Raw genomic sequence first — 70,851 nt, forward strand, 5'->3', positions numbered from 1 at the left:
ATAATCACTTGTCACAATCGCTCAAGCTATCAATAGGCGCGATTAATGACGATACACGATTCGAAAGCAATATGGACTAATGTGTATATCACCGTGTAAAATATATCGAAGATCACTCTGAAGATCACGTCAAAGATCACATCGTCCCACATCCTTTCGACGTCTCCTTCCGCTTAAAGAGAGTCGTGCGGTACCTACCTGTTTTTGCATAAGTGTCGATTCGAACTACGCTCTCTACGGCTGCCAACGATGGCCGTGGCTTCGGCCGGGCCCAGAAATCCAGCAAACGTGTTCTCAGGAAAGGTGGAGAACATTTGCTGTCGAGCGTATGCCGAGCGTTTAGTGTCAGGAGATTTATTTCGCGAATTCTCACCGATGCGGTATCGGCCATTGCGCCCGTCTGGGGCTTTAACTTCTCGCGGATCTTCAGGGGTGATTACGTCTGCCTGGTTCGTCCGCTAAATTTAGTGTCGGGCTTATATTCGTTGGATGTCGCCACGAAAAACGCGATAATAAACTTTCATTCTCGTGATCCGTTAATTCTGTGATATACAACAGGAATTTTTAAGATTTCATTATATTCCTTTTATATTTCAGAATATTTATTATAACGATATAATCAAATTTTGTATAATTTCTCATAAGAAAAATTTTAGATGCATTCAGATCCAATTATCATTCTGTGATAAGGACAGGCTATGCGAGTAAAATTTTTTAAAGCTTTTTGAAGCTTTTAAAATTTTTTAGTTGAATCTGCTATTGATATCGAATATTCTCGCGTGAAAAATGTTATACAAAAGCAAGTTTCAACTGCGTAGTTAATCTCGAAATTTTTATTGACCGAAGTACCGTTCCGCGTGCGACTTTTACAGCGCATAAATCTTCCAGACTACGATTTTACTAAAGATTAGCACTTTGGCCAATGCGAGATATGATGTTTCGACTTTTTTCTTTCTTTATCATATCAATGAAAAGTATCGGCGTAAAAGTACGCATAGTATGTATATCTTACGTTACCTACAATAATTAAATTGTCTCATTAATGGAATGAAATTTTATGCGCACAATGAATTTTTTTAGAATGTACGTTGCTAATTATTAAATACAGTCATTTGATAGATTAATGTCAGCAAAAATAAATCTTTTACGTAAAATGATTTTTGTGTAAAATAATTTAGATGTAATCTAAAATATTAAGTGTCACTTTATATTGTCGTGAAAAAATACTGTGCAAAAAATAATCAAATTAAAAAGTAATTAGATATAACTATTCCATCCAATCGCTGATTTATTACGGATAATATAAAATGTGAATCGGATCGTCACCCAATATTCGTTTATCTATTCGTAACACAAAACAATGAATGAACACGCGGCACCGTTCAATGGCAGTGGAAGTTTGCTAATTACGCAACTTGTTTCCGCGTGGCTCACGCTGCACGGACACTGAATAAGTACATGGATGGTACAATCGCGATGATAATTAATCGCGATCGTCATTAATCCCCATCCGAGCGAACGTGCTCTTCCTCTTTGCGAATAGCGGCGCAAAAGTCTGCCGGAAAATCATACGTTCTGAACGGCAGCTGGTTATCATTGTTCATTCGCGTTTCCCGCTCTTTTGTTCGCCTAACTCTTGACTTATGCCGCATTACGTGCATCGTACGAAATTATGTTCGACGTAAAATATAACCGCACAGATCACTGTAATATCTAGTATGCATACACTGAAAAAAAAGATTGACTGCTGCAGCAAATTAGATGGTAAAATATGGCATAGCATTTTTAATTGGTTGCAGCAGTCAATTTTTGGTTGCGTTAGTCTATCGAAATCCTATGTTGACATTGCAAATAGGTTAACGCAACCAAAAATTGGCTGCTGCAGCCAATTAAAAATGCCATATTTTACCATCTAATTTGCTGCAGCAGCCAATCTTTTTTTCAGTAATCATTGTCATCCCGAAATAAATATCAAATAATTTTATAAAAAGAGAAAAATAAGTACTTGAATAATGAGAGTAATTAAAAGTCAATGCTATTATAAACTGCGTAAAAATTCTTCTAAAAACAATAAACAATAATTTTACATTTTGACACAGAAAGAGAGAGAGAGAGAGAGAGAGAGAGAGAGAGATATGTCAGACACAAATGCTATATGTTAACTTTAACAAACGTAGATGTCCGTACTATTCTCTCATCTAAAATTGATTAAAATTGCACAGATTTTGCCGACAGCGGAAAAGCGAGTGAATGAAAATTCCCCCATTATCGCTGAAACGTATTATTAGAATGAATCACTCGACGGTCGCAATTTTGTCTTCCCGGAATCGAACCGATTACTATGCGCACTTGATTTATTTCTATACATTTGTACCTAATTACGCTAGAAACTCATTGTATTCAATAAGCTAATAAGTCGGTAAAACGTAATTATATTTTAACTGACTTCTCAAGGGGACATACGGGTTCATAGAATTCCTAATTGTTTTCCAGGTACGGCGAGAAGCAACGGCGATCGGACAGCCAAGAATTGAGCGGCATCCAATTGCTCTCCGCTACGGCTTACCAGCTGAAGAAACCTTACCAGCAACTGTTGATACCCATCACGATATGGATTGGTATGGAACAGGCTTTCATCGGTGCCGATTTCACGCAGGTGAGCTCTTCAAATAATAAACGAATTTTACATAGCGTCTGTACCATCATTTCTAAATCTGTCGACGTCAGTATGTTGGAAACTTAATCACAGTTTCTAGTGGAAAACAATTTCTACGTGAGATCTGATATTTGTTGGGAAGATAAATATCTTTACATGTATCATATATCTATAAGTATTTGAAATAATCGATATAATATTTGAAATATAATTGGTAAAGGTTTAATGATCTAAAATATACAAGCTTGTAATATACGGGAGTCATAAAAATTCAATTTTTCTTAATAATTTTTCTTATTAGCAAGAAACGTTGAATTTTTTGCCATCAAAAAAAGTTTGAAACGGATTATTTGCGCAATTAACAATAATCTTTGTCGATCTAACTAAAATATACGAACGAATTTATCATGGTAGATTTATTTTCTCGTATGCGTTAAAATGCACGATACTTTCTAATGTCAATTTCAATCACTCACTGATATATAATTCGACGCCAGTCTTTCCCTTTCGCGTACATTGTAAACGGCAGCCGCCGATAAAACAATGGCATTCCATTTTGCAATCTACACGGTTGCACCGTGTATCGACCTTTTATTGCAAGCCCCCCGGGTCCACGTGTTCTCGCGAAGCATTGATAAGGAAACGGCCGTCCTTGGCTTCGTACCAGGATCCGACATTAACGAAGCGCAATGACGTCAACTCGGTCTGACTCTGTAATTACAGTCCGAACTCGAGCCATCATCGGGCAACGAAGAGGCAAAAAAGAGACTAATAAAAAAAGCGGAGTTCCGTATTGTCGTTTATAGCGTTCCTTTCTTATTCCCGGGCACGTACAGCCGTATTTATTGCGTTGCAGACCACGCTCGAAGATTTATCGGCGCTGCTCCGCGATAACATACTTAAAATCGTCGCGAACGTAATTATTTGTCATGACGAACGACAGTCTCCGAAAACGGTAAAATCTCGACCGGGAGGAATATTTCATTATAAAATGTACAACGACAGACGTGTCGATACAAAAGCTGTCAGTAGTGCGAGAAAACGAAAAGAACAAGGTATAAAGTCAGAGCTAGAATGAAATGATTCAAGCGTGTCGCACGTTATTTCTTATCATTGCAGATCTGTTAATTGATCCATACTTATTCTTAGATATCAAAGGAGTAATAGTAATCTAATCCCTTAAGTTAAATAACATTTTATTATTTTCAAATTCCATTTGTATTAAAACCTAAATTAATCTACTATTTTTGGAATTAGTTTCAAAGTAAAAATGTCCATTAACATATTCATTAATAAATAATAAACTAAATTTGATTCAAATTTAATACATTTTCTCAAGTTAAATTGTTTAACTCATCGTTTTAATTAAATTAATGACATATTGAGTAGGAACAATGACGACCTATAGATATGATTAAAAATAACTCACATGGGTATAAATTGACATTATGAATTTAACAGTGTAATAAAAACAATTAAGTCAGTGTCATTTTTTATGTAAAATTATGAAATCATCCTTCCACTTGTATTTGATTGTGCGAGAGGAATTCTTTTCGGGATACATCCTGATCGAATTCCGAGAATCTATAGACAAACTACTTCCGAGGAAACCCGAGGCTATAAGGATATATATAATGGAAGCTTCTGGTCGGTCATCGAGCTCTGTAACCGGTTAGTCTGTCCATAGATTTTCTCTTTTTGCACGTTCTTTAACTGGCGCCAGAGTCTGTCTTTCCCGATCCAATCTTGAACTACCGCGAGTCGCGACGACAATCTTCGTTATCTTCATCGATAGTAGGAGTCCTCACTCGTGGAAGCTGGTAGACACTTTTCTTTTCCTCGGCACGGAAATTACCGGCTAGGATCGTGAAACCGACGACGTACATACGTATCACATCCTTACAGATTTTTTAAATCTGCTTTACTAGTCGCCTTCGAAGCGGAGATTTACTGCTCCGGCTCCACTTTCTATCAAATTAGTGTCAATTTTCGTTCGACAGATTCTAAATTCTAAGATGGTTTTTGTGCCTGTATACTTGACGTCATAAGTAATTTCATGCTTGGCTTATTACATCTTTTTATATATTTTAATGTACATTCTATTCGGAAATCTCGATTCTCATGAATGGTAAAACAATCGAATAAGAAATGTGTCTGTTAGATTTTTAGTTTATACTTTACATCAATTTTTTTGTTAATAAAATCTCTCTAATTTGGTCACTATTGTAGATACAGTGATATTAACAATAAAATATTTTAATCTGTTATCTTTTTGCATTATTTAATAATGTGGAAAATGACATTATCATAACAGAGCCACGTATACGTATATATATTTATACACATTTTTCTTCTCTAAGAGAAGCCTTTCGCTTAACTTCTTTTCGTGCACTATGCCTCGGATAGTAAGTCGTGATCAACAAATCGTAACGAAAAATCGATCTGGATCAGCTGAACACAGATGTCGAACGCCGGTTTCTCGATGCGTGACGGCCACACGAGGACGCGTGATCATCCTCCGGAAATATTGTCGATTAGAGATACCTATGAGAGATTTGTAAGCACTAGGCTTGTGTGTGCGTTTAACTCTTTTAACGATGACATTATTGAAAAGTGACTTATACGCAAAGGGCATGATTAAAAATTCAGATTAATAGAACACACAAAGTCTGTTATTAATGGGACATATGTTTTATAATGATTTAAAGCTATACCATTAGAAAATGTGTATATGTGTCGTGTGTTCATGTAATAAAGTAAATTGAAAAGTTTATTATAATATAAAAGAATTTTTTGTATTTAAAAAATTATATTGCGGGATATATATCTTTCATTAGAATAGGAAAAGGTTAAAATGTACCGGGATAAAACATTGCACACCTCGCTGTGCGAGCATTAAAATCCCCAAGCTTGAGTCATGTGCGGTTGATCTTAATCGAGATCTTAATAAAACGAAACTTTTTTAAAAGAAAGGAATCTAGATTGCGATAAAATTATTCTTTTATATTTTTTAAGAAGAAATAGATGTGATGAAACAAAATACGTCAATTTGTAATTTGACTAAAAATAATAACAAAGATGAATTAGAACGTTGTAAAAGAAAAAAATGATTAAATGTGTCATGTGATAATTATACGAGATTGATTTAGAAAGTAAATATATCTCAATTAAAATATATATTTGCCATAAAAGCGACAAGAAGAGAAGAAAAAAAAAATTTTTAACCGAAGAAAAAATAGATGCGTAAGAAAGAAACATTTACAGCAGACGTTTTTAATGTGATGTACGTATGTCTGACATGCGAGCAAAAGCATCATTAAACCAAAAGGTATTTAAATATACAGGATGTAGCGCGATACTTGTTTACATATAGTATAGGGAATGTAATTAAAAATCTCTCTAAGAAGTTCTCGGATATACGGTGAAAGAGAGAAAGAATACGGCGGTAATCACTGGCCGCGTTCAAATTAATCACTCCCGATTGGAAAGATGGATTTGCGTAATTTATATACTGTCTACCCAGTAATCGACCCGCCCAACGATATCCCGTATCTTTACCTTCTCTCGAACGTTACAAATACGGCATCCCATGACTGTCAGCAAAAACACACCTCGAAGCGGCATCGAGCAGCCGCCAACGAGTTAGTTGATTTTTTGCGATACGATTATGATTAAGCTACTACAGTTTTAACGGATCAGTCTTTTCTTATCTTCGGAGAGAGAGAGAGAGAGAGAGAGAGATTCCCAAGTTCCAGCTATTTCTTTAGAATTGCTCTTTTTTGTAATGATCAATCAAAAACATATAATGGTATATTGAAAAAGAAATTTATTGAGTCTTAATACATATTTTTTAAAATAGTAATAATTAAACGTAAACTTACAGTAAATAAATATTTACTCAATAAAAAAGTAATAGTTAAATAAAATTAATGGTTTTTGTATTAAATAAATATATGTTTACATTTAGTAAATATTTGCTTAGAAAAATAAATATTTATTAACATTCAGTATTTATTTTCCAGTATATTTTCTACATAAAGATCATTTCTGAAATGTTATAAAACTTGAAAAATAATATTTAAGACAATGTAAAACCACTTCAGGCTACTGGATAGTTTGCTTTTTCCAAAATAAAACGCACAAGAATATGTCGTATTTTCTTTACATTACTTCTTATGAATTATTTCCATGTAAAAGTAGGTTTTGTTGAGGAGTTAGGTATATTTTGCAAAACTGTCAGATATTGCTCATTATTAATCTACATGAAAATTACAAAAAGAGCTTGAGTCTCACGTAAGGAACTGGAATTAATCGAGGAAGGTCGCATCGGATGAACCCCCTCATTATTGAGCGACCCTGCATTATGGCAAAAACAACCTCTGGTTCGCGAGTTGCGATTCGTTCGAAATTGGTTCGCCGATAGGTCGTACGACGTCTTTGACTCGTGAAGCCGGATAATTGGGCAATTAAATCCGCGCCGAGAAAATGAAACGGAAAGAAAAAGAAAAAGGAAAAAAAATGAGCAAAACGTGGTAGTTGTAGGCTCTGCTGAGTCAGCTGTGGCGCTGGACCTGTTATAAATAGCCCTGCAAGCTTATTCTCGCGCCGATCCGGCGATACCGCTTCCATATCTGGAATCTTGTGTATCAGTATTTCTTAACATGCCATACATGCACGTGTATGCATGCACGTGTCGTAGTCACCGTTCTCTCCGGTCTGATCTCGTGAACGCCTCGGGACATATAATCCCATTCAAACGTTCACGGATATCGTTCAGTGGAGAATTGCGCAAAAATATTAAAAGAATGCGATGATTTCGAGTTCAATGAAACTCTACACTCGACTTGTAGGAGCTGTTAATCACAATTTGACGCGAAGAGTTAATTAAATGTACGCTATTAAAAATAAAATATTAATTTCAACTTAAAGATGTACAGTGAACTTTCTGAAACATGCAAAAATGTTAAAATTAACATTTTATTTTTAATTTTTAACAGTGTATAAGCTCCCCTGACTCTTTCATTCCAATTTTTTTAAAACATTGTTAAAAAGTTTTAGAATTTTATGTGGTCCACGTAAGCAACAAAAAACATTATATATATTTAGATTTTTAGAAGAAATAATTTGCCTATTTATAGGTTGTTACTGGTCAGAACAGTGAAATTTGTTTGTTAATCGCACTTTTTTTACTAAATTTTTTTTAATGTTTCAGAAATTTACTTATCAAACTGTTTTAATGAGGTAGTTGCTCACCTTGAGAGCCACGGATGATATAATATTATATGACATTACGTATGGAAAAGGAAATGCTCGAATGCAAATTTTATTGATTTGAAAAAAAGATCACTTCAAGCTATCAACGTAATACATTCCGTGTGGAGTTCTTACACCTACATCGAAAATGTTGTTACAAATGTAATAAAAATTGAACTTTCATACACGGTGTAAAAGATTACAGCGGATATATATTACGCGCGATATTACAAATAAATCACTTCGTTCTTTAAAATATGTACCTGAGATTATACAATTTATATATTAATTATAATACAGGAAGAATTGAAGATATGTTATTTTATGCAATAATGTAGCCGTGACGTCTAAAATGACGGCGTGTCTGATTAAACGTTGAATCGCTACTTATCGTAAGACGTAAGACGACATTAAATGTCCTTCGGCGTGGCTGCGACCCTGCTGTAAAAATTCTGGTTCCGATATTACGAAGGGCGTCTTGCGTTTAAATGGGCATTTATGCGTTAACGATCAGCATGAAATGATCACGCGATAAATACGCTTTATATATAATGCACCTTCTGTCAAGATAATGCTACAAATATATAAGTAATTGAAGAAGTGTCTCGTTCAAGATTAGTACTATAGTATAATAGTAAACCTTATTTGGAAGCTTAAAGCGACGAGAAGGTACGATGTTCGTATATTGCGAAAGATAATTGCGCCTAGACATTTTTATGGCTACTTTGAATATAACTTTTACGAAAACATATAATCTCTATTGTCTATCAACTTTAAAATCTCGTGTTACATTTTATGACGCTTGATATATCGATAGTTAATCAATATGGATTAACGTATGTAACGTGTTCATAAAACATTTTATAAAATGTTTGACGTCGTGCATTTAAAGTTGGCAATTGAATATCTATGTAGCTCAAAATTAAATTTTATCCGTTTTATGATTAATGACATATCAATGTCTAATAATAATTCTTTTTAAAGTTACTATTTCTCTTTTGCTTTAGTCGTTTTCTATGCAGTTCCAAATGTTATCTCGCTCGACACAACGTCAAATTTTTTCCTTAATTCTAAAATATATTTTGTTTTCAATATAATATTTTGATTATTATTCTTGTTTTAAATGAAAAACTGGCTGCGGTTTTAAATAGTCCTAAAAATATAATAGTAAAAAGAATAAAAAAAGAATTAAAAAATAATATAATAACATAAAAAGAACAGAAAAAAATGAAAAGAATTCTTGTAATGAAGGATTCAAGGACATGCGTGTCGGCATTTCGATAATATATCCTCAAGATCTTATGTCATTATAATGAATTTAGATGGTAATAAAGATACTAAAAAAGTCCACAAGTTAAAAAAGTTCGAGCTAAATCTCAGTTTGTCGTTTCATTATGTCAACAATGATTGATGGGATTATAATTGCTGTTATAAATACATACAAAGACAGATATCAACTTCCTTCAGAACAAACTCATTGATTCAGCTTAGAAAAAAAAAGATTTAATATTCTTTTGCTTGTAAAAGCTGTTAATAGTTATTCAAACCAATTAAGAATCGTTGTGCTTTGAAAATCAAATTAACATGTACATATATAAATCCTGTCAGTATATGAAAGCGAGTGTAAGCAACAGAAATGAAAGAGCCCGATTACATCTCACAGATATTGCAACTATGTTGTATACAAATTTAAAATGTATATGGCATCACGTATTTATATTAGAGATTTTTATATCAGAGAGAAAGAAAAAGAAGTTTCAAAATCATAATTTATTGCAAATCATTAATTCTTTTCTTTCTATAAGAAATGTTGATCAATTTCTTTTATTTTCGTTTTCTTATTGTCTTTATAGTAAGTTTTGATAGGATATTGTAAAGTAACAAAAAATTAATTCCATTATCATTAGTATTTGATGAGAAACGTTAATCATTTTCATACAATTTCTTAAATTTCTAATAATATACGTATGTTTCAATTATCTATCTGATATATCAAAAATTTTTGCAACGTTCGAATTCAGAAGACTACCTTTGATTAAAAAAAAAAAATAAAGACATTAATTCGTCAATGTTCTGTCAAAAAGGAAGGTTACATTATTACTTTTAAGATCTACGAAATTTCTGTTAATATTGCAATCACAGATTTGGAAACTATGATTTCTCTGTTCACTATTCTACAAATTTTATAACTTGACACACCATGAGGACGCTAATAAATCAAAGAAAACACATCACAAAGACCACATATACTGACAATATAATGGATAGAAGATCTCTTAGCGTAAGATTTTACTGTTGACATGCGATTTTAATTAATTTATTCATTGAAAAGGACCACATTTATGGTGAAAACGTCTAAACTAATTTCACGATTATATCATATTAATAAATTATTAGCAAACATCAACCAGCTGAGCTATAATAGCTCTGATTTTGTATTCTATTGAATTTGATTCAACATAGCCAATAACATTGTAATTTTAATTTTAAAGACATTAAATTGAATTCTTTTGTGTTTTTCCAGGCATACATCTCCTGCGCCCTGGGCGTCCACAGAGTCGGCTACGTCATGATCTGCTTTGGGGTGGTTAACGCCGGCTGTTCCTTGCTATTTGGCTCATTAATGAAATTTGTCGGCAGACAGCCACTGATGGCGTTGGGTGCCATCGTTCATGCCTCTCTCGTAGTTGTTCTCCTCATGTGGAAGCCTCATCCCGACAATCCTTATGTCTTTTTCTCGGTCTCAGGACTGTGGGGTGTGGGCGATGCCGTGTGGCAGACGCAGGTTAACGGTGAGTGTAAAACTACATGTTAATGTCAGCTAATATGTTGCGAGAAAAAACTTAAAAAATCTTTTACGTGAGAAAAGATACTGTGCTGGTTGGAACGATTTTAAAAAACTGTCGATCCTTTTGATGTGCTAATTTTATAATAGTCATTTTAATTAAAACAATGAAATATTTCTAAAAATATTAATAAACATTAGTTAAAAATATTATATGTCGGACGTTATTAGCCATATGGCTGGCAAAATCGAACGCCCTGAATCAGATGACACATTACAAGAACAAAAAAGATTATATAGTATTCAATGTCGGAATCCATAATTTGTGTGACGCTCTATTGTTCATACAATCGAATAAAGTAAATTGTATATCGTATTGCAAGACTAAAGAAAATATTTAATATTAGCGGATTGAAGTTCGTAGTGCGGCGAGAGATAGGGAATTGTTTTAGAGATGTATAGATTTGTTTACTCAGTGGGTCTTCTCGAAAACCGGATTCATGAATTTTGATCATAAGCCAGCGACTCCGTCATCAAGATTTACCGGCTATATTTCGCATTTGTTTATTCGCAGTCAATATAGTACGAATATTGATAGATCAAACGGACACTTGATGAGCGACTTTAACGCATTCGCGATAAGGAGTATTTGGAGATATATTGCTTCTCATCAATATTAACGTCCTGCTGAGGCCTGAAAGTTAAGGTCACTGATCGATCCAGTCCAAAAAAAGAGATAATGTGCCAATTTCTTCGCTATTGAGTTGACACAACTGAGAAAAATTTTTGTTTAAAAATGGATGAACCAGAAGGTTCTGATCATATTAATTAGAATTCCAGTCATCATAATTGGACATTTGATTATCTTGACTAGAAGTCTGATTGATATAGAATCCTCTAATTCGTCTATTTTCAACCAGGAATTTTCCTCACAATCAGTGTAGAATTTATGAAACTTGGCTTTGATATTTTGCATTATGTAAATTTTGATTTTCCAAGCGGATGTCATTCGTAAAAAGTGTTTCCCTTTTAATGATTACTTATTATTGATAAAATGGTAGGTAGAAAGTTTAATGACGTAATCTATAAAAAAATTAAGCGTGTGCCAAGAGGAAGTAATAAATTGCGAATTAATGAGCGGTTAAATTGCTTCTATGATTATCGTCTGTCTGATCGATTATAACGTAATTTTCTTTATGATTTGTACATGTGACAGTCGTATAATTGGTCAAATTAATAAATACGTATAATTATGACAGTGCTTTTCAAGATGAACGTCCTGAGGAGCCATTTAAAGAAAATATTCATGATTTTGAATCTCAATTTTGTGACGAGGTAAAATATTTCAGTGTGCATAAAATATTCTAGACAATGAATATTCTAGACTACACATGCTAAATTTTTTCTAAATAAGAAATATTTTCAGCGTTTTTGTACTTGCTGTAAAAATATAAATGTTCTCTTTGCTTCTCGCAAAAAATTTACTCATATTAAATTGAGTAAATATCCGCGCTTGTTATAGCATCAAAGGAAGACGATTATTCCTCTTATTCGTTGATCATTAAAAAAATATAAAGAAATATATAAAAAATTCAGAGATAATGTATTAAAAAATTCAATACTTATCTCTCATACTTAGTTCCAGGGTTTGATTCACATTCAAGGACATTTCGATTCATATTCCATATTCATTGTATGTCTCGACATCATCACGTTTGTAGTTATAAAAAAAAAGATATCCTTATCAAAAAATATAAATTAAAAATTTTTTTATTAGATAAATTGTGTCCTCTTTTTTTCTGAGTCGGAAAAAATTTGAGCGATGCTTTAATAATTTTGATACAATTTTCGCTTGCATTTACAGCCGCGGTTCGCGTGTATAGTAAATAATCGAATAGCACACAGTAATTTCGCGTTGCTTGCGTACATCAGGATTTGTCTTTGTATATAATTAGAGCTTCTGCACGGACCTACACGTCTGAAAAGCGAGTCTCATATTTTTGCCTTGACAGTTTTTTTGCAGGATTATTCACTCTCCGCCGTTTCAATCTGTTCTGAGTCACGTTATTTTGCAGAAACCGATATGCAAATCTATTTAACTACGTGTATACAAAAGCATACAACGTAGACAACTGTATTTGCTTTACATCCGGTTAATTGTGCGTACCGTGAGAACTTCTAATTTAGCGTGTTAAACAATAATAAGCAACGTTAATTATTAGCTAAGAATACTTCTAAAAAGTGTCACAGAAAAATCTCCGAAATTATAGCAACCAATATACAGCAGAAATTTTCTTCGAGGAATTTCGAAGCTTTTCATGTTAAAATAAGTTGTTATTGTACAGTTTTGAAAATCAGATGAAAAATTCTATTTTAAGTTTCAGTACATTCTTTTTAATTGAAATATAAACCTTTTTAGCGATTAAGACTATCGTCATAATAATAGACTCAAATATGTACACTCTCATATATTCTTTCCCACGGATTTCCCGCTTCCATTTGAGTAATTTATTTCCTTAATGCGGCATCTCGTGCATCATCGGCAGCACTATTATTATCGCTGTTACGTGCTTTCTGAAAGCGCATCTAGAGAGTGCCGAGTCAAGGATTCGATCCATCTGTGAGCTCGTTATCTCGCCGTCAAATAGGATGAACGCAAAACGATCGACCTCGGTGCATAATGTAGTACCTGGATGCACCTATTTGTAGTCGCGGATCCGATAAAAGCACCTGCCAAGTTAATCCGCAACAAATGAGATCATTTAAATCGTTTATGTTTTAGTTAAGTGCACGAATTCCTAATGTCCAATATGTAATGTAACGTAAATCCAGGGATTTCCTAATGAATAAAAAAAGAGAGGAAGAGAGATTTTCCGAATATATTTTTATTTTTCTATTTTGCTTGAAAGATCATTAATGTAACCGAATAAAAAAATTGTCACCTCTAATATCAATACTTTTAATCGTGGAAATTTTGTGTAGATAAATTTTTTAGATGCTAAATTATTTTGAAATTTTCCTTACTATCCAAATTACCGCGACGATTATTTATTATATTGACTGTTACAGGACTCTATGGTACGCTATTTAGGCGTAACAAGGAGGCAGCCTTTTCGAACTACAGGCTGTGGGAGAGTGCCGGCTTTGTGATCGCCTACGCGTATAGCACACATCTCTGCGCCCGTATGAAGCTATATGTGATGCTGACGGTGCTGATCATTGGTACCATAGGCTACATCATCGTCGAGTTGCTGCACAGACGCAAGCAACGGCGGCTCAAAGCGATCGCCGAGGATCCGAAGGCTGCCCAAGCAGCCGCCGAGGCGAATCAGCTGGAAGAAACCGACGACGAAAAGGATGATCTCGACGACGAGATCATCATCACGCATCTGTGAGCGACGATTAACATCGACGTAGTCGTCCCTCCTTAAAAGTCCTCGCGCCGCTTTCTCGGCTCGTCGACGGGGGAATCGAGACGATGGCCGGAAGATCCGATCGACCGATTTCGCGAATACCTTTTCCTCTACTAGAGATAGAGATTAATGAGCTGCCGAGATCAATGAACAGTCGCGGCACTCTTCCCCGTCTTCGACGATGCGGGCGAGGAAAACGTGTTCTCGGCGGTAAGTCCGGAATGTGGAACCGCGTTTGGTCACAAGGAGGTCAAGGTTGAAGCACGACCTTAATGAAACGGTGGGTATGGACACAACTTCCACGATGAAGTGGAGATGCCGGGCGTCGACTCCATCTTGCGGATGCTTCTCCTCAAGGTAATGCCGAGTGTAATGCGTCTCTCCAGGCTGAAATCTGGCTTCCATCTTTCTCAGCAGGACCAGAATGAGTCGATGATAGATAAGTAATACACTTGTCAATATTTGGTGGTGCTAAGGAATGCATGGCGATGTAAAATTCGCTCTCGTGCTCTAGAAACGTGGAACTTCCGCCACTGTTACTCAAAAGCTATCGAATCACTTCGATCCTCGATCCGCGTTCTTAATATGAGACCTCATCATCGCGTTCGTGAAACGGTCACGAAAACACCGCGCGGCGCAGAGACAAAAAGTGCATTTTATTGCGCGTAGTTCTTATGCAAGACGTGTATTTAAAAATGTGGCGATCTTAGAATTATTCAGTTTGTATCACATATTTATTGCATGCCGAATGGCAATGTCTCAGCAATCGTTGTCATCATGTATTGGAGGGAAGAATCTAGAAACGCATTTTTGCTTCTTTAAATTTGAAGAATTATTATATTTTAGAAGAAACATTAAATGTTTTCATGTATTTTCTTCAATTTCGAGCTTATTAAATAAGAGGAAAAATTTGCTATCTCATTAGGCTCTTAAATTTATTGGATATTTGTGATGTTAATACGAAGAAATGCACGTCGATTTCATCAATGGTTTTTTATAAATTGATACGAATTTTTGCATTTTAAAACATTTTATCAATTATAATTTAAAGATTATAAATACGACAATTGGTCATATTTATTCAATAATAATAGTGTTTTCCTTTGAATTTATAATACTCTATCTTTTTTAAAGACAAAAGACAATCGTCACTATGAAATAATCATATGTCGGGAAATGGTATTCTTGATCAAGGAATGTCGTTATCAGTCACGTTAACAGTCGGAGTTCCTCGCATTTTTTTCTTGCGAGAGAAGCACGTAAGATATCAATGTGGGTCTACATATGAAAACAGTATTTTTCCTGCCAGGGAATAAGCGAGTTATACAGAAGGAATAGATAGAGATCCATTCTTTGTGGAACTAAGTTCCTAATCTTCAAATTTTCGTGATTTGCTTATACATTCTTCTATCCTGTCCTAACTTTTCTATTTTATATATATAAGAGGAAACTTATTTTAATTAAATAGAATTTAAAGATTTTCTATTATAAAAAACAAGTTTCTTACTTCATGTTCATTGAGTCACATCGCGGCGAAAATTTCGAAGAATGGAACTCAGTTGATTTTCTATCGGTATGACCTATTTTCCGCGGGAATCTTATCGCGTGTCGCTTTACGTTAGACAGGCGGAAAAAGCGCAAGAAACATATCAAGTTACTGTAAACACCGTAAACCGCTTGGATGCATTATTCCGTCCTGTCACAATCTGTACACGGTAGCTCAAGAGCCTACGACGTAAGCTTAGGATACGGACGCAGTCCTAGAGATCTGTTCTTACGAGTCGTCGTGTTGATAGAACGATTATCTCTTTGACTGAAATTGAAAGCGCGAGACTAATAGGTCTGTTGCTTGAAATCTCCAAAAATTTTGCACTTAAATATTTATTGAGATTAATTAATTTAAACCACAAAGTGTCAAAAAAGTATAACGTGCCACGTGTCGTTTCCGTCTAAAAAAAGACGCCCTTTACCCTTGTGTGTTTATTTAAAATATCTCACAAAGCTTTTATAAAACGACACAGAGACTATTTTATTATTAAAAGCACCGCATGTAAAACCAAGTATCTCAGGCTTGGCCCATTTTCGTTAATTACCGCACGGCCTAGCGGATTAATTGCGCGCCCGCTGTTCTTATCTGACACTTATCGGCCTTATGCAGTTCTGTCCATCGAGTATTTACGCTCCACGTGCTCTCGAAGTCGCGGGATAAACCGGGTTCGCGACTCCAGTCGCATTTCCACAAACGATCGCGAGTGAGCGGACTACGTTTTTTCCGCGGTGATCAGAACGGGACGGGCATGAAACCGGGGACGGGAAACTCGCGGGAATCCTGTCCCTCGGACAGAAGATTCAAGCCACAGTGGTACCGACTACCTATTTATATATACCTGCGGTACCAATCCGTTCGATCGACACAGCCGGCCAGTTCCCTCAAACGAGAGCCGCGTCTCGTTTTCATTTTATTATTCGCCCAAGTTCTCCTGGTCGTTTTCCGTACCGATGCGGCGAGAACTCGTCCCGCCGGTGCGGTATCGCAATTTTCTGCGCAATTGGCGCCGCCGTCTTGCAAGGAGAGTCCTGTATAATGACGGCGTTGAGAACGGAACGCACCGCGTAACAGCTGCTCGTTTTGCTCGTTTTTGCCAACTGGATTTTATGCGCCTTGTCGTTTCTCCACCTTTTCTCGCTTTTTCTCTCCGTCACCTTTTTTCGCCTCGTCGTCTTGGCGCCGCGAAAAGTATCACGCTCCTCGGCGGGGTCGCGCTTTTAATTCCGCTTTTAATTCCGCGCTACGTTATGTCTCTCCTTTTCTCCGTCGTGAATTCCTGCCGCGCTCGCTGTAATGTTCCGGAAAGTGGAATGAACGCAAACAGCGACGAGAAGATCGATATTCGCGCGATCGCGCGAGATGAAACAACGACCGGTTACACATTGAGAATCTCCTGTCTTTTTTCCCTCACATATTATGCATTTTTCCACTGTGCTTGTAAGAAACGACGTCTTACTCATCACATTTTAGAATTGACGAGGTGAACGTTCTTGTGCTTTTTTCTTTTAATTTAATTTCAGAACAGATTGTAGGTTTTCAGTAAAAAAGCTTCTTTAAAAACGTGCAAGCTTTTTGGATAAATGACGTTTGACTCAAGAAATAATACGTTCTATCATACGTATCGACGATACATCCATGTATGTTATATATGCGTTATTATACAAAGGATGGTTTCGTAGTCACATCAAGAATGAATGTTTCTTGTATCGTTTTAACTGCTGTATCTTATTATCTTCTTTATTGTATCGCGAATTTTATAGATTTAAGTAACTCGAGTAGCTCGTGGTGCAGCAACAGCAGATAAAAGGATTAGTGGGATTCGAATCACTGAAACCAACGAAAGTATAAGCAAATTTTTATCGAAGAGAAATTGCTCGATTCGAAATCTGATTCATCCTCCAATCTGATTCATCCGCGGTTGCTATATACATATTAATATTGCAGTTAAATAAATAATTTTACGACACACAAAACATAAAATAAATGAGTGAATGATGAAGAAATCGAAGATTCAGAGAGGGCAGCAAACCTGAAGTATCTGTGTAATTCTCGAAGGAACACCAGTTTTTATTTCGCTGAACTTTAAAGAGACTCACAAATCACAGAACTTGCACCTCAACTTATCAAGAAGAAGACATGGTTTAACGGGGACCACGATCTAATATATATATATATATATATTTTAAGCCTGCGAGATTAGACTTTCTAGATTTTATTGATTGTGAGAAGTATACTTAGAGGAAGAGAGAGATATATATAAATATATACATATTATTTGTTTAGAAGATCTGCGGAGAGAAAAGATTTCATCGGTTCGGGCCAACCATACTGGGACCATTCCGGTTTTACGTTCTTTTTGCTCTTATTTGAGATTTGTAAATATACAATTAGTATTAATCGCTGGCACATAATTGTGCGAACAAGAAAGAGCAATTAGACTTCACATATCGAGCAAGTTTTTTGAACATTTTGTTTTCTGTTATTTTTATTTAACTACGTTCATACGCGTCGAAGGAGTGCAATCCCAGATATATCTTGTTGTCAGACATATGTATATTGTTATTACTATAATCCTTTTCTTTATCGTTCTCTTATGTCTCTTCAAAGCACGTGAGCATATACTTATTTTGTTTTAAGTACGAGGAACATATGGAGGAGTGACACAAAGAAAAGGATGGATCTATTCTTTCAATCCCAAGTAGCACAGCAGCGCTTGCTTATACGCGCTTCTTTAGCACTTTTTGACGCTTTGTAAGCGCTGGGTGTTATCTGTCACTTTTTGGACACGCATGAACGCGGTTGTTATACATATATCCTTAGATAAGCTAAGGGGATCCAGCGTATCTGCTAATGTAAGTTTGTTGTTTTAATCGATAGAAGGAATCGTGCGCCGATTGTTGTCAATGCGCTCGACAAATTGTACATACAGTATATTTTATTATATGTTCACTTCCTTATTATATTGCTATTGCGTTCGATTGTTATCGTACATTATGATGACACGTTGATCATCGTTACAATCATTAATTGTTATATCATCAAATTATTGCTATAGTTAATAATATATATTATGTGTGTCATTGTGTCCGACACGTAATGTTATGTAACGATAAGAATCATTTTATTAAAATTGTCGATTAAGATATACAATTAACATGAATTTTAATCTTCTAATGTTTCCTTCGATTGGCTTTAATCGTATCCTTTTGTTCATGTTTTAAAAAATTCTATGTAACATGTAATGTTATATAATATGACGATTTCTAAATTTATAATATATATTCAATTTAATTCATTATAAATATGTAATAGAGTGTAGTTGTAAATTCCATTTATAATTTTTAATAAATAATAATAAATTTGTGTATTTATAGATGAATAAAGTGATATTAAATGATTAGAGATATAAATAGATATAAATTATGTATTTGTTTTTAAGAATACGATACCAATTTTTTATATTTAACAGCTGATTGCATATAAAATAAACGATATAAATTAGTATGAAAATTCACGAAGCAGCTGTTTCAACGATCCATCGTTCTCGGAGAATGGAAGAACAAAGAAAAGGAAGCAATTGCTACCGTTATTATACGTTATCTTATTACGTAACATTGTCGTAAATACTATTTGCTCTACTGAAGCTAGCTACTGAGGCTTGTTCGTTATCCTACGGCACAATCTACGAATCCAAACATGAAAATTAAAAAAATGTAAGTTAATTGTTGGAATATTATTTTTTTTGCTTGTTAAACGTATTGCTTCTGTGATTAAAGTATAACAATATATATAAACACTTTATTATAATATGAAGTATTAATCAGTGTATTGCAATATTCGAAATTATGTACATACATAGTTTGACTTAAGAAATTATCACACAGCAGTAATGCTTGTACCGTATATACACTTGTAGATACTTTAAGCATTATAATATCAGAAATTTTACTGTATATATAGAATATAAAAATACTTAACGTTTATATTCCGGGCAACTGTGCTAATTATTTATACAGGAAAAGATTTATATAAAATCGTCAAATTTATTGGAATACAAAGTCTAATATGTAAAATTCACTTCTAAACGCATTGGCACTATCATCTATATAACTATAATTATATGAATAAATGAAATAAATATGTAACTTAATATAAAAATAATTTATACTTATAAATATATAAAATTTAAATACATAAAAATAAAAATTTTCCATTTCAATATAAAAATTTTAATTTAAAATATATAATCTTGAATAAAATATATACTATCTACTTTAATAATTACTATAGCAAATAAATATATGCAATCAAAATATATTTTACAAATATAAGCACTGCTTTGTTAAAATAATGTGTGTCAAGTATACTTTTAAAATATTTTAATTTCTCGTTATTTCAATGTATTAAAATTATTTTATCTTAGATTCCACACATGCTACTTTATATGTATGTGTGCAGTCAATTTAAAGTTTTATTATTAACTTATTTCGTGATACACTTGTGTAAATAATTAGTAACAGATAAGGCATAAGTACAATATAATTTAAAATAATGAAATAAAATATAACAATATTAATTTTTATCATCTTATTGAGTAGATGTTTTTTTAAGTATATGTAATAATAATATCTGAAACATTAAATAATACTTATAACAAAAGAAAATATATTGTTACTACTTCTTTAAAATTAATATAATGTATAGAATATTATCTTACAATATAAAACAGTCGGATAATTTCAATACTACTTTATATACAAAACACTACTGTCCAAATAATGCAGAGCATTAGTAAATTAAACATCGAATTTGCAAATTTGATATTCTACTTTTTTTACTACTAGAAAATAATTTATATAACTACGTACATATTTAGGCCAACATAATTACATACATGGATATAAGTATAGTAATTATGTTTAATATGTATAAAAAAAGCACATTTTTTATAACAGCCTTCCTAGTATTAATACATGTTTAGTATCACTTCTGTTATGAGCGTAATAACATCAGACTATTTTGTATCAATACTTCCTTTCTCTCTACTTTCATTTTAAAGATATTTACCTATGGCATCGATTATCTATTGTTAAAAAATGGCGTTTTTAGAAAAAATTGATAACGATACAGCAAATAAAATCACAGTATATAATAGCATCTAAAATGGCAGGCAAAATGACCTTACTTATCAACAATTCGTAAAGCTTGTATGCAAAAGCACACGCTTCATATTTACATGTTACATCTTTCTATGTGCCTGTATCTAAAAGCTATAAAATTCGTGAAGTTGTTTATTTAAGCTATTGTTCGTTCTTGTGTTGGAAGACTCTCGGTGCAGGCTATTTGTAGGATTATTATAATTTATCGTAAAATATTTCATATGAGAGAAGCGCGAAAGGCACTATATATGTACTACAATAATTTTAGTTTTCTAGTCATCTACTGGTTCTAAAGCATATGATAATTATCTATCTTTCAGCAAAATCGATATGTATCGTTTACAAAATCTTGCAAATTATTTTCTCTAACTACCAGACTTTGGAGGCTTTCCATCCATATTGGAGGAAATTAAAGATGATATTGTACAAAAATCTTAAACTATATGTTCAACTGGCATTTGATATATCGACATCTATAGTTTCTTCCTTAAGAAGTGCTCGTTTCTCTTCTTTTGCATTGCTCTGCTTTTTACCGCCGCTTTTACGTTTGCCTCTATTAAGTACACCGTTCTCATCATCCATCATACGTAAAATTTGCGTTTGATCGGAGCTTTCTATAGGTGCTATCGAGATATCACGAACGGCGCGGAATCTACCGCAATTATTCAAATGTTCGTTCTCTAAACGGAAAAAGTTCCACACAAATCGCCTAAAAACAGTTTTGCAATGAGACAGAAAAGTATAACGAAATTTTCAAATAAACTTGAACAGTGGCGAAAAGCGTACTTACCTGAAAACCTCGAGAGGTGCTACTATGGAAGTCATTAAGTCGCCAGAAATGTACCCGCACTCAATGAGAATAAAACTCGCAATCCATATAAATCGTAGTATAAAATCTTCTATTATTGCGAAATAATAAAACCACTAAAACACACGTGTAATATGTAATATCACTTTTAGCAACAATGTTATTTGTTATTTTACTTACGGCTGTTGAGTAAACTACTTCCTCCCGTAGAAAACGATTTTCACCAGCATTACTATCTAAAAGGCCCCAATCCATCTTGAGATCCCATGTATACGAATATATCGAATTAATAAGGCAGCTACACACCCATAGCCACAACCATGGATTTTCCCATTTATTATTATATTCCGCTAAAAAAGCGTATTATCTCGTGGTTATTTTTAAGATGTTAAAACCTTAAATTATAAAAAAAAATCACTTTCAGTTCAACCTACTTCCGTGATAAGCGTATAAAGTGTTGGCTGCAACAACGAGAAACGTTGTGGAATACTTTCCAGCATTCATTAAATGTGGAAATGCCTCTTTAGAATCTCGATATCTGCGAACGCACTGCGCGAAGCGAAACCATGCCGGTAAGCAATTCACAATAGGTCTAATGATGAGAGAACCGGACATGCACTGCGTAGTATCGCTCGCTTTCAACCAATCACCGTTTGTAATATAGAAGCATATTAAAAAGTGAAAGTCCAAGAATGCAGTCGCCAAACTGTTGAACTGGTCCGCCAACCAGAAATCAGCAAAATTGACATACGCAAATGGTGATATTAAAACGCGTCCCTAAAATAAGACAAAGGACTATATTCAATTTTTTATTCATATGAAATACTGCACAAGTGAAATATTGCACAAATTATACTTACTATGATCTTTAGCAGCCAGAAACGAGCTTCGTGGCGAAACATTTTAACTGGATTCAATAGAAAGATCAGCATGATACAGACAAGTACTAATGGATTTACGTATGGCGGAATGCTTAGACTGGCACTATATAAGAAACTTAGTAAACTAAGCGTCCAAACTACTCCGAGGACTGCGGCCAATTCCATGAGATGTTGCTCCGAAAGATGATTTCGTGGGTCCAGCTCAAATATCAAAACGTGATTGACGCCGGAAGATCTCCATCCATAAACGTTAATTCCGATAAGGAACAAGAACTCGATTATGAGGAAGGGACCTCGGTATAGTCTAAATGCGATTTTTAGATTCTCCCCGCTGTCGTGGAAGACGGCTGAAAGTAACGAGATTTTAAATAGCACAAATATAAACAAAAAGGATTCCCGGTATTCCAACAAATTAAAGTGCCAACAAACCAAGAGTGCGCAGATTAAAATTTTTTTAATAAATCACATTTACTCAAGTTAATTATATTTAAAATCTTATAACATTCTACTCATTGTGAACAACACAGCTACAAATTCGTCGTAATTTTGAACAGATAAACATTCCAACAATACCTGAAAGAACAACTGCAACAGATAGGACGATAAAGCTACCAGAGAATAAGCCAACTTTGAAAGTAGTCCATGGACTTTGGTGCTCGCCAAGCGGTGGCACCCGAAGACGTTTCATAGCTCGTTGCCGATCGCCACCTTCGAGATCGTTCGTCACTAAGGCTTCTGTTTCCTGAATCAATTTGTCTATATCTTTGGATGTGTAGAAGTGTGACGTTTCCACGCACTCGACTCTCCATTTTGTACCGGCGTCAACTGACAATAACTAGAAGCATTTGACAATGTATTGTAAGAATTTAAAATCACTGTATAATTGAATAATACAAAATGTCAAGGACAATAACTGGTTTTTACTTGGATATACACAAGGAATATAGGTATTGTGTCATACATAGTAGTTGTTTCTTGCACCAATATTTTGCAACTACGAGAGGAAAGACATGATGCTAATGATATTGGGGTAATTGTAGCCTCTGAAATTACACAAGCTGTGACTAATAGGCGAAAAATGACAAAAAGTATGATAACATCATTATATGCAATAAGATACCTTGTCGTGTTTCTTGAGAATCTTGCGGAATCCGGTGTGATTAAGAGTCTGATAATTTTGAAGAAGGATTAGCGAAAGATAAAATTCTGAAAATGCAAGTTTTAGGTCCCTAAGCTTTCTGGTAGGCAGAAGCGGCTTCGCGCTGATTTTTCCTTTGTTCTTCCCACTTCCCTGTTGTAGCTCCACTGCAGTCTTCAATTCACTTTGTAAAGCAGCATATTTGCGTGTAGCCTCTGCCAATTTTTCTGCAATAAATGCCCAGTAAATGGGAATGAATTAAAGTGGGTTGAAATAGATTCAGATTATTAGAAATACACATTCATGCAAATAAATCCTTTTCAGTCCGAATGCATTTTGATTCATTTATAGGAATTGCAGCATAAAACATATTTTTATACACCTTTAAATATAAGAATAATATTATTTTTGCAATATGTATTACTGCCAATTCAAAATTCTGAATAAGAGATGGAGTTTTTCAATCCAATTGAATCCAACTATTCTTTTTTTATTCAATTAGATTCAATAGAACAGAATAATGAGACCTAAATAGATAAGACTAAAATAAAAAATAAAGATCGAATAAAACTAAAAAAAGTTCTTTCTTTATTCAGTTGAATTCAATGGGCTCAAAATACGCACAAAATTTTAATCTATTTTAATCCATTCTCAATTACTGGGTAAACAGATAACATAACTGTTTATAGGAAGATTACATTTTAGCGTCGGAAATACTCTCACCTGAATAAAATGTATTAATCTTCTTTAATTCACGATCACAGAATGTAAAAAACACCTCGTCAAAAGACGCAAAGTGACGTGATATCACTTCTGGTTCTACACTTTCATCCGAAGGCGCTTCCTCCACCGCTGTGTAAAGCATCGCTTTCATTTCCTGTAAAATCAGAGAGACAAAGCGCTTGAAAGTACATCATATGTAATTATATTTAGAACTTAATGTTTGTTAAAATCCCACACTATCCTTGCATTAGTAGAGCATAAATTTAAATGTTTGTACTCAATGTTATACCTCATAACTAATATATTGTTTACGCCATTCGGGCGTAATGTGGGCTGATAGATGCTCCGCGAACTTCATGTTGTCTAATTACTACGCACAGCTAATACTAATTGCACTAATCTGTAAAAAAAATTAAAGCAGTTAGAAATAAAACAAACAATTAATGATATTAAATGAAGAACATTATAAATGGAAGAGTACATGAGAAATTAGCGAGTCACTGAATTGTTTTTCGTACTCACTCGAGCTCATCAGAAGATTTCTGAGTTCCAAGCGAGGTTACAAGCGGCATTTATACCGTACTAAGGAACTTTGTCGGCAGCGGCTAATCAAACGCTTTGTTTGTTGTTTGGAGCAACGATAAATATTTAACCGGTCGCGAGATAAAAACTATTTGGAGTTCGCTGCAACCAGCTGAATTCGAGTCTCTGCCAAGAGAATCCAATCCTTTCGCACCGCGTTGTCACACATTCCATTAATTGAACCACTGATTCTAGCTGAAATTCTCGGAAAAAGCACGCGATATTCTCATGTATGTACACTAGCGGAACGTTCTACGGCAATGCCTGCCACAGGTCGATTCGTCACACGTGGTCATATGGTTGCTCACGGGACAACTCACGAGACTCTCGCATCGATACGCTCGTGGAGTCTTTTAATATTTTCATTATTCTCGATGACACTATTCCCGGAGCGACGTTTTTCGTAACAGGAAAGAATTCAACAAAATCGAACGTTCGATTAGATAAAAGAGATATATATAAACATTCATTTTATTGCAGGATGAAAAAAAAGTATTTTCTAAAAATATAAATTTTTTAATAAAGTAAAGATAGTAAATTAGAGTAAATGAAGCAGGAGATTAAAATTTGTTACCAATAATGAAGTGTAATTAATAAAAATTTGTCAACAATTTTGATCAGTAAGTCAAATTTTATGAGAAAGTTGTACTACGATTAAAAAGCTACAGATTTGATAAATTTCTCCTAATAAGATAATTTTAAAAGGGAATATCAATAAATTTTTACATTGTTTATCCCGACTGATGACAAGGAAGGTTGCATTAAATAGACTTCGCTCTATACAGCTGCACCACGTTACACATGCCGGGCCTTCAGAAGGAGACAGATATATGGTATGTATAATTAAATGCCATAGACAAAAAAAGACAAGAGATAAAGATATAGGAGGTGTAGCTGTGGAAACACAATGGATGTTTTCTCTCAAGTTTATAAATACATCCAATTACTATAAATATAATCTTCCTCTTTTTTTTTACTTATCATCATTATCAGTCTTATTTTGTAGTATGTCTAATAAAATTTCTACCAGAGAATTTCAGAAATAAGAACTTACGCCCGTATCGTAACGGCCACGTGTAAAGTCCATGTTTAACCTGAACAGGAGGGTAAAATATTTATTTCTATAACAAATATATAGGCTGGTATTTTTATAATTTCGTATATTCGATACCGTCTTAAGTACAATCTAACGGTGTCATAAAATAATCATATAAAGTCGTATTTTAACGTCTTAAATCATAAAACGATTAAATCTTAAGCCATATTAACATCTTAAATAGTTAGAACGATGTTAAAATAAGAACGGAGTATGAATATCAGTTATAAATACATTTTGCATGAATAATGACTGCAACAATGTAGTTTTTTTGGCATTACCAAATAAAAAAAATATGAAGCAAAAGTATTCCATCCATTTGCAGTCACATAATGTATTAATAATTAATTTCTTTATTATAATTAATTTTGGTACAAGTCTTTTTAAAATATACCCATATCTTCTTTTACAGAATTGTTTTTAATAAAAAATAAGAATAATTTAAATATATTTTAAAATGCGGTTTCTTATACCGTTACTATCAATTGCATTGAGTATCTTAAGTATTACTACGGCATGGCGTACTTTCTTAAGAGGTCGCAGTAAAGGAGGCAATTTAGGAAATCCAATTTTGTCTTTTGAAACACCGCTTCCTGAAGAGCGATGGTTTACTCAGTATCTGGATCACTTCAATCCAACTGATGTTAATGTTTGGAACCAGGTAATACAAAATATAGAATTTTGATAATACATCATATGTTTTATTTATTATTTCTTTAAAGAGATTGTACTAACTTTAAGCTTAAATTTGATATTCTATTTCATTTTATACTTTACATTATTGCTTATAATTTGTTACATCTTTACAGAGATACTTCGTTAATACTGATTTTTATAAACCCAATGGCCCAATATTTTTAATGATTGGAGCTGAAGGTATAGCAAATGCGACATGGATGGTAGAGGGTGAATGGATTCAGTATGCCAAAGAATTTGGAGCAATGTGTTTTTATCTAGAGCATCGTTATTATGGGAAAAGCCATCCCACTGTGTATGTTACAGGAAAATATATATAAATGCAAAAAGGAAAGTTAGTTCGCAATTTTATATTACATGTCATGAATATTTGCAGGGATCTTAGCGTAAAGAACTTAATGTATTTGAGTTCAGAACAGGCATTAGCGGATTTAGCGTACTTCATCACGAGTGTTAATGTCGCATATAAATTCCCAAGTGATACAAAATGGATTGTATTTGGAGGATCATACGGTGGATCTCTCGCTGCTTGGATGCGCGCCAAATATCCTCACTTGGTACATGGAGCTGTGTCTGCTAGTGGACCACTGTTAGCACTGATTGACTTTTCTGGTAGCGTAATTGTAAATAGTAAATTTTAATAAGTATGCCATGTATATAAATAATTTTGTATTACAGAATATTATAAAGTTGTTACAAATGCTTTGAAAGAGTATTCTGATAAATGTGTCAGTGTAATACAAGAGGCTAACTCGCAATTCAATATAATGTTACACCATACTGCTGGTCAACAGCAAATACAGAAAAAATTTAAGTGAGTATGTTTGCCAAGATACAGAATTACTGATTGGGGTATGCTCGTTTTCTTATAAATTATGTTTCACAGATTATGCGACCCAATTGATCCTGGACATACAAAGTTAGTAGATATTTCCAACTTATATGAAGCATTGGCTGGTAACTTTGCTGGCGTTGTACAATATAATAAAGACAATCGCCAAAGCTCCCAAATCGTTAATATTACTATTGAGACTGTATGTGATATTTTAGTAGATGAGAAAATAGGAAAGTCTATTGATAGGCTTGCTTATGTAAACAATATAATATTGAATGCTACCAAAGAGAAGTGTTTAGATTATAGATATGAAACGATGATTCATGAACTTCGAAACATCACCTGGGCTAGTGAACAAGCGGAAGGAGGTAACGTATTTAAATTAATATCGCATATATGTATACTTATTATCTTAATTATTTTATTATGATGGCCTGCTAATAGCAAATTATGAATGATACTTGCAGGACGTCAATGGATGTACCAGACCTGTACAGAGTTCGGATTCTTCCAAACCTCCACCGGACAGATTGATGTGTTTGGGAATAATTTTCCAGTGGAATTTTTTGCACAGCAATGCGTCGATATTTTCGGGCCTAAGTTTGTTTTCCTTTAAATTATATTCCAACTATATTAGAGTATTGATGTACAAAACTCTTTTGCAGATATGATATGAACTTATTGGAATCTGCGGCCATACGAACGAATGTTTTGTATGGTGCATTAAATCTACAAGTGACAAATGTAGTATTTGTACATGGTTCTATCGATCCTTGGCATGTGTTGGGTATCGTACAATCTTCTAATCCACAAGCGCCTGCCATCTATATCAACGGTAAATTGAATATGTTGTAGATATCTCACAATTATTTATATTAATTCTCCTATAAATACGTTACATCATTTATTTAAAGGCACTGCACATTGTGCAAATATGTATCCTCCATCAGAACGTGATATGCCTCAACTAAAGGAGGCAAGAAAACAAATAAGAGGTCTAATCAAGCAATGGCTACAAAATTGAGCTCTATGTGATGTTATAGAAATAAACACCATAACTATCTTAGCCATTAAAGAATGCCAATTTTTCAAATTGTTCCAATCAATTATTAATGTTCCAAATATTTTAGAAAGACTACATTCTATATAGTATTTTTTTATTACTTGGATAAAAGAACATATATATATATATACATTTATATAAATATGTTTTTGTAATTTCATATAAATGTGAAATTTTAAGTCTAGTGATCCTTATATGTACATGTAATTTACGATATATAATGTACCATGTTTAAGTGACAAAATTGCTTCTTCAACAAATTGAACAAATTTGCCCCAAATGGCACTATTGTAATTTATTACGATAAATAGAATCACGCATCTACAATGTCACTTCACATATGTAATTCTTTCAGTCAATTAATAAAAACTTATTATTGTAGCAATTACATTATTTCTTAAATACACGTAAATTTTAATGAGCTGGATAAAAATGTTTAATAAGTAATAATTATAATTAATGTTACATACTTATAATACAAACTTGGTAGTAAAATATATTGAAGATATAACAGCGATGAACGAGGCACTCATTTTCATAATCGTAGTATGTCTTTGAATCCTCATTTACTTACGTATAAGTAAATATGCAACTCGTACACATACACAACACGATATTTGTCCTATTCCTAAGTGGATAACATCGGCCTTCCCTTAATGATATCTATATGCAATATATCCGGTTTTTGGAAACATAGTAATCCATTTAAAGCGAGGCCAAGGTACCCATAACAGATGTACGTTCTGCTGATATCCGGCGTCTCCTTAGGATGCGTTCCATTTGGCACTTACGACGCTCGCGAGCATTATTTGTCCTAGTTTAATGTTTGATAAACAACATCTTTAAAGATGAAGTGAGTAAAGATTCCGTGAGCGTTGTGAGCGTCAAGTGTGATGCTCCCTTAGACAAATATTTTCATAAAGATGGTTACGTAAATCCTTGATCTTAGATTAACTTATTGTTAAGCGTTATGGTACTGCGTCTCTATTTGATCGTTATTGTATATTATTTCTTTGCTTTTTGGCATATCCTCTGACCAGCTTCTACTACCTTCTTTACGACGAGCGACTATCTCTCTATCCTTCTCATTTTTAAACTATAGTGTGTATAATATTTACATTTCATAACATAATGACGGTAAATAATTTATAACGTAACAGAACAATACATGTAGGATCTATTCGGATTATTATCCGTCTGTTTTTTGTAAGACGATATCTAGATACTACTTGTGCTAGCGGAAGATTCACTGTGCTCCTTCATTTAAGGAGTATCTTTTAACCCGTGATAGTTACGAACGTTCACTACGTCAAATCATCACGTCCAGGTGATTGCAGATGATAGCAAATATGAAGATTTTTCCCTGTTTTGCTCTCTGTTTAATATCTATGATGGGATTGCGACTGTCTCCATTCGGGTGTTGCGTTTCCGTGATGATGATGATGGTGATGATGGTGACGCTTCTTATCGGAGACGCTGGCGTGTTTGCTTGATGGATATGCGGCGACGTCGCTAACAACTAATTCTGAGCCGTCGCGTTCAGTGTTATTACCACGGAAGTTCTCCCGGTATCCTGGTTCATCCAGGGTCTCCTTGCGACGAAGCGGTGGATGGCTCGCCTTGTGGCCAGTGGTTTCGTGCAGATTCTCCCAGGCTTGGCGATAATATCGATTCAGGCCTCCTCGACTCTCCGAGGAACTGCTATCGAAACTGGCAACAGTATTACAATCGGGCGATGCACGGTGACGATAGTGTTTACTGCTTCTTCCGCGATTTCTACATAAAGAATGAACATGTTAATAACTTTTTCCTTTCATATGTATTGAATTACTATCACATAATTATGAGTAAGGAATGGAACTAAAATGTTACTTGTAACACCGTTACTTTCCTTATTGTTACTCTGTTAATCATAATATTTGATTGACAAATTTTTTTAACTGACTAATATTTTTATGATGATAACATCAGGTTTGGAAAATCACTCAATGATTATTTGTAACGAATTGAAAAAGTCACTCGTTACTGAAAAAGTTAACTCAGCATTTGTAAATCGGTACTTTTTAATCGTTACTTATAGGTATAACGAGTTATATGGATTACATTATTCATTATTCTCGTTACAAATTTTTTTTTCAGTAAGTAAACGCATAATGACAAGTTATCTTTCAAAGTGACCATAGCGCAATCCATGGTATAATAAGGCCTGTTCTTTTTGGCTGAACTTTTGCACCAGTTCATCTTTCTTCCTTTTCTCTTCAGGAGCAAAGAAAAAGAAGAAAGACGAACTGATACAAAAGTTCAGCCAAAAAGAACAGGCCTATAAAGAAGAGGTGTGCTCGTGAGGTACAGCCGGTCACAGAAAGGTTGCAACACTTTTTTTCGATGAGTTTCGAAATGCAGTTTACTAACCGAGTTAATTGATTCTTATTTGTGGATCCATGAATAAGAACCAATCGTTCGGTGAGGAAGCTGCACTTTCGAAACCCATCGAAAAAAAGGGTGCAACCTTTTTATGACCGGCTGTACATCAAATTTTGACCCGTTCTGCGCATATATAGCGTTGGAACAAGTCGTCTTCCATATTGGAAAATGATTATGGAATGATTGGAAATGATATTGGAGTAAAGAAAACAAAGAGACTGACATACATATCACTTGTTCCACCATCCTCATTGGTTAATCATCTTCTTGCGCAACAGCACACCTCTTCTTTATCACGCCATGGCGCAATCTAATTTAGTTAGTTATCATTATAGTCATAAACATTGCAACGTCGTTATCAAATTTTTATTACAAAAATGTAACGGAATAGTAACTCTTTCATTCCATGATATTAAATAATTTTAATTTTGTAGCACTAAAACTATTTGCATAAAAAATGAAATAAAGAGGCAAAGCGTTACGTGCAATGGGTTTAGAAGAGTTGGATTGTTCACGTGTATCTTGTACGCTTTTAGTGAATAAAAGTAAGTAACGAATTTGACCGTTGTATGTATCTTAAAATTAAATGCAAGAGAGCCCATCCTGTTACTACGACCCGAAGTGATTTTTAAGCCACTGACAATCGAAATGAAAACAGATCTAGAAGAGAGAAAACAAAGTCTGAGCAATAGTTCTAAAATACTAAAAGATTTATATATACTACTTAATATTACATATATGTTGTATACATATATCATGTACCTGTCCAATTATAGCATAACTAATAAAATCTTAAAGAGATTACAACATAAAGTATTGCAGGCATGGAAAGAACACATAAGAAGCATTATATATAATTATCTTCCGTCGCGATTTCTATGTAGTCATACTCAGGATTTCTAGACCGTAATCGTTCCTACTGTAGTCGGCTTCGTCTTATCTTAAGATAATGAAGTAAAACGAAGAGAGTAAAATGATCCCAGTAAATATAAACCCTGTTAATAACATTTAGACGTCTGTTAGTCTTTTCTTTATAAGATTATACCTTTATGCTCAGGATATATGACCACTTTCTAGAATCCTTGAATATACGGCGGAGATTTATTTGCTATAACAGGGTGTTGATGTGTTCGGGTGCGTGCAACGCACTGTAACCATCTTCTACTTTGCATGGCGTGCCATGATGTCAAAACGAGCTAACGCTAAAGAAAGTGCTCAGTAAAACCTTGCTCTCGTTTACCTTGACTAGTATCACTCGCGAGGGTGGCGCGTAGTAGTTGGTGGTGGTACGTGGTGATGATTGATGTGGTGGGCGGTAGTTGCGTGGAGGGTTGGGGTGGTAGTGGTGGTTGTAGGCTTTATTAGAATGGAACGATTCTCTCTTTCTTTTCTCTTGTTCTTTTTACGTTTACGACGAGGGTGAGAAAGAGGGGCAGCGATGGCGGTTTACAGAGAGGGATTCGAGAAGTAGCCGGCGCGATGCGCCGCTGACAGAGTGAAAGAGTAAGGATGATCGCTACCGCGGCGTGCCGTGAGGTCGCGGCGCCCCAGGTGCTGGTCGGGGAAGGGTAGCGCGAGTAGCGTATACCAACGCGAGGGCATTCCGGTATCGCCCCTCCCAAGGCCACCACTACCGCCACCCCTCAGCGCACCAACCCCACCGAGCCCCCTGCGGCGCCTTCCTCTGACGCTGCCACTGCCGCTAACCACCGCAATACACAAATGGACTGTGTTAATTATTATCGTGGCGGATTAGACTATCAACGAGACTCACGCGTTTCTCTGATCTTAGATCTTGCGACGCGTCTACACCATTGTTTCTCAACTTTACTTCGGCCACGTCACTTTTATTTGCATTTACAGTTATCTTCATTTCAATTCCACAAAAGACATTTTGACTCATTTATTATGATGTTCCATTTTTTTTACATGCGAAGAGAATACCATAGACCTTTAGGTGGCCGCATGACTCACGTTGAGAACCATTGGTTAACAAACAACAACAAATTAAAGAAAATTATTATAGATCAATCAGAAAATGAAAAAATATCTTTTTTGCAAAGCGTAATATGAGGCTCTACATTTAAGGTAAATTACAGGCTAAATTACAAAAAAGCTTGATCAATGAAAGGGTGGTAGTACTATTGTATATCCTTAATTCTAAGATGTTAGAGGTTCTTTTGTTACGTCAAGACTCTAAGAAACATGTACATTTTCAGTAAGCAAAATCATTTTGTATGAAAAAAATTACAATGCAGCATATATATATATGTATATGTATTACAAGTTAGGAAAAGGACAAAGCGGTAGAAGACAGAAATTAGATCAAATTAATACAAAGTAAGCGTTACAATGTACAATCCGTTCGAATATCATCTATGTATATCAGAGTGCGTTATGATATATTATCAGAAATAGAGAAGATTCACGGGATGAAGACTTGACGATGATCGAAATCGAATCATCGCTTAAAATGGCTGATGACGCGTTATTTTTTTTTTATATACCTGCGTATGAGTATAACGACTGTTGTGATCACCGCGGCGAGGAACACAAAACCGCCGAACACTCCCAGAGCGATCACAGCTCCCAAGTTCAATTTGGCTTGATGGGTACCGCTGGGTTGCTCAGCGTTGTCCACTCGGAAGGGACCAGACGGTTCCGATATGCCCGCGCGGATTCCCGCTTGTGCGTGATCCACGCCGCTTCCGGATATCTCGTTGTCCTGTGGGTGATCGCTGCCGGCATCATTCACCGACGGAGTCACGGGTCTATTTAGGCCGATGCTCGGCCTCCTAGAGACAGTCTCCCTCACCGTCGCTGGGAGTTCCGCAGTGTTTGGTACATTCTTAGACGGCAAGGGAGTCGTACTGGTGTTTGCTGTACTTGTCGTGGTCCTGGTTCTCGGAGTGAGGTACGTTCGAATTTTCGGAGTGGATGGGCGTAACGTCGCTCGGGTAGGAGAACTCAAAGTTGTTCGTGGTTCCTCTGATAAAGAAAAGTTTGCACATTAAATATGTACATAAACACATCCTACTCCCTATAAGTATTTAAATTTATTTTTGCAGATATATATATTAATATTTATTATTATATTATAATTTTGACTATAAACTTGACATAACATTTAATTTTCGTTATTATGAAATTTTATGAAAATGTTAGAAATATAATTTATCAAACGTAATTATTATTTCAAATGATTGAAAATCATTAAATCACTTAATAAATAATTATCGCTACGTCAAATCTATTTTTGTGCAGTAATTAAATAGAAATTTAATTGTAATTTTATAATTTTTCAAAATTTATTTCTTTATAAATTTATATGATACATTCTGACTTTTATATTATAAATCTATAAATAAGTACCTGTGCAAATTGGTGCAGTGCGATCGTATGATCCGGTACTTAAACATGTTATATGCCGGGAACCAACGAGCCGATAACCCTTTTCACATGTGTAAGTAACGACGCTATTAACTTGTAGACTTTGATTGAAGGTATTCCTCACCAGGACACTTTCACGCTCTATTTCAATAGAACTGTGCGCAACCGTAGCCGGTGGATCGCAAAGAATCGGCTCGCATCGCGGCGGTGGACCATTCCAACGCTCGTCGACATCGCAAATTAGTCGAGCACGTCCTGCAGTCGCAGAGATTGGCTTATGATCATTTCTCATAAATGATTTACAAGATATTCGTTCTCTATCTCAAATGCACCGTGAATAATTATGACGAGTTGTGATGAACTGTAATACTTACCGGTCATCTCATAACCATCATCACAGATATACTGCACTTGGCTGAGATAAGTGGTGGTTTCGTTGATGAGTATGTAACTACCGTATTTTATGTTGGCGGGATAATTGCAATCGATATCTGAAACGATGAGAGCGCGTTACGATGCGAGTCACGTTCGCGATGATTTCATTTGAATACAACTCCCCGATCGTGTTTCTTACATTTGCACACCGGTGGAAACTCATTGTAGAAACCGGAATCGAGGCAAATGCGATTTAATGGTCCGACCAAGAGGCTACCGCTGTCACATTCGTACTCCACGGTTGCTCCAACTTCATAAACGTTGCCGGAGATTTTAGTCGACTCGGTGATCACCGTCATCGTAGAATTTGGTGGTTGTTCGGGTCTGCCACAAGCTTGTGGTGCTGAAAAAGTAAAATGATTTATTCTGTTGTTCAACGAAAAGATAGTTACTTAGTAATAAAATAGCATCCATAATAGAAAAATATTAAATACGGAGTTTTAAGAAACAAATAGATTGAAGACTTTAAATAAGAATAAAATGTATCAAAAAACTTTAAGAGAAATTATATCTTAAGAAAATTTATTCGACCAATAAGTAACAATTGAGAATTTTAGAATTTTATATTTTTCAGAATATGAATTAAATAATTTTACGATATATATTATGTTAAACTCTCACAGAATCTTACAAATAAGAAGCTTCTAAATACATTATTTTAAATGTGTTATATTTAAAGTATCTTTTCTGGAGTATTGCTTAAAGAGCAAGAATGCGAATGTGTGGCAAATGATACTCACGATGCTGACAAATAAAATTAAGCCGGGATGAGCAAAGTGTATCGGACCAAAGCCATTGCTTTCTGCTGTCGTACTGAACACAATCTTCAGGACCTGGTGATGGATCCCAGAACGAAACAGACACCTCCTCACCACTTCCGGCCCATCTCCATGAGGTTCGATCATTCGGGTCTCTAATTGCGCTCATCCAATACCGAATGGACTTGTCGCTCCTTCATTAATATAATCAAGAAAATTTTCATTTATTATTTTTTAAACAGATGATTATTTTAGTATTATTAAAAAAAATTTTAATATGACGTTTTTAAGTGATATATTTAAAAATTATATTATACACATAGATTTTCTCTATATTAGCTACATGAATAATGAATGTACCCGTGCCGTCTCCATAGTTCCCAGGAAATAAATCCCTGCAGAGCTGGATTGCTCTCATCTACGAGAGTGCCACCTCGCGCACGGCAGAATGCTAGAGCTTCCGTTAATGTCAATGGATGGCGATTGTAAAATATGTAGCATTTGCCGTTGTAAGTTGCCGTTGATCCTGGCGGTTGGTCTCGGAATTGAGGGCACCTCTCAATCGGCAAGGCCTGTATTCATTTTTTATGCAATCAATCATTATTGCATCCATAGAAGAGGGAGAAATAGAGTTATTTCCATTCTGACGTAAGACCTAGTTGTTGCACAACTATTAAATCTACCTGATCGGTATAGACGAATGCCTCACACAAGGACAACTGCACGGGAATATTGGCAAACTTCGGAACCTCCAGATGCACCGAAACGAAAGCTCCGGGCATCGGTGGGTTACAAGGCAAAAAGAGAGGCTGCCCTTCTTCTAAAGATCCGGTAAATTGATTGCAAATGGGGTTTGTTGCCAAGTCTGGTTGATTGTTACCAACTCGGACGATGATGGTGCCGGGGACGATGATGGTATCGTTGCCTGGAGGCCAATTAAATTAATTTGTTTGTTAAAACTCATGGACAATTTTGATTGTAATATTTTGGTTTCAATTTTGTCTTAGATATTATAAAGAAATTATCATAAGATATATCGATCCAAAGTTTTTTTTTCGTGCTGAAACGTAGTTTTACTAAAGCAAAACAGTGGATAATATCTTTAAATTTGATGTGGATAATATCTTTAAATTTGATCGGTAAGGTGTCACCTAAACTAGATATTTACCAAAGAATCACACGAGACCTCGACTAAATGGTAATATACTTTGTTAAAATATATCTCGCTATAATCTAAATAGATCGCAGCTACATTATGGATTTTGCCAGATTAAAGAGAATCGTGGCTAAATCGAGACTTTTATTTGCAGTTTAGTTGAAAGGGTAGAACGCATGCCGATTATAAGTATCTGGACGGGTAAAATCATCTCCAGCATGCTACGTCTTCTGGCCCAGATGATAGTCCGACTGTGACTAGCTAGACAATCGCCGACGAATACCCGTAGAGTTGCAAACTGCTGCAATTACATGCTTTCGTTCTGTACAGTGATGATCATGGATTCAAACTCGTGCGACAGTCTCCCATCTGGTAAACGATCGCGTTAAGAGATAAGTACGTGCGGCATGTACGTGCGTACTTACGGTCACAAGACTTTCCTGTTGCACGTGTACAAGCTGCTATTCTCGCCTGTAATGAGTGCGTAGACATGTAGCGCACGACTGAGGAGCAACACGAGGTAAAGGAGAAACTCTCGTATCGGAAAAGGATTGGGAGACACGCTCGTGTCTTCCGCCAAGCGTCGTATCGTGAGTAAAAAGCAAGGGAAATGTTGTCCCCTATTAATCATGAATTTTAATTACTAATAATTACAGTTGGTAGACATTAATTACATTTTATCTAACTTTGTCTATCATTAGTCTCGTTAAATCTTTTTCACTAATTCAACGCTGATCTTTTTTTTATTTGATAGAAGAATAAAACTTAAATAGAAAATTGTTTTATTTGATATATGAGTTTCTCGTGAATCAAGTTCCAAATGCGTACGGCTTTATTTCGTATCTATATCGTCAAAGTTTAACACTTTCAAAATTCTTTCCTTTTTAATTTCAGAAAGATTTTATTTATGCAATTCAGTGAAAAATTATCTTATCAAATTAACAAACGCGCCTACTGTAATAAAATCCGATGCTACTTAGTTCTTTAGTTCATATATGCGATGATAAGTAGCAATGAATCTGTAGTACATGAATTAATAATGCAGTTTATTGACGAAATTGAACGAATCGATTCTTTTTCACCGCTGAGGCGTAACGTGAAAGCTGCTCTTTCACGCAGAGAGACCGAAGTAATTGTAATGCGCCGTTTGTTCAATTATGAGCGGTCGTGCGGACGGTGGAGTCGGCATAAGAATTATCGTCAGTATCTCTTCGGTGCTGGGCCGTAACTAAACAGCTGCTTAAAATGGGCTGCATTATGCCGGCCATTGTTTCATCTTCACCTCGCACAGCGATTCTACTGGCGCATCTGCATCCGCGAGCATTAAAGCTATCCAATCGTCAATTATCGCAATTGAATAATTCATCTTTCTCCGGCGTATGCTTTACCTGGCGAATTTTGTGCGAACGTGGCGACACGGAAGTCGTTAATAATCCACTCCGCCGCGCGGGATTAACTGTTTACCTCGCTCGCATGATTCTGAATTCACTTTTATCGGCTTTCCGATATATAATCAGGGGACTCGCTAATTTGCCGCTGATGAGTGGTTTCCTCGCGAAAAGATGGAAATACTTTTACTTGAGGAAGAAATAGCCAAGAGTATTTTCCTTGAATAAAAAACGAAATTCTCTCGCTTTGTGGGTGTTCAGCACTGACAATGCCATTATTATCGCTCGTTTAACAGTGAAAGTTTCTCTCATTCGAACGGACGAACTTTCGAAACGATAACGCGAATTTTCTAGTGCCCATTAACGAAGAAGTGCCTGATGTAATCTGCAGAATTGCGGAAACGCGTATCTTCATTGAACCGCAAAATTTTCCGTGCTAACCAGATACCTACAACCAGATTGCAAATTGTTTTCTTCTTGTGCAATGATTAAATAATTAATGATAAATTACATATAATATGTTATTTGTATTATACTCGTATATTACTTGGATTATTAAGGAAAAAAATGGTAAAACAATGATTTAGTTCCGGAATTAAATATACGCGATAACTTCGAGCTGATTGACGATTAAGCTCGGATTTCTCGAATGCCACTGAAAAATGCATGTGGCGTACCGCGAGAGATGGGCATTGCGATGGTTTTCTAACAATTGAAAGTGGAAAGACTCTCACTTTCATCGTGGAAGAGTTTCTAAATAATTTCGTATGCAAGCAGGGCCTTCGACTTGGTCGGTGGAAAGGGAAGGAAGTGCGAGTTTTATGGTGGAATTTTACGGATCATTTGTACAATATAAGATGGATTTTCTGCGGTTCTGTGAACGCGAAATTCTCGCAATCTATTTGTTTTATATCGAAAGCATCATCGGCTAGCCCCCAGCGATCGATTGTTCACAATAGTGATTTCATTGTCAGATCGACGAATACTCGCTGAAGCATCTCTTCGAAGATAGATCGTATCGGCCGGAGAACGCGATCAACTACAGTCTGCGTCAGAATTATATGGCATTGATTGTAAAATAACGTTTACATACTTTTATCTGCGTATTATATTTACACAATATTGCGTAAATTATATAATAAATATAGAACATTAGAAAATAGAATAATAAGTTATAAAAATAAATATTTTTAATAAAATAGAATGGAATAGATTTAATATTAAAAAGTTTAAATTTTGGAAAAATTTTTCCAACACTATTAGAATAGGTGACAATTCAGTATAGAAACCTAATTATATGTTGCATCTTTTTAAATAATTGATAAATTTTAGAAAAAAAGGGAGAAATAATTTTATCTTTAATATTATTTATATAATTAATTTCGAGTAAATGTGAGAAAAGTTGTTTGATATAATTCAATCTAAAATATTATAATTTACTCAAAGCGTAGGCTGGCAATGTTGGATAATGAATTTATTTCGCGATCGCGAATCCATCTTGTTGAGCTTGTATTACCGGTAATTATCTCGGTAATGCTTATTTATTGATAGAAAGTCGAGAAAACGTACCATGAAACGAAAGTGCCGGGCGACGGATAGAATATTACGGTATCGCGGAGATTTTATCTCAACAGCGTGAGTCTCGCATTAGAATTCATATCGAGATCATCGAGAGTTTATCGCCCGCGCTTATCAGCAGTAACGCTCGTTACAGAACGAAGCACTTCGTAGCAAATTGTATCGCACGAAAAATGCTCTTTATCGCCGTTTTTTACCAACTTATTCCGTTGAGCGACGCAATATCAATAACGAGCGTTTGATTTAATGCCTATGAGATTGACACCGCGAAGAAAATAGATATTGCAACGATTCGATGCGCTCGTAAACCACTATATGAACGGCAAAGATCTAATTATTATCGCTATTGCGATCTTTCTTACGATTCTTCATAAATTTTTTTTATTTTACACTCTACGTTAGAAGCCGTAAATTGTCCTGCTGGAAAGAAATGGTCAACCATTCGTCCGGAGCAATAATTGGAAACAGAGCGAATCGTCGCTTGAAGACCGCAGGGCAAATACCAATTTTCCGCTGTTCGTTCTCTTAATCATTGCTTTGATCAGTACCGAGTAATATTTTTGAACATTAACATATTTATCGTTGTATTTACTATTTAATATGAAACTTGTTATCTGTTACACATCCAGAAGTCTTCCACATCTGTGAACTCTTCATTCATTTAATAGTTTCATCAGTTAATGCTTAAAGTTACAAATTCAAAATACATACAATAAATAATTTCAAAATATCAACAAAATGCTTGCACTTCTCAAATTTTAATCCCTATACCTAATATTTTTATTTTCTTGTTTAGATCCAAAGTTGTTTTCGAGGTCGATGTTTTTACAGGGTAAACGACACGCTGAATGAGCTCATTGAATGTTGAACGATAGTGTGTAGAAATATCGTCTGTGATTTGCAAGAGTTCATTTATTACGCGAAACGGTAAATTCTCACAAGCGGTGAAGCGCGAAGAAATATATACGGTATTACTTACCGCAGCACGGCTTGCCGAAGTCCAGTCGCACCAGCTGCACCATGTACGGTTCCAACAGGTTCACGTACCACCACGGTCTACGTTCGGTCTTCGTCAGGGTGCAGGTTTGCGGCGTGTATCTCTGGCCGCTGCTTCCGTCAACCGCGCGTTGCGGAAATGCGTTCTCCATGGTGCTGGACTGCCTCGGCGCTTTGCCGGCTGCCACGTTCAGAACTGCAAAGAAGAATTAATACAATTATCATGCTCGATAATTGGTGCGAAATGGACTATTTCCTTAGATGTCGGAAGGTAATTGGACCTTTCTGTGCAACGACACGATGTAAATAAATTCGATGAGCCTAATAGAGGTAGCATCTCGCACCCTTTGTGTTCCTAAATATACGATAAAAACTGATTCTTCTTCTCTCTAACTGATTCCCTACCAATTACTTGTCGTATTCCTAGTAGATGCTCGATTAGAGTCTCCGTTAACGAGTGCATCGTTACAGAAAATCGGCGTGAGATTACATCGCGTTAGTAAGAGATTATCACGCACCACCCATTTTAAACTTGATCCATAAACTAAACGGACGGTTGGTTGATTATAAAGTAAAGAAGGACGCAACAGATAATCGGACTCGTATACAAGTGTATACACAACCGCACAGATTTATGCTTTGTTTTTTTTTATACGTCGAACGCATACCTCGGTGACGCGACGATATTTTCCAGTGAGAAAATCGCGTTAACTCATTATCATATTTATCTGATAAAAAGAAGGTCGGCCGCCACCACCACCGCCGCACGGGTGAATAGCCGTACGGCACGCGCAAATGGAGACCGCAACCATCTGTGGCCATCGCCAAGTTTTGTGCAACAAGTGCCGTGTATTCGCGAACACGTTGGCGGCTTTGCGGTAGTTTTACTGTACCGTATCGTGAGAATTTTATTGGTGCAATGCCGATGACGATGGTGCGTGCTACTAGCCTGCGATACGCATCATCTCGGCCTTAATAATCATGTCTAATCGGAATCCGAGCTTAGCGATGGAATCGGTATCCTTCATTGTGTTGGGCCGACCAATCAGACGGGTCTCCAAGTCTCCATAATGCTGTTGCATTATCTGGTTATTACATAGTATAATGATATTTAGCTCGTTTATACTCGTTTAAGAGCTAATCTAATATCATTCTTTACTTGATAGTCACTGAGGCCGATTAGATGGGTCTCCGTAATGCTTTTGCTTTTCTCAAGAGTATTAAAGAGTATAATGACACTTAACTCGTAATTGAGTAAATGAGCTAATCCGGTATCGTTCTTTGTAATCACTTGAGATTAAGTTAGGCTATATTTTACGATCAAATTAGATCAAAAAGTATTTTATAATCTTCTTCATACATATTTACGTCATTATAAATGTCATTGTATATGCAAATTTTATACATAGTACTCGGAAGAAAACAGGTATTCCGTATAACATATGAAATAGATAGATAATAATCTAATCTAATCTTGTAAAGCGTTTGCCAATTGCTTGCGTTGGGAATGCGTTAATAAATTTCTCACGCGCGTACAACATTCTTCATGATCGGTATAATATGTAACTTGCTCGGTATAAAGCATTTCATGGCGCCGTTTTGAGATACCATGAGACGCGCGTTTCTATATACAATCTGTTACCACGGCCTCAAGGTATCTCATGAAATCTTGCGTGGAACAATCGAGAGATGCACAGACAAGACGATGAGCGTATCGCGTATAAAAGTCCGATGCGTAAACAAAGGACTTACTGAAAATTCATCCATATGTATCAAGCGCATCTTCAAGATATTTCGATAAATGCGTTGGGAAAGAGCGGTCAGGTTTATTCGCTAAGGCTAATCTTCGGGCTCAATTGTATTCGGCGGAATTGTATTCTTGCAGTTTGTGCGGAAGAAAACTTAGCCTTCTCTGAAAGTAGGAAAGCATCATGTTATACAATTGATTCCGAATCACAGGAATAATTAACATTAAAATTCAACGAAATTAATTCTTCAACGCGTGAAAATGCTAGAAATCATAAGTAATTTAAACGGAGATAAATTGCGATTATACATATACTGTTCAGATTTATTATTTTCATAATCGGCACTAAGTAAATAATATTACAAATTAATTATATATATATTATATATATATATATTAAAAAATTAATTATTTAAAAAACTAACTTGCGCTTTTAATGCAAAATTTTTAATTAAAGGTACATGGTATAGTGTGATTAACCAAGCGGCTAAATTATAATCTTGATCGAGACGCGTCAACCGTCTGCTGTACACAATCATCCTAACGAAGCAATCGAAATTCTATCGAATAGGCGTCGGTTCGGTACACAAAGATAATCGATGTATTCTCGACCTAAACCTACATACTGGCTAGCGTCCTCCATGAAAGTCCACGTATGCCGCGCACGTTCCCACAAGACGAATGCGTATGCACGCCATACATACCTCATAATGTACAGTTATTTCTTATACACGCAAACGCAAAAGGTTTTTTTCATTATTATATCGCTTCCGTCGATATCATGTAACGAGAGGTACGACGAGCAGTCCGCAATTGTATGTCCTTTCAACCTAATAAAGGTAATCATGTACAGTAATGTTTTTTATTCTAATTGTAAGATTAAATTACTTTTACGATTGTGTTATCATAAAATTATTTATACATTATTTCAATATAAAATATTTACACGTAATGTGTGTGTGTGTGTGTGTATGTGTTCATGTCAATAAATTACACTTTAATAAAATATATATTTATAATACAAATTAATATTTTAATTGAAAGTGTTACAAAAAAGAATTAAAATTAAGCTAAGAGAAAAAGGAAAATAATATAAAACAAAATATTACTTAAAATCATGACTAAAAATTATTTACGGGAACAAAAAGTATTAATTTAATTCCAAAAATATTTTGTTGAAAGAACAAAAAATGATGTAAAGTTTCAATAACTGAAAATTGTGTTATGTATAATATGATTTTATCACGAATAACACTATTTTCTTTTATAGATGATATTGTAAAATAGCATATGGCATGTCCCTGAAATTAATTATTATTGCTTACGTCATATTCTTGTACGACTATTCTATTATTTTTCATTGCAAGGCTTCATCCACATATCATTTTTATAGTTTGATCATCAAGGCAAGGTAATATTATACTACGTTGACATACTAATCGCTCTTATATCCTTGTTTGCGATATTTCTATCATGACGAGAATATTGATGATGCAAAGAGATTAACGACGCAACAAAAAACCGTTTGCCCCCGTAAAACTGTTAAGTCTATCGAACCGCTTTTATTATGATAATAACAAGTTTATCTTAACTTGAACCAGTTAAACTATATCGTGATGCGATCAAGAAGTTCTTTATTGAGTACTGAAAAAGAAAGTGCAATCTTACTTTCGTAAAACACGAAGTACTTGTGCATTCTTAAGTTCGAAAAACAGGAAATGTTTCATAGACAAGCGTTGATTTTATGTCTGTCCTAAAGTTTTATTACGCCATTTGCCTGAGTAGATGCAGTTCTACTTTTTTTTTTACTATGGTTTATAATCTCTCTAGCTTGAAACATTTTCAAATATAGTTCACGTAAATTTCAAGAACTTTTTATGAAGACATATCGATAGAATAATCAATTTTTTCAGAACATTCTTGGAGAACGGAAATATTAGATAAAACGTTTAAAATCAAGATTTGTTCAAAAAGAGGTAGACAAATAAAACAGACCTGTTTATATAACGAGAATTAAATATCGCTCCATGAAATCCGCAGAAGTAAACTTTTTCAATTGTAAAAGACACTAATAAATATATAATATTTAAATTTATTCGATAATATTAACGTATTAATATTTAATCTATTTATAGATTTCATATACATCATTTTTTAAGTTCGGCAAATTTTCTTGAAACCTGGTTTGAAACTTAAAGCCTGATGCTTGAAGCTTTCGTATGTTTCTCCTTCATAACATCATTAATCTTAGAAGTCCGGTCGCAAATGAATTCTTTACGGAAATAGCATGTACTTATTATATTATAGAAGGCGAACGAGAGGTATACGTTCGAAAAGTCAAGTTCACGCACAGTTGCGCAAGTGGCAACCTGCTCTCGCGGTCGGCGGATCACGAGAAATTGTTGCGACCGTCTTGGGTGGGCAGTCGAGTAATTTTGTGCAAACACTGCTCGCGCCGCACGCTTCCTTCGCGATCGTCGAAATAATGACGAAGAAACGCCCGCGAATGTACGACGGTTATTGCCCCGTACAAGAAATGCTATTACAACATCATCAATCTACACGGTATTTCCTTTTGCCTCGGGAAATAGGTATAAAGACTACCGCAGAGAAATGCGTCAAATTCTGCTCTACTGAACTACCGAACCTCCTCTATTATTTAACAAAGATATCTAACAGGAATTCTTGGATATTCTAACGTTTTACAATACAAGATTTACGTGAAAATTATTTATGTAAAAATTATTCCGGTTAAACAATATCACGTTTTTTAATAAAATTATTTTTTGTCTAAAAAAAATTCGATACATATATACAAAATAAATACAACAAAATACACAAAATACATACATTGATAATCAAGAATCTCCATTAGATATTTGCAATATATTATCTTAATCGTCAAGAGATTTCTAGATGCAAAAAATGTAACTAGATAGAAGATAGTATGTATCATTTAATTTGTATTGCTTTTTTTCTGTCTTTCTCTCTAAAGCATGTATCTATTTAATTAAAAAATAAAGCAGATAACATTTTGATATACTTAAGTAAACATATAAAGTTAAAAAAAGAGGTATGAATAATGGAAGGATCGGTATCAATAATATATTTAAGTGTTAAAATTTCCTGAGGATAATTGGTAACATTATCGCTGAAGAATAAAATCGAGTACTTGAAAACATTCGGGTTAAGAGGTCGTTAATGATTTTTATATGCAGACCGTGAAATTTGAAAATAATTTTAGAGGTAATGTTCCGCCTTTCTGATTATGGTAGTTTCTCACCCTTGTCCCTTTTTTCCCTCTAATCGGTTGAGTCAAGAATCATGACCTATATAATCTTGTTCCAGTAAGATATGCCATTTAGATACGTTTAGGATGTCGCGCGTTAACAAAAACTTTGCATCGTCATGGCTGCAGTTAATCTCCATCAGCTGTTTTATCAGACCGCCTATATCTATATAAATAATGCTTTTCTAAGTATAATGATTTATTTTTAATGACAATAAATACGCATTGATGTGTATAATTAATGGACTTGTACGACTATCTCATACTTTATGATCGATTGAAAAGTTTATTACCATCTGAGATTAATTATTAGAGATTAATTTGTATTAATTATAGTTTCTCACTCATAAAGTAGAACGTCGATTTGATATAAGAACTTACATTACTATTTCAGTATATTGCAGGATCAATTACACAGTTCAACGCTAAATTCTCTCCGAAGTATCATAGTACATATCTCAAAACTTTGTTCATGTTCCCATTCAACACTATGTTATTGTCACAATTTACGTAACACGTCAGGATTTTAAATAAATTGAAATTTATACAATTTAAAATGAGCAAATAAAGTGATATATTGTTGAATTGTGTTATATTCTGCACAACATACAAAGTATTCATTGAGACGAAAGTGTCAGAGCATTGTTAACGTTTTAATCAGATCTACTTGTGACTCAACCCGGAAAAAGAGACGTGAAATTTACATATGGGATGTTTGTAAAATAAATGAAAGAATAAGTAATTCAATGTAAATTACTTATCGCATAATTTATATTATATTATTGTTCGTTATTAGAGAAAAATTGTCGGCACCTGACAAATGCATTTCTCTTTTCATTCTTTCTTTCTTGCGTTCTGCTTGGTTCACGCCACGAAGAGACAGTCCTTGCAATCATCGGGGCGTGTCGACATCGTGTACTCGTAATCCACGCGACCCACTTCCGCCTACAACACGGCGTCATTTCTCGTGATCCTGGACCAGTTCAGCCTGTCGTTGAATTCGCGGAGCATGGCCGTGAGATCTCATCAGAAGCGATTCTCTCCGAACCATGCTCTTTCACTTCGATACGTTTCGCACGAGAACATGTGTAAGAATTTTATCGCTAAAAGGAAGAGCGACGTTATGCACTTCCGGAGCATATTTCATTCAATCATCAATTAATTGCACGACTAACAAAATAATAAATGGGTCAGTTCACAGTTTACTTTACTTTTTCTGTAATTCTGGTTCTAGTTTTTCTGAAGATGAAAAGATAGTTAAGTTAAAATTGTAGTTAATTAATGTATTAGTAAAAGGTAAAATTCAAATGTTTTTCTTAAAAAACAAAATGATATTCTATAATAATTTATACCACAGTAAACGCACGTAGAAATCTTAATTTATTTCACAAACTACTTTTTATTTAAAATTTTCTTTGTTAATAGATTTATGATATTAATTATATGTCAGGCATAAATGTTTTCAATTTTAAATAATTAAAAATTGTTTTAATCATTTAAATAATTAAAACGTATGAATTATGATTACGTATGAATTATTCATTGCTTTCAAAAAACATATGTTTCTAACTTTATATTTTCTTTTACAAAATAAAGTATATTATAAACAAGGAATTCATTAATTTAAAAAGAATTCCAGATAAGATATATGAATATCATTTCTTTTTAAAAATATATAATAACTGCTTCTTTTTTGATAGATCATTTTCACGATCTGTTAAATTTCAGCTTGATAAACATTGATTTGATCAGTGCGTTCAGTAGAGAAGTAATGGAAGCAGAATCGGTCACCTCGTTCCTAAGATGATCGAACGCAAGACTAGAAAACGCATTCCGCCGATAAGTAATTTCTGTAACATATGCATGGAATATACAAGAAACATCCATTACCGATTAGATATCTTTTGCTAGTGAGAAATGCAAGTATTAATATATGTTAGCGCTTTATGTATAGGAAAACATGTGTAAGAAAACCATAAGATACCTCGTGAAGTAAACGACTTGCTAATGAGCTGTCTTAAGTTCCATAGACAATATTAAAAGAAAATTAATATTCCATCTCGCGCAAGATAAACCAAGAATTTTCTTTATCTTATTTCAAAATAAAATAAAGATACATTTATGGTCAAAATAAGTAATATGCGATGGAAACGACATAACGAAAATATCGGGAGACAAATGCGGAAGTGTTTCCAGGCAAGTGTTTATGGCAAGAAGAACGGGATAAATTTGTTCGACCCGGTCCAAGGACAACGGAAAGTCTGGCAGGTCTCTGTTTAAGGAATGCGCGTAAGATTGAGAAGGCTGCGGGTACTCTTAAGTGGCAACAGGTTCAGAGTTAACGGTGCACTGCCCCCACCGGCGCGTTCCGGCATGGCACTGCTTCATGTTTGTACCAATAGTCGTTGTCGGACCTGCTCGGTCAAGGACACGTGGAATCGGGTCACTTGCCTTCCCGAAACAGCGGACGCAAATACAGTTGAACGTCATCGGCCGCTCGCGTCGAATTATAATAGAAAGGCGGACTATTCCGTATAAAGACGTTCTATCCTATGCGAAGTGTCACTAGACTTATTCAGTCATTTCCCTACCATCTGTCCAGCTTGGACTCGATTTCACCTTCATGAAAACATTGAGGAAGTAACAGTTTCCGGACTATGCATTAAACGATTAAAAATGAATGATCGATTATTTGGATGACAAACCAAATTTCTTACTTATTTTCAAAATGCAGTTCCTTTTACTTTGATATATATAATATGTTTAAATAGATTTTTTTAAATCATTTGTAAAAATTGAAAATTTACCGAAGAGGTCACTCCGAAATAGATCAAAAGAAAAAAGAATTACGTCTGAGACATTCTGTATAAGGATTAGTAATATTTACCATAAAGCATCTTTATACAGAAAGCACCCGTGGAAGCCTCAAGAATATCATCTCTAATTATGTTATTTGCTTCATATTACATCGTATAAATCATATTATCGAACTAAATTAGCCAATTTGCAATTTGTAATTTACGAAATTGTGAACAAGAATTATTCCTACATAGGTTACCTTTTACGGATATCAAATGTTCTGATAAGGACATCACGCTTATAATTAGCGAGAAACGATAAACTATCGCATATATAATTGTATAATATTACTGCTTAAAAAAATTAACATTATTTGAGATAACTACAAGTGTTATGCATCGAAAAATGGATGATACTTACCACAGAAGGGTACGCCTTCCGGCATCCACAAGCCTTCGGCTTGGCATTCCCTTCTCGCTGGTCCCAGAAGTTCGAATCCACGTTCACAGGAATATGTAGCTATAGTGCCTACCCGTACCGTGGTATCCTTAAGGAGTTCATCCTCCTCGTCTATGATGTCGTCAGAATCTCTGGTGGTGAAACGCACGCTACTATGTGCTGGTGCACCTGGATAACCGCATCCTGCGCCATTGGATCCTGCAATGCGTTTCTTGTTATTTTATTGCAATTATCATCAAGTATTTCACGGATAACGAAGCGTGTGTAAATAAATAAACACATTTATTTATGCTGATGTAAATTTCATAAAAAGATACCACATAGATTTTATACGAATTATGATATTAAAAATAGAAAAAGATAATAAAAATAAAGAACTGTGTCAGAGAATATTGTCTACTTATGCCTCTTCTATATTTAAACTAAAATATGACTTTCTTTCACAAATTAAAACATAATTGATTCTCGGAGAAACTTTTCTTTCTTATTATATACACGTACATGAAAAATATGTCCTATAATTACATGTCTATCTTATGTGATTAGAAATTTATATATATATATACACACAACTTTTTATCATATAAATATTTAAATTTATCGCAAATTTTATGTTATATTTACATTATTTTTTAATAAAATATTAACGCGTACACTTCGTGCACTGAAAATTCAAGTGTTGCAGAGACCTAGTTCTTATATGCAGGAAGATTTCACTTTTGCCCTCGTATAGCGACGATAGTTATTCAGAACGACGTGCTAATTAATGCAGTCATTCCTATTTTCCTTTCTAGTGCCGATTAATTGTATATTATCGATTTACAGTCTACGGATGTTACAATGTAAATTAAGTAGCCGATTTTGTTGGATATTTTCTCAAAATGCAAAAGACAGGACAGAATGCTGTTTCAATCACATTTTTCTGTAATTGTATGTTCTTTCTTCGTAACATCCGTGCAACGTTTTTCCTCGATGATCACGTCTAATCGCGCGCATCCATTTCACGGCACGAAATTGCTTCGAATGCCCGGTCGCGAATTCTCGCGAGAGCTGTTAACTCCTCACAACGGATATACACTCTCGGCTATCTGCGCGATTCAATCTCTCATAACTAATTGCACGAATAATGCAACGCGTTTTCTGGCCGGCCATCGTAAGCGCATCGCAAGTGAACACGCTTTTCAATCTCTTCGCCGTATCGAAGACACGCAACCTCACATCATCACGCACCGAGCCTATCAACAGGGTACGATGCAAGGCGGGACGTTGCCTCATCGGATTGCCACTGCCGTTTTCAAGCCGATGATTTCAATGGGCAGTGGAGTCTCGTCACCTTTCTGAGCAAAATGCTCAAATCACCGAGCAGCAACGTACGAGCGTTTTACGTTATTCTCGTGCGAAACGAAAGGGTCTTATTTATGTAACTCGTATCATCCCTTACGTAACAAAAGTGAACACAGGAAACTAGTCTCCGTTTAAGTGTTTTACATTATTTCGCTTTTTCCTGCGATGGATGAAAAACATAGGTTCGGTTTAAATACACATCCGTTGCCAGTGATTGCGAAAGGTGTTGCAAAGTTGGATAAGTTTATATTTCCATAACATAACGCTGCAATAAAGCCGTTTATTAAAAAAGAAGTTAATTCTCGAACTTTAGTTTAACTCTAAATATCCCAATAAAGATTATATAACGGAATATTACTCTGCCTCTGAAATTAATTCATGCAGAATCATTCTTCATTCTTAACACGCTTTACACTTTAGAATCTGCTGGTATCTTAGGAATTTATCCGTTAAACAAAATTAACCCAGAATTTCATGAATTTTGCAATGCCGTATTATACATACGTCCACTTTCCGCAGTCTGGAATTCCAACTGGATAACAACTATGATGAAAGCGATGCATACTTGAACCTTGCGTCGGGAGATGCAGAAACTGCCTGAAGCCACTCCTGATTACACTACGCCCTTCCATCTCGTCACGTTTCACCGAGTACGCAGACAGAAATAAATGCAGAAATACATACTCGGTCTCGGTGGCAACCCGCCATTATCGTAATCCTGTCATTTACATGCATGTACGCGGCTGCCAGTGAATCCCGACCCGAAGCAGAGTGCAACATATCGAGCTGCTGTCTGCTGGTTTTCGCAAAGAAAAAAAAAATCGGGGATACGAGCGACGTAAAACATCGGTGAGACGACGTAACGGAAGCGATAACGCAAGCAAGCGGCGGTCGCATCCTGCGGTCGCGCAATCGTCTAGGAAGTCATCGGCTATGCAGACGAGCATGGTGTGTGCTAATCCGAAATACGATGTTTGAAGGAAATAAACTTTAACAACATGACGAATTTCACTCGCTGTTGCATAACAACCGTCGTCGTTTTTTATTCTCTTGTCCGTCATTCATTCTCTTCCTTTCGTCAATAAGAATTTAACATTTTTGCCAATTTATTCCATTGAATAAAGTCTGGGATGATAAAATTCAGAATTACCATGGCTTTTTTTGCTCATTGGATTTTTCCAGCCAACCTTATCTCAGAAAGATCTAAAGTGATAATTATGGTTGAAGAAGATACCTATGTAATTTTCATAATAAGAAAAAAGTGCCTGTCATTCACAATAGAATGAAGTTTTAGCGTGTTAATGCAAATACGTTCTCGGCAATTTAAGGATGGCATTCCATTCGAAATGAGCAACCAAACGGTGCTATCACCAACAACGCACAATCGACGCTTCGTGGGTTGAGTGCGTAACGGTTCGCACTATTCAATTAACATATTTATCGTGCGTTTTCACAGTCGCGTGTGTGATGCGCCAATAAGGCGATCATAGAGCGATTGGTCAGCCGACTAGCCGCGTTAAGAATGGACAAGAGGAAGCAGATGGAGTAGTCACGAGCCCCGTTAATTTCATTATTATATCACTTTTGTGTCAAATTTCTACTTTTAAGCGTTACTGTAGAATCAAACAACACGATAAAAAATATAAATTACATTTAATGCAATTATTTATCGATTGAATTTATTTATTGTTTATTATAATTCTTACAATAAATATTGATGTATAATTAAAACAATGATTGAAAGAGATCATAAAAGGAAACCTTGTCTCAAAAAATAATTTATTTATTTACATAATTTTATTCTAATTTTAAAAACTCTTATTACACTACACCTTCTGCTTTTAAAACAAATTTATATGGGCAACCATCATTCCGTTTGTTATAATTAACAAATTATTAGATTATATATATTCTGTAAAAAACATTGAATGCATTCTTCTTGAAATAATGTTTCTGCCCAAGCAGGATAAAATATCAAAATGACGTTAAAGTGAATCGTTATTGATTGAAAAGTTACTTTTAGTCAATCATTTCGGAGATACTTTGACGCCATGTTATGACGACTTGTGTTTTATTTGGGTAAACCGTGCCTCATAATCTAAATTTTTACAATAATTCATGATAAAGACACAGAAATATTATTTTTTATTACAAATGCAAATCTACAAAAAATATTACAATCCGATAAAGACTGAGTTAGCTTCGCGTTATTGTTATCTTTAAATTTATGTCTATTAATTTCTATTTTCATATTGCACCATAAATTTCTTATTTCGCGATACCGAGTTTCCTACGTTGATTTCACTGTATAGAGTGTACAGTCTTCTTCGAAAGAAAGAGGAAACCGATCGATAAAGATCGTGGCGATGTAAGGCACGCGCGAAGCAGGTGCTACATTATCCGCCTCGTGTTGCGATACGCACGTTACATGTTCATATTCTTGCAGAGAATGCAGGATGCATTACGTGCACGCGCCATGAAAAACAAAGCTCGCAGTAACCACATAGCAGATTTATAACCTACAAGAAGAATCATCCGCTTTAGATTAATTCCTTGATAAAAATTACGAATGTAATTACTGGTACTTTGCTAGTAAAATAGGTTTTTAAATTCTGAATCTAATATTACCTATAATTCAACAAGCAATTCGATCCAAATTCGATTAAGTCTAATTTTATTGTTACTGAAAGCGATCAGAGATTGTGAGAAAGTATCACGTTAGAGTTTTGCTACCAATTTTGTTATAATCTGTTATATAGTATCATTTTTTAACGCATTAACTGTAAATAAAAGTCTAAATTATAGATTAGATCGTCCGCGGAAACCGTTGGTCGTGTTATCGAAATAAACGTTGCAAACAGTAACTGTTCGTTATATCCGCCTAATGTAGGTTGCTAGCTGGCATCATCGTAATTGTTAAGCCGTAAACCGGGGCAGAACTTGAAGCCGAGGTCTGCTTGATTTGAAAAATACTTCATCCTACCGGCATTTATACATGATCGCCATCAACGTACGCAGCCATATGGATCGCGAATTGCTAAGAAATTGATTAGAGAGACCGATAACCAGCCGTATCTTACGATGCAGAAAAGTAAATCACTAACCTACGAATTATTACGGGCAAAATGTTACTGAGATTGCGAGAATTAAATGGAAGTGGTAAAAAATCGTGAAGACTAATAGAATTTATAATTAGCAGTTCCGCGCATGTTTAATCATATTCTTTTCTTGTGTTATTACAATTCTCCTCCTACAAGAATCTTTTGGACGTTTGGATAAATCGCGTTCGAAATACAATGGTAAGTAGCACGTGCCTTCAGTAAATGAGTCTATGTAGGACAATAGAATGGAGACAACGCGTCGGAATCGCATGGAAAGGATAAAAGTTATTCCGGTGTAAATATCAGGTCATTGCTATTTCATCGTTATCCTTAAAATGAAGCGATTATCGAATCATATCTATTATTTTACCTTGCTACCGTGACAAATATATTTAGTAAATTACCAGTATTACTTTCGAATTTTGTTATTTGTGCGTAAAAGCCTATACTTGATGATAATAAAGAGTGATAGCTTGCGATTACAATCCTTTCAAAATACACAGTTGAAACATGTTTAATTATTGTGATCATATTTGGATCTAAATACCATGTAAATATACACAAATTTGGATAATTATTTTTCTAATGCAAAACTCTTAAAATAAAAATTCAGTTATATTAAAACTGCATATATACAATATATATATATATATATGTATATGTGTGTGCATATATGTATAACATAGGATTATTGATTACTGATGAAAAAAAATCAATTTTATTTAATAAACAAATATAACTACAATTTTTATTAAGATTTTTTCCAAAATTATTTAACTGCTGTATTATTTATATACATTGTACATTTTTTAATTAATAATTTTATGTTAACTTATATGATTAAAAAATATCTCATATTTTAAGATATAAAATTCATTATATTAAATTTAGTCAAAATTTCAGTTTATAATCATTATCAATTTATTAATAATCAAAGAGTTTCTCTTTCTGTGTGTGTGAACGCAAAATATAAGCAGATTCATTACCCGCATCGACTCTATATAAATACTTTTCTTTTTACTGCAACTAAGTTTCGTTTCTCACAGATTCTACTGACTTGCACTCATCGACTTTTGTTCGTATGTAGTTCAACACGTGGTTTTTAACGTTCAGGGTTTCGCCCACGCCATAAGAAAAGTAGATAATCAGGGCATAAGTAGAAGAGAAAAGGTACGGCGGATTCGCCTTCTTTTTCCTGCCTGTTCGCTGAGTACTCCCGTTATTTCACGGAATTGTGAGAAATTGGGTACTGAGCCGAGCTAATTAAACGCACCGACCTTTTGTTTTCAAGGTGAGATACGTGTGAGCCACCTACGTGAGCGAAGCTACGATTAGTTTTATAATACGACGGAAGCGCATGCACTTGTCACGAGAACCAACAATTCTGTCGATAATTCTGAGAGTCAAAAGCTGATTATACTGTTCTGTTTCTAATTGATATTAGACAGCGAACAATGGTTAAAATGTGAATAATTGAAACATTTCTAAAATTCTAATTAATTACCTTTAGAGAGGACAGGATCTATTTTTTAAATCTTATAGTTTTTCTTTAAGTAAGATTTGTTATAAATCACTATTTTATTTCTTAAAATATGACACTGTTTTAGCATCACTATAGTGACTTTTTTGTCTTGTTAAAAATAAATTTAACATTCGGCAATATCATCAATTCTCTTTGACAGATCACAACGATAATTTTTTAAATATAAGCTTGTTACAAAATAAATTACTCATAACATTACATTACATAAAATAAATTAGAATTTTCTAAAAGCGTTTATTTTTAAATCAAACTGCGTTTCTAGACTTGCAACAACGTCTAAGACTATCGCTGATGACATTAGTTAGCAAGTCGGATGCAGTTGGTAACATCGTTGATGTCACGTTTGTAACATCGTCATGTCTGTTATTGAATCATAAAATAGATACATCATAGTTTTTAATAAATGCATGTGCGAAAATCTATCAATTGTCGGCATGTTTATTGATTTAAATTTTGCAAAGCGAGAATACATGAATATTAAATGATGAATACTGTCAACGTTGAGCGATTGAGTTTAACGAAACAATGAGTAATAACGAAACCTGCTCGCGTCTTAGTTGATACTTGACACCGATCGGTTTAACGATAACGTTACAGCATTGATCTTTTATAGTTTCAACAGGAAATGGCACGTACTCAAGAGGACAATAACTAGATATGACTCAACGGCAATTGGAAGAAGGCAGCTGGTCGAGAACGTGCGGTTAAAGGAAGTGTCTGAAGAGTATGTGGAAAAAAAAAGGTTTGACGCGTACGGCGACACGTGGGAATTGCAAGTAACCGCCACTTTACCGCGACACAATCTCGGTCATTAACCTACGGAAGTAGCTCGTACGTGCTAGAGTAAGATGTAAATAAAGAAACGACAGGACGATCTTTATTTTCTTCGCGTGTTCAATATAAGATAACTGCAGGAACTTTGAACAAAAAAAAAAAAAAAAAACAAAGACTTACAGGTAAATTAAGGTTGCAGCACAGACTTTTGCATAACATATAAACGCATAGTGCATAAGAGAATCAACCAATCAAAGTTCCTCTTTTTCGTGAACTGAAAGAAAAGGAAGAAGATTGGTTGATTCTTTTATGCACTATGCGTTATGCAAAAATTGCTGTGTTGCGACTTTAATAATTATGATAAAAGTATGAACTATATTTCTTAGATCTAATGGATCTATTGCATCGAAATAATAATCAATCAATAAAAAAGCATAAAAAATACCATTATCAAATTAGCTATAAATTAAAATTGATAAAAAAGCGTATCTGACAGAATTTGCTGCTAAATTATAGTGATTAAAAGAAAAATATCTGTTCTCTGAGTACGTCTTGTGAAACTTAATATATTAATATATTCAGCGCTATTATAAAAATTCTGCATTTTGCGGTAACGTGCTACGAGTTTATAAATAGGTAAACGACTTTCTTCACGACAGCGTCCTGCGTCCGAGCGATAGTAGAGCTACGAATCTTCGTGAACTTCTCACGCATTATTGCCGCGGTAAAACCGCTTCGCCAGCCACTTTCCACACTGTGGAAAAACCAGCGAGGATCGTGGAAAGTCGATTACCTGCGTGCACGATGGAGATGAGAACGCGTGCTGCGTGAGTACGCCACGTCTCATTTACGAGATGCGCGTTTATACGTGCAACTACGAGCACGTGCCTCTCCAGAACGAGCGTAGCGGTGTCTTGCAGCTAACACGACGTTGAAGAACTATTCCGCTTAACCGGACGGGAAATAGAAATTGAATCTACGGACGGGCTATCTCGTAAGATAATCGCAACACGATTGGTATTAAGTTAAGAGAATTTCTACGGAGTAATCAGATTATTTACAAAATCATTTTTCATCGCTAATGAGCATTAATTAAATCGGAGACACTTTACTGATTATTGATCACGTTATCATTTAAATGATCATTAACGTAAATCCAGTTTGTCGACATGGACGCTAACTCTGAGTGAAATTTTAGATCAGATAAAGAAGAATCGGTGTGTATCCTTTCATGTGAAATATATTACGACGCGCACACATTACATACATCATGCGCTAATTACCGAGCAAACTTCACTTATTTTCAGATACTTCTCGTCTACAAATTGTGTATGTAAACGAATGCTTCGGTAATCCATTGTTAAGTTCAATAACGCCGCGAGCGTGGGATGATCTTGACCCCGAATTGAATTGCACATGTGATATCTCTATCAGTTATAATAGAAAAATTATATCTATTACATTAAACCTTTGAGAAATGCAATCACTTATTTAACATTCAATTTGCAAATATTACGAATATTTTTTTCTACCGTTGATGTAAATAAAATTATTATTTTAAGAAATACAAATTTTTCTATTTAAAAAAATCCGTCTCGTCTATTTTATAAAAACTTTAGCTTTTATATATTATTAAATTCATAACGTCAAATTATATCTAATTTATTTTTAATCATTTATGTAAATCGCTCCTACTCAATACCAAGGTTGGGAAAGTTGCTTTATAAGTTAGTTTTTAGGTTGTTTTATATTAATGTTTATAAGATTTATTTGTTATAGAAATAGAGTACAAAAAGTAATACAAAATTGAAGCAAATGATAAAATATAATATAAAAAATGAAATACGAACTTTCTATTCAACTTCTATAATAAAAAGTAACTTATAAGTAACTTGCAAAGTAACTTTTCCAACTCTGCACAGACGCCGTTGAATTAATTAAAATGATGGAGTTAAATTTAACTCAAGAAAATATATTAAATTTATCACAAATTTAATTTATTATATATCAAATGCATACGTTAATATGGACGTTAACTTGTTTAATGAGTCGACTAGTTTTAAGTTAATCACAGAAATCGATTGATTTATAGTGTGACACACATGAAAGTTAAAAATAACAAAATGTTATTTAACTCAAGGGATTCAGTTACCATTTCTTTTTCAATATCGGTATTCTGTATATCAACGTCATAATTCGCATGAATTAATTCAAATAGAATTTTAACGTCGACACGAATATTTACAAGATCGTATAATTAATCTATAACGAACGTTCGATTACTCTATAATGTCGTATTGTATACGCGTGCTTGATTAATTAGCGGTTGTTTCGTCGCCGGTTCCGCAAAATAAAATGTTTCAATGGAACGTAAAGTAGAGAATGTCGTTACGAACTGTAAGCATTGTCTCATAATCAGTCGACTCATTAAATATCTTGGCGTTTAGAAAGCGACAAGTGAACGGGGTGCAGGGGTAATGATTATTGTAATTTCCTCAGTGCGTTAATGAGCCATTATATTTTCCACGGGAGATTAATCCATCTTTGCACGAAATGCTTATTACATTACATTTAGGATTTCTAAAAGATATCCAATTACATTTTATGAAAAATTCATAACAAAGCATTACACAAAAGCGCGATTAAGGCAATCATGAAACTGACCTATTTCATATCGCGTTTTATTTTATGCAATACAAGTATCTATAATATATAAGTTTTTTATTTACCTATACGGAATAAAGCAGGACTATTCCGTCAGTTTTAATTTAATTAAAGTGAATACAGTACAACAAAAAAAATCTCTTTACAGTAACGTGCTTACAACTATATTATACAAACATGATAGTGAGCACAAGCATGATCTTCAAATTTAATATGTTATTCAGAAACATAAACATTATCGCAAGAAATAAAGAGCTTTTTTCTATCTTATAATAATAAAATACATATAATTAATCGTTCTCTAAAGAGACATATAAATTCAGAAACGGAATTAATCTATTGACTTATCAATGATTCTCTGATGAGCATCTTCTCCATCTATCGATTAAATAGCAATTATTACTTAAAAGAATATTTTAAAAATATTATTTTGTTATATCTCTTTATATTAAAAGACATTTTTAATCATTTCTTTATCCTTAAACTATTATTTTTAATTAAGAAGCTAAAATTATGTATATACGTGTGTAAACAATTACGAATCTGTCAAATCTAATTAGATATATATAATATGTACCAATATACATATATCGACATGTACCAATTATATTTAATTGCCCTTTAACAAACGATTGAATTCACTAAACGCGAGTATTAGTAACATTACAAATTTAAATATAAGTTATACACAAAAACATGTTTTAACTTTAGTTATTATAATATTTATTATAATTTAAGAATATTTTTATTTGAGTATCTTTGAAAATCACATTATTTCAAATGCTCATAAATATCCTCTTAGTATAATTTAGCAAATTTTTACACAAATTATTTAATACATATTTATATTAATAACCGATTACGAATTAATATTAAAAAGAATTCATGTACCTTTGGCAGCCAGAATGATGAAAAGGAAACACAGCGTTCTGTATTCCATTTCGTTGATAAACGCGAATCTTCACGTGAACTTTCCGGCTTTGAACGTTCTCTCGTTCCGGAAAACTGTCAAAGAAATTGTTCCGCTATTACTCCGATTTGGAACAATAAATAATACGCCCGCAACAAGCGCACTCCGTTAGAAAAGTTCACCGATTGCACTTTAGACGAAACATTATTTCAGGATGCGATCCTGTCTGCAGTTTTCTTTTCGAGCACTGAACGCAATTGACTGTTCGAAATACGAAAATCGAGTAAAGGCGTGCGAGAATCTGTACTTTCCCGTGTACCTTTGAACGGGGTTAATGTGATGATGGTGCTCGTGCATCCATTGGTAGAACTCGTGGACAGTGTCTCTCGCAGACTGTAACCGCCGTCGAACGTTCTTACTTGAGAACTGAAATGCCTGTTCCTTGGCAGGAAGTCATCCAGGTATTCTGCTCCCCCACTTGCCATTCCCTGCTACCACCACCTCGGCAGGTAACGACCGCTGTGCTGGTTGCCATCAAGGAACGAGGCCTGTGCGACTGACTGACTGTTCATTCCCCCCTTCTACTTACGTGCTTCTCGTTCGGTATTCAGGCCAACCTGTAAGCCAACACGTCACCAAACGAAAATATGATCCTTCAGGATAGTAGGATTAATGTCTTTTCATAAGAAAGGAATGTGGGGTCGGTCCTAAAATGAATCTGGAAAAGTCCTGCAGCAAGTAAAATATCTCTCGCTGTAGATACATAGAAAGAAGAAAAACACATTTTTGTAAACGATACTTGGAAGACTGTATGTCTATAACTTTTATATTTAAATTTATGTAATGTTATTAATTCTCACGTTTAATGAATTCAATTGTTTATCAAGGAGCAATTAAATATAATTGGTATATGTCAATATATATTGGAATATATCTAACCAATTTGACTATGTGTAATCGTATTTTAATAAAGATCAACAGAAAGTGCTAGTAATGTTGCAACAAATAATGACAAAATATTATACACAGCTTACAGCTTACGTATGTCGCGTAATGTGTTATCCTTACGGTAAAATGTCGAAAACGTCTAATCCACGTTGTTATAACCGACGCTTTACGTCAAAGTTAATTTTAAGGATTACGGGTATAAATCTCCCCGAGCATAATTCTCGACGTTTCTATTCTGCACGATAATTGATAATTACCGGCATACAATTGTCATACGGGATATAATTGTAGTTTCACAGAGCGAAGTGCGTCGCTCGACATGGGACCGTAGAAATGGAAACAAGGTACCTCGTAGGAAATAACATATGCAGAGTTCCTGCAAGAGTGCACGTAATTGTGAAAACTCGTGGAAATTCTACGGCAATTTGTAGCAACGTATTCGCGATTGAGAACAATATGTGTATAATTTTGCGAAAAGCACAAGTGGGGTCATACTTTGTTATGTGTTTCTTTTTCATAACGCGGCCAATTAAATAAATCGCGGAAGAAAGATAATCCTCGCAAAATATATATATCTGCAACAGAATCAGCAATCTCCATACGCAATCAAAATGTTTTTAAAATTTATATAAAGTATAAGTATATATTTACTGAAATTTTATTCTTCACTTTTTTATTTTTAACTTTATCCTTAAAAAATTATATTTTCAAATTTTATATATACATACAAAACAATAATTACGCATAGTTTTTAGATGTATTATCTTATTTCTATGGAAGTAAGAAAGAACCTAGATTCTTTGCGTTTAAGCAGGAAGGACTAATGTAAGAAGGCGTTCACCTAACCGCGTCACCCTAAACCCGCTTGCCTAACCCTCGGTGCTTCCTCGTCCGAGTTAATTATAATTTCTTCGTGATGCTAACAATGAAGAGCTTCCATAATTCTATCTTTGCAGAACGTGCGTGCTAATCAACACAACCATGAAATTTAATAGTCTACATGCGTTTCATAAAAGTGTTTCACGACGGGATTCGTTCCTGCTCCAGCGCGTATCTAAAAACTTTGAAAAATTGCAAAAAGATTTCTCATATATTTTCTATATGCGCTCGTATTACATAAAATAATTATTCTTAATAATTGAAAATGACTCGATCGGCGTCGAAACGTTTGTACGAATATTAAATATTCTTTATATTGTAACTGGCTCGTAGCCCTTCTTTTATTTATTGAATTATTCTTATTTAATCGAAGATGTCCTTTTTGATGATATCAATGGAAGAAATAAATTATAATAATTTTTGTTTTCAAATACTGAAATGAACTAGTTTATAGCTATTATATGATTTTTCAAATTACTTTACGGGGAAAATGTACTTCAAGCAAATTTTCGATGTTTGTGGTCAGTTTATATTCGTAAAATATTTTATGTATTTATATATGTATATATATATATATATTCCTTTTCATAATTCTTTTCTTGTAGCAACGAATAAGTCGAAAGCTATGTAACCGGGTTCTTGCAATGACGCATAGTTTGCCTACCGCATACTGTGCCACTCGATCGAGAAGAGAGGTCACGATCGATTATTCAATTAGAAATTAAATGCACAAGTATGCGACCAAGCATCGTCTATGCGCGCGTATCGCCGCCATATGCGGTCGCATGCGTTGCATTCATGCCGTCTGCTTTACGGCGCACTACACCGAGGTGCAGCTACGCGAGCTTCTCGATTGCTCTAGCTCTTGTTTATTCTACTTTGCAGGAGAGCGGATACTTGACCGATAGCAAAGCGAGGATCAAAATGTTGGCCGCATATTCAATGTAGAAAACACAACGTGCGCGGGAAAGCATTTAGACTTTCGGAGCTCCGCGACACATTTAGCACCACGCATTGAAGTCTCCCTGAAGACTAATTGTAAGTCAAATGTTTAGTAGAACGGATTTGTTACGAGAGAGAGAGAGAGAGAGAGAGAGAGAGTTATGAATTATATTTCTTATACAAGAACTTGTGATATTTATTTTCGTATAAAAATCTAAATGTAATTATATTAAAAAATAGGAATTATTATAATATTATTAAAAAAAAAAAGAATTATTATTACATTTATATACAATCTTATTCAATATTTGAGATATATTTGATATAAATATAGTTTGCAAGTATTGCTAAATTATTCAATACTACACCTTGACCGATGCGTACAAGCTGCAATGTGGATCGTATCGGATTAACCGTGTGATTCTCGACTGAACTGATTCGAGCTACTTTGTGCCGGTCACGGAACTGAGTGTGAAGCATTATCTCCGCGGTCATCTTTACGAAGCATGATCGTACGAAGTATTGGATTGAAAAGTAGCGAGGCCAGATTTGGTAGAAGTTGGAAATTCGGCGCGACGAAAGCTAGCGGTGTGTCGCTTCACGAGTTACCTCGAATCGAGTCACTTGTTAGTAACGCCGGCTTCCTGACCTACATACCGCGACCGCCATATAACAAACGTAACACTTTGTAGCGGCGTGTGCACTCACGGACGGGTATACGCGTGTACCGGACACGATCGTGTTGTGTATATATACGTGTGCATACTACACGTGTACACACGTACGATGGAGCACACATCTTGTGCTCCATCGTAGGATCGAGTTTTCATTCGCGATTCTTTCGGATTTAAATTCTAAACTATTTTTAAATCCATTTTTAAATCAACTAAAGTATACAAGATATCTCAATAATTCTATTACAAGGCAATATCTCTGTTACCATTAATGATATGTGAAAATACTTGAGGAATAAATTGTTTAGTTCGAAGGGACACATAGTGGAAATCATTTTTTTCAAGGTCGATGTTTTTTTTTAATAGAACCACATATTTCTATCATTATAGCGTAATAGCTGAGGTCGAGATGAATTCAATCATCTATAACACAATCTTTACGTGACCTTGAATACGAAATATTTAGAAATTTTGGGGAATGGATGCGAATAATGAAATAAGATGTTCAAAATTATTTCCATTGACTTCTAAACATTTATCAATTCGATTATGGAAAGACTTCTTTGATAAAGCCCCATAGATTATCATTATTAGAAGATATTCCCCTTTTCTTACGTCTAGTTATGAGATTTCAACAAGACGGTCCATCGTCACATTACGTTCGTTCTTCTCGCAATGCATAATATTTTATATCCAAACAAATGGATAGGAAGAAGAAGTCTGACTTCTTGGTCGCCACGTCCTTTTCTGATATTAATCTTTTAGATTTATTTCTATGAAGCTTTATAAAAGAGAAAGTTTTTTCAATGAAACCTACAACATGTAACGAAATGAAAGAAAGAATCTGACAAGTTAGTGCTGTAACACTCCAAATGCTCGCAAATATGCATATTTTGCATTAATGCTCCTTTCAGAATCGAATTAACAAATGTTTATAAATCAATGGAAATAATTTTGAATTGTTACAATAAATTTTCCTTTACTAAGCTAATTCTATTGTATTTATTTCATTATTCGCATCCTTTCCTCAAAATTTCTGAATTTCTCATACTCAAGATTAAATGAAGGTCATTGTATTATAGGTCATTGGATTTCGACCTCAATATTACATAATAATAGAAATATAAGTCCTATTTAGAAAAGCATCGATAATTTTGAAATCTCTAAAAATGTAACTTTAAGAAAAAAATGATTCCCACCATAATATGTGTATACCTTCGAACCAAACAATTTATTCCTTAGACATTTCCGCGTATCATTCACTGAAATATTACCTTGTATTAGAGTTACTGAGACATTCTGTATATAATTACCGCATGTCCATTTAAAGGATATTTACAATCCTCATTAATTATTAAATATTTTAAAAATAAAGTAGTACATTAAAAAAAATATTAAATTTTAATAAATATTTGAATAGTTCTAAGTAAATATTTATTAAATGTAAACATATATTTGATACAAAAACCATTAATTTGATTTAACTATTTTTTTTAGTAATTATTTATTTATAGTAAGAAAATGTTTACTTAGTACTATCCAAAGAAATATATATTAAGATTTAGTAAATTTTTTTCAGTGTAGTTTCAAAAAGTTAAATGTCACATCACATGTGATCTGACTTCAATACGCAATACGCAACCTTGTCACAATTAAACGTTCATTATAATGGATACCTAATCATCGGAGGAAAAATTAGATTATTTATTGCATAGCTGTTATTCACTAGAGTTGAAGATGTGTTTTTTTCACATTCTTTCTGTATATGTGTGAAAAATTAAATTAGTAACTGTCGATAAAAGAGCACATTACTTCATGTACGAGTTACTCGGAGTAATTAGCCATTACGAATTTGCACAAAATGAGTATTACGTGTGAATTATTTTGCGGTACTTTTCCACAATTTTATGCGAAGAATTTCCTTTCGTCAGTTCACGCATTTCGTATGTACAATACATTGATTTCTTGGAAATAGTTACGGTATTATTCCTGGAACAATTATTGTACTTTCTTTAACAAGATGTGTAAGGAGAGAAAATTAAGTAATTTGTATATTTTGTCTTATATAGTTAGCGTTGTTATATGTAAAGAGAAAGGAAGCGAGATAGCTACATTATATTGCCACTACCATTTTTAGTCATTGCCTCGCAAAATATTCATTAGAGGCATAGAACTTTCCTTATTATAAGCTTCCTTATTATATGAATCGCCACGGTTCTTATCGTTCGATATTTGGTCATTTTGGATCGCGGAACAAACCAAGATACAATTTTATCACCTTAATCTTCTAGCGGAACGATCGTCATGTGTGTGTAAGGAATTTCCTGCCTCGTGATCTAAACTCGTCTTAATTGCAAAGAAGAAACTATTTAAACTTTTCTCTCTTTCACCTCGACCGCTAAGCCTCGCAATGACAACAGAATCCATGAGTCTCTACTACGTTATCAACTCTACGTGCGTTATTAAACTTTCGAAGAATTCATTGGGTAATTATCAGAGGACCCGAGCGCATATAAAGGAGAGTTCGTTGACCGACGTGTCTTAATCCGGATAGAACTATCCAAGGAACACACCAAATCAAGAGAAAGTCAAAATAATGTACTTCGACATCAAAATGATTTTTAGCTATAAAATTTGATTGTTCATTGACTTAAAAATTAAAAATAAAATCATTTTGATTTTTTGTTGACTTTTGTGTTCCTTGGGCGAATGTAAGCTTCTCCATTAGTTGTAATTATGGAGAAACCAGTAATATATGTGATGTCACGTCTTTATTTCGTAAAAGAATCGAGCAGACAGCGTCTTCTCAATTTCCGGGTGAATCAAATGATGAATATATTAATTGTGTGTTTTTGTAAAAATTATCTCCAACAAATTGAGATAATTTTTTATGTCGTTTGAAGAACTGATTTTTTTGTCATGAACAGAATTTTTTTGTAAAGAAAAAGGTAAGTAATAGCCAGAAGGGGCAAAATCTAGAGAGTAAGGAGAATGGGGTAGAAAATAGGTTTGTTTACGTTGTTTAAAAACTTCAAAAATTTTTGTTTAAAACGAGATAAATATATTCGATCGTTGAAAAGAGAGAAAGCAAAAATGCTGAAAAATGCAATTAACGCCAACAGACTCCATAACCAAATAGCAGTAACTTGTTTCGAGATTAAGAGAGCGTACGTCTTGAAACGAGTTCTAGCGTTTACCTGGATGTTTTATCCCTTTTGAGATATTTGGGATCACACTCTCTGGACCTCGTTCCTTCCGACTATATTACTTGTTTCTTTCTATAAGAAATTTTCTTCGTGATAAAAAAAAAATCAGTTCTTTAAATGACACAAAAAATCGCCTCTATCAATACTTTACGAATAAATCAAAGAAACTTTGGAAAAATGACATTACGAGGCTTCCAGAGAGATGGAGAAAGGTAATAAAAAAAACAAGTAGAATGGCTCGTATATAGTTCAACGAACTGTCTCGATTATGAAGTAAGAAGTAGAACTTTAGGGATAACCTAACAGGTTCCACGACTGTCTTTCGTGTCTATTTTAAATCGAGAAAGTTACTCTCTCAACTGAATACTAAACTACATTCCATTATAAGAGATTTGTACTTAAAGTACTGAATCTGAAGAAGATTCGATCTTTCCATGAAACTAACGGATGTGTAGATTTACTATTGCAAAACTTCTGCAGGTGGTGCACTTTTTTTTCCCAGACTACATGTGCACGCTGTTAGTATACTTAAATTGTTCTTCGCGCGTGTGTGGTGTTTTCCCGCAACCTGCCTACTATGCGCTATATCATCACTACCGCGCCTCGTACGACCCCGATCTAACTTGTAGGAAATTCATTAAGAAAGTTGATGCCTATGGAAAGTCAAAGCAGCGAAAAGATGGAAGACGGCGATATAGTTGTGATTATATTGTTGTCCGTTCGCATGCGCAATACGCATAAATTTTCTCACGCGGCCGTGCGTTTTCCACTGCCATTGTGCATCTTATACTCTTGTGTAACTCTAATCGATTGATCAAGCAACAAGTTAATTCAATAGCGACCAATTAATTCAATGGGCAAAAAGGAAGGGTACGATTTTTCGTTAAGAAAACTTCCGGTAAACTCGCGATTGCATCGTATTATAAATTACAGCTTTATGAAAACAAAGGTATTTTATATCCTGATTGCACAAGAAATAATTTGCTATGGTAAGCATTGAATTTTTTCCATGAAAACCATTGAATGTTTTATTCGCAATTAAGCTAAACATTGTAAACTATTGTAAGAATCGTCTCGACAACGAAATGAGCTTAATTTCACTGAAACTTTTCATAGAATTTTGTTTATACAATTTAGTGCAGTTATCATTTTTCTTTATAATTTTTCCTTGCCACGAAAATTATATTAACGTATTTATTACAAAAATGTTTTTTAATATTATACTACTTCTTTATGATTGTAATTGCTCATTTCGCACAATGAATGAAATTTGTTTTTTTTTCTCGTCAAAATATTTCTATTTCTTATAAAATCTCCTTTGCTGACTTCATTTAATGATTATTTACCTTCGTTGCATCGCATTTTGTGAAATTTTCATGGCTATTAAATAATGATATCTATTATAACTTGCAATGAGTATGCACAGATCAGTGCGCATTGCATCGCGATAATGCATTAAAATGAAGGCATTGTAATGCACATGGTGTCGCTCGATCTCTATTTCATCTAATAGTGCCCTTTATTTCGCTTTCACTATGCCCGAACGACAAAATGATGAAATCGTGTGCATGTAAACGTATGGCGGGAAAATACCGTGAAATTTTTGCAACCGGTTCAATGTGAAATATAGAAATTTCTAGGAAAATACGGATAACAATCTGCGTAAAGTAATCTTCAAATGTATAATTAGGGTATTAAACATTAGACGCATAAGATGTTGAATATATTAGATATATAAAAGGATTAACGAATATGTATAAAAAGTTCTAACAGGCGTGTGTTTCTACTTTCTTTTACAAATTTCATAAGTATTTGTTAGAGAAGATTTACTGGATAATGCTACATCTTTACAATCGCGATATGCGCATGACACTTAAGTATTTGTGCTAACATAACATGCTTCAAATAACACGTTTGGTTTCAAGACGAAAAGGTTGATCTTCTCTTATTGCATACTTTCTCTAGTAATTAGAGTACAAAGTGTATCTTCTGTTAACCGTTGAAAATGCTCATTAACCTCGTCGCAAACTGTTGTTTTGATCCCATCAAGTCGTAAGTAAACAAATCTTTATTATACTTGACGTTGAAAAGTTTCTGTTCGAGCGGTTTTCTTTCTTTTCTTAATTGGATGCTCTTACCGAAATCATCTCGATTAAACTTTTCTTAGTTGGTAATCTTTGCAAAAAAATCTGCCATATCATTTAGAGATCATTCAAGCGGACTACAGTATTTATTGTCACAATTCTTAATCAATTTAGAAAGTAGTCGATTTCCAAAAGATTCGTTATTTTTCGAAATAAAAATATTTGCATGCGTAAGCAAATTTATGAATGTCTGTGAACTTTCGTCCGCAAAAAGAAATTTGCTTTACTTCAGTTGACGTTAATTGGGAAAATGTTTTTATAAATGATTTTTACGAAACAACCGTAGTGCAATAATCATTTTAATTTAAAACTGCGTACGTATAGACTGTACTGTGGGTGTGCCATAATTATACCCTTCGTATATATGACCCAATTGTTTCAAGAATAAAAATATTGTAAGCTGAATTATCGAAATTCTCTCATGTCCGGTCTCCATAAATTTGAGGCCTAAATAAGCTCAGAAGTAGCAAAGGTTGGTTATATTGCTCACAAAATAAATTATATCAATATCGATTTCTAAAAAAACATTATTGCTGCATCTGGGTTTTATACGGTTACTTGATGCATGAAGTACAATACAATTAAAAAAAGATAACGTTGGCGCATTCAATGTCTACAAAAAGTCTTTGACGCTTTCATAATTCTACGAATCCAGACACAACAGAACTACAAGAATCGTTGCTTTCTCTTCTGGGTTTATCCCAATTGACGCCTCCACGCCTCCACCGGCACGCTTTCGAAGACTTTTGAAAATCAAGCTAACGCTACTCTGTGACATTTTCCGAATATTTCGTTCTGTCATTACAAAAGAAAGGAAACTGACAAAATTGGTCGACGTCTTAAATATGTATAATTAAAGCTTGCGGAAGTATCATCCGTATTGCGGTTCGCTTTGCGAAGCATACAATGTCAACTTATAACTATGAGTAGTATGTACAGCGCAATGACGCAAAACGGTGTTTTTACGCGATGAGAAGACCTCGGGGCATTAACGTAGCATAGACTGTAGCATGCAGGTAACAGATGCAAAACCGTTACCGTGCTCGGTTTCGATTCCCTGGCAGATAATGCGTATAGTTTGCCCGCGCTGTTGCTGAACTTATTCATCTGAGACAGTATTTTTTCAGAGAACAAACGGATAACTGTACGTGAGAGGAGTCTCTCTTCTTTTTAACGCGTAAGTGTAGAAGCCAAGTTACCACTTTCGTGAGCAGACTTTGTATTATATATAAAACTCTCTTTCATATGTAATATAAAGATAAAAAATATACAGATAATAAAGGAATGTTCAAGCAATCAAGTCTAATTATTTCAAGCAGTTCTAAACATGAACAGTTCTTAACATGAACAAGCGTCAAATTGAAAGACTAATTACATTAATTACAGTATACCTACTTTCCGGTTGTGTATCATTTTTCTTGTATGTATATTTTTTTATGTACTCACACATTTTCATCAAAGTGTTGGTTCGTCTTTTATGATAGCTTCTATTGTTAGAAGAAATTAATGATCTGATTATTGATCTGAATGGAGCAACGTTTTCTTTTAGAATTAAATCCTTATTTTTAGCCTAAGGCAAAAAAAACTCTAAAATTCTTTTAATGCTGTATTTTACTAACAAGAATTAACACTATAATCTAAGATTAAAATGTAAAAATATTGTTATACGATCTTTGTTAGTACAATTGATTGACTTATGTTTCTCATCAAGAATAAAAAAATATGTATATTCTAAATATATATAGTTTGCTTATTTGTTTCCCTAAGAATAACATAATGAGCCAATACATAATGAGTATATATGTACAGAAGAAAACTTAAGAGTTTGTCAATATTGAGAGAGTCAATTCGAACACGTAAAAGATCGAGTTAATATCGTAAGCAATCGTGCAATTAAATTTTTCTGTTTCCACTGTATATGAGTATTGAATAGAATTATAATTACATAGATGAGAGCAAATTGGTCACTCAAAATCGAGTAACTCGTATCTCGTATCTCAAGAATTAGCCGAAGTAATGAAGTGAAACTCGATAAGGTTAATAATCGAAAGATTCTCAAGAATCTACATATGTCGTCGCATCACAATGTTGAGTCATAATAGGATAAGTGTCGAGAAACACATGCAAAGATTTGTATGGAAGATGTCAAATGAGTCACAGTACATCGTTGACGCGACACGTATCGCTTTCTCCGTTCCGACGATCGTCAAAGTCCGGATGGATATCGCGTCATTGCCGAGATCTTCGTCGCCGATTTCCTCTGACCTCGTTTCGCGAGCGGCCTTCTCACGCGAAAAGAGACGCGATTTTCACGCTTCGTTGGAAATTCCGCGCGATGGGAATAGAGTCAGGATCTAGTCGGCATCAAAGAGAATCGATGCACAAGGTAAGTCGCGTGAAGAAATTTCACTGCCCTTCCACGATACCCACATACCAAAGTAGGTTTCGAAGGGAAGGTGCAACGACCCGATTCGATCAACCTGTAGCCTACTACGCTATGACGCAGCCTCTTTCGAACCACATAACGAGATCTTATAAAATAGGACGACATTAATTTGTAGCAAGTTTGCTTCATAAAAGATATGATATTCTCTGATAATTTAATCTTTCAATGGATTACCATTACTTATAATATTACATTGATATTGATTATAGCTTTCTCGTCT

General features: G+C 34.5%; 4 protein-coding genes across 6 annotated transcripts in view; 2 read left to right on the plus strand and 2 right to left on the minus strand.

The window, feature by feature from the left end:
* Window positions 1–14,161, plus strand: part of LOC108731245 (UNC93-like protein) — a 48,732-nt gene extending 34,571 nt beyond the window's left edge. Inside the window, exons 4-6 of the mRNA XM_018461468.1 lie at window positions 2,494–2,656; window positions 10,434–10,701; window positions 13,764–14,161. Coding sequence (XP_018316970.1) covers window positions 2,494–2,656; window positions 10,434–10,701; window positions 13,764–14,089 — 757 coding nt within the window. The 3' untranslated portion in view covers window positions 14,090–14,161. The remainder of the gene's footprint in view (window positions 1–2,493; window positions 2,657–10,433; window positions 10,702–13,763) is intronic.
* Window positions 14,162–20,615: 6,454 nt separating this feature from the next.
* LOC108731243 (xenotropic and polytropic retrovirus receptor 1 homolog) lies at window positions 20,616–25,191 on the minus strand. Of its 2 annotated transcripts, none has more exons than XM_018461466.1 (10): window positions 24,888–25,191; window positions 24,655–24,765; window positions 24,366–24,519; window positions 23,625–23,869; window positions 23,078–23,339; window positions 22,484–22,851; window positions 22,058–22,400; window positions 21,804–21,973; window positions 21,606–21,739; window positions 20,616–21,524 (listed from the first exon to the last, which is right to left on the minus strand). In XM_018461466.1, the coding sequence occupies exons 2-10, from the start codon at window positions 24,721–24,723 to the stop codon at window positions 21,263–21,265; spliced, it is 2,007 nt and encodes a 668-aa protein (XP_018316968.1). In that variant the 5' UTR covers window positions 24,724–24,765; window positions 24,888–25,191; the 3' UTR covers window positions 20,616–21,262. The 2 variants fall into 2 exon arrangements, with proteins under 2 accessions (XP_018316968.1, XP_018316969.1); XM_018461467.1 differs by having other exon boundaries at window positions 24,847–24,899.
* A 1,274-nt stretch (window positions 25,192–26,465) lies between these two features.
* On the plus strand, window positions 26,466–28,704 carry LOC108731246 (putative serine protease K12H4.7). The gene is made up of 8 exons (XM_018461469.1): window positions 26,466–26,704; window positions 26,853–27,034; window positions 27,116–27,351; window positions 27,418–27,553; window positions 27,626–27,942; window positions 28,042–28,174; window positions 28,240–28,409; window positions 28,489–28,704. The coding sequence occupies exons 1-8, from the start codon at window positions 26,501–26,503 to the stop codon at window positions 28,596–28,598; spliced, it is 1,488 nt and encodes a 495-aa protein (XP_018316971.1). The 5' UTR covers window positions 26,466–26,500; the 3' UTR covers window positions 28,599–28,704.
* Window positions 28,705–29,064: 360 nt separating this feature from the next.
* On the minus strand, window positions 29,065–59,817 carry LOC108731242 (uncharacterized). Of its 2 annotated transcripts, XR_001937013.1 has the most exons (12): window positions 59,374–59,817; window positions 49,018–49,254; window positions 40,746–40,958; window positions 36,328–36,569; window positions 36,005–36,216; window positions 35,627–35,838; window positions 35,026–35,229; window positions 34,826–34,942; window positions 34,434–34,706; window positions 33,569–34,049; window positions 32,302–32,763; window positions 30,342–30,413 (listed from the first exon to the last, which is right to left on the minus strand). XR_001937013.1 is itself a non-coding variant. In XM_018461465.1 (11 exons), exons 1-11 carry the CDS (start codon window positions 59,420–59,422, stop codon window positions 30,017–30,019), a joined length of 2,637 nt encoding a protein of 878 aa, XP_018316967.1. In that variant the 5' UTR covers window positions 59,423–59,817; the 3' UTR covers window positions 29,065–30,016. The 2 variants fall into 2 exon arrangements, 1 of the variants encoding a protein (XP_018316967.1); XM_018461465.1 differs by lacking the exon at window positions 32,302–32,763 and having other exon boundaries at window positions 29,065–30,413.
* Window positions 59,818–70,851: the final 11,034 nt, after the last annotated feature.

This window comes from Mycetomoellerius zeteki, unplaced genomic scaffold, assembly GCF_001594055.1.
Source record: "Mycetomoellerius zeteki isolate Tzet28-1 unplaced genomic scaffold, Tzet1.0 scaffold122, whole genome shotgun sequence".
Lineage (NCBI taxonomy): Eukaryota > Metazoa > Arthropoda > Insecta > Hymenoptera > Formicidae > Mycetomoellerius > Mycetomoellerius zeteki.

Bases quoted from the DNA above. Each gene is read 5' to 3' on its own strand.
- LOC108731243 (XM_018461466.1), bottom strand. From the start codon at position 24,723: ATGAAGTTCGCGGAGCATCTATCAGCCCACATTACGCCCGAATGGCGT. The intron at 21,740-21,803 runs GTAAGTAAAATA...CGTGTGTTTTAG, and splicing joins AAGTAGTTTACTCAACAGCC to TGGTTTTATTATTTCGCAAT. The intron at 21,525-21,605 runs GTAAGTACGCTT...AACTGTTTTTAG, and splicing joins GCACCTCTCGAGGTTTTCAG to GCGATTTGTGTGGAACTTTT.
- LOC108731246 (XM_018461469.1), top strand. From the start codon at position 26,501: ATGCGGTTTCTTATACCGTTACTATCAATTGCATTGAGTATCTTAAGT. The intron at 27,554-27,625 runs GTGAGTATGTTT...TATGTTTCACAG, and splicing joins CAAATACAGAAAAAATTTAA to ATTATGCGACCCAATTGATC. The intron at 28,175-28,239 runs GTTTGTTTTCCT...ACTCTTTTGCAG, and splicing joins GTCGATATTTTCGGGCCTAA to ATATGATATGAACTTATTGG.
- LOC108731242 (XM_018461465.1), bottom strand. From the start codon at position 59,422: ATGGAATACAGAACGCTGTGTTTCCTTTTCATCATTCTGGCTGCCAAA. The intron at 36,217-36,327 runs GTAGATTTAATA...AAATGAATACAG, and splicing joins CATTCGTCTATACCGATCAG to GCCTTGCCGATTGAGAGGTG. The intron at 34,943-35,025 runs GTAAGAAACACG...TCATCGTTTCAG, and splicing joins GTTTCCACCGGTGTGCAAAT to ATATCGATTGCAATTATCCC.